Here is a 72,089-nt window from a genome sequence, read left to right on the forward strand (position 1 = left end):
TATATACTACATTCAGGGCGTGGGGGGAAGTTGCACAGCCTTTAATCCCAGCACTCAGGAGGCAGAGGCAGGAGAATCTCTGTGAGTTCAAGGCCAGCCTGATCAACAAAGCAAGTTCCATAACAGCCAGAGCTGTTACACAGAGAAATTCTGTTTCAAAAAAACAAAACAAAAGAGTGTATGCTACTCTGCCGATGATCTGAATTCAGTTTCTGTCACCCACACCAGCTGACTCACAAAGACTTGTAAGTTCAGCTCTGGGAAACCTAACAGCTTTAACCTCCAGAGGCACCTGTATCCACATCACACATCCACATACACACATAATTTGATTTTTTTTTTCAAAAAATAATACGGACAACAACAAAAACTGTGGCCAGTGGCATGGCTTAGCCAGCCATCGGGAGCACCTGCTGGGCAAGCTTGGCCACCTGAATTTGATCCCCAGAATCCAGAAAGAAAAGAACTGACTCCATACAGTTGTCCTCTAACTTCAACAAGCACTGTGACATGTGCATGTCCCTACTCTCTCACACGTCATGCTTACAGACACATCATGCATACACATGCACGCATGCTTACACACATGCACAAATAATAAAGTGAAAATTAAAAAAAGAAAACCATCAATTTATCAACTTCGGGGGCTTATGCCTGTAATACTAGCATTTGGGAAGTAGAGGCAGGATTAAGAGTTCAAGGTCAATCAATTTTGGTTATGCAGTCAGTTTGAGGCCAATTTAGGGCTACTGAGACCCCCATCCCAAAAACAGGGCTTCGAAGATGCCATCAACCCTGAAGACCTGAGTACAATTCCTAGGACACATGTGGTAGGAAGGGACTACAGCAAGTTGTCCTCTGACCTCCATAAATGTACCATGGCATACACACAACACACCTATATGCACACCATACACACACATACACACACACACACTTACTTTTTAAAAAAAAAGACCTTGTGGTGGTTTCAATGAGAATGGTTCCTATAGGCTTGTACATTTGAATACTTGGTCTCCAATTGGTAGAACTGTTTGGGAAGGATTAGGAGGTGTGTCACTGGAGGAAGACTCTGAAGTTTCAAAAGCCCACTCTCTGCCTCACGCTTGTGGATCAAGAAGTGATCTCTCGACAGGCGTTGGTGGTGCACGCCTTTAATCCCAGCACTCAGGAGGCAGAGGCAGGCGAATCTCTGTGAGTTCGAGGCCAGCTTGGTCTCCAGAGTGAGTGCCAGGATAATAGGCTCCAAAGCTACACAGAGAAAATCTGTCTCGAAAAACCAAAAAAAAAAAAAAAAAAAAAAGTGATCTCTTAATGGATGGTGGTGGCACATGCATGCCTTTAATCTCAGAATTCAGGAGGCAGAGGCAGTTGGATCTCTGTGAGTTCAATGCCAGCCTGGCCTACAGAGTGAGTTCTAGGAGAGTCAGGGCTACACAGAGCAACCTGGTCTCAAAAACAAAACAACAACAAAAAGATGTGAGCTCTCAGCTACTGTTCCAGCTCCATAGATGCCTGCCTGCTGCCACACTCCCTACCATGATGGTCAGACATTAGCCCTCTGAAACTGTAAGTTCCCAATAAATTCTCTCTTCTATAAGTTGCCTTGGTCATGGTGTCTTATCACAGCAATAGAAAAGTAACCAACACAGACCTCTAGTGAAGGTGGGGCCACCAGCAGGGCCACAGAGGGCAGCAGCAGAGCTCAGCCAAAAAAGAGTAGCCACATAGACAGCACAAACACAGACACGCAAAGTAAATGAATGCAATAAAAACAGGAGTAGATGTAGTAGCTCAACTGGAAAAGTGCTTGCTTAGCATACACAAGACCCTGAATTTGACTTTGTGAGCACCCTGAAACTAGGCATGGTGGTGCATGGAATCCCAGAAGTGACCTAGAAGGCGGAGGCAGGAGGATCCAGAGTTCAAGGTTATCTTTGAATATGTAGTAAGTTGGAGGTTAGCATGGGCTGTGAGAGAACCTGTCTTTTTTTTTTTTTTTTGGTTTTTCCGAGACAGGGTTTCTCTGTGGCTTTGGAGGCTGTCCTGGAACTAGCTCTTGTAGACCAGGCTGTCCTCGAACTCACAAGTGATCCGCCTGCCTCTGCCTCCTGAGTGCTGGGACTAAAGGCGTGTGCCACCATCGCCCGGCTGAGAGAACTTGTCTTAAAACAAATATAAAACAATAGAAAACTACTACCAATCTGACCAGTTTGGTGCACTCATTAGGACTGTAATCTTAGCACTTGGATGGTGAGGCGAAGAGGACTGAGCCTTGAAGGCCATTCTGGGCTATACAGCAAGACCGTGACTCAAACTGAAGCAATGCTATGAAACCTACTACTGGTTTCATGATATCCTCCATTGTAAATACAACAAAGTTTTTGCCTTGATCTTATGGATAATAGGACAAAGTGGAAATTCAGGTTTTAGTTGGTTTTTTGTTTGTTTGTTTGTTTGTTTGTTTGTTTGTTTTTGGTTGTGGGGATGGAACCCAGGACAGGACACATTGTCTGAAACTGAGCCCCAGCCCCAGGTTAGCGTGAAAACTGTGTACGCAATTGTTTAGACACAAGAGTTATCTAGCTGGCTCTGGTGTCGCAGGCTGGAAGGATTTGCTGAAGGAGGCAGAGGGAGGTGGATCTGGAGTTCGAGGCCAGCCTGGACTACCCATTTTTTGCACTGGAGAGATGGCTCAGAGGTTAAGAGCACTGGCTGCTCTTCCAGAGGTCCTGGGCTCAATTCCCAGCAACCACATGGTGGCTCACAACCATCTATAATGAGATCTGGTGCCCTTCCTGGCCTGCAGGCAGACATGCAGGTAGAACACTGTATGCATAATAAATAAATAAATCTTTAAAAAAAAAAGAGTTATCTAACTTGTTTTGTTTTATGACAGGGTCTCATGTGGTCCAGATTGGTGGCGAACTCACTATGTAGCTAGGATGACCTAGAACTCCTGATCCTACTCAAGTGCTGTGGTGCAACACTACTCCCCCTGACACAAGAACTATCTCAGGATAAAGAAAGGAGACAGCCTGGCTCACAGCCTGTGACCAAAGTCAAGTCCAGCCACCATCCTCAATAAGCCAACTAAAAGTGGAAATCACAGGGGCTAGAGAGATAGCTCATCAGCTGAGAGCACTTCTTGCTTTTGCAGAGGGCCTAGGTTTGATTCCCAGCGACATGGTGGCTCCCAATCATTTGTAACTCCAGTTCCAGGGGATCTGATGCCTTCTTCTAACCTCCATGGGCACCAGGCATGTATATGGTGTACATAAATACATTCATGCAGGCAAAACACTCATATACATAAAATAAATGTTGGAAAAGTTTTGAGTTAAGTGGAAAGCAGAAAAAGGATGATTTATTCAATATGGCTTTATTGGGAAGAGGGACAAAGAGATCCAGTGAATTCTCTAAGTCCATCTTCCACACTCCTGAAGTAAGATCAAAGTTTAGAAGACCAAGGATATATATGCACATCTAAGCAGTGCAGGTCAAGGTGTGGTCCACGCACCACCCACACATCATTATTGTCTTGGGCTTTAGCCTCATCCTTCGAGACAGCCTGACAAGTTATTAAATCTGTGTAAAATCCCTTTACAAGTTTTCCATCCAGCTGGTGCATTGTCCTTCTCCAAAAATGAGATTCCCAGGGAAATTCCCATTTCTTTGGGATCCATTGTTTAAATAGTCTGAAATTATTATTACCAGGCCAGTTACTGTGTCAGAATGGAAGCCAAAGGCTTGGGGGTATGGCTCAGTGGGAGAGCATATGCTGAGAGTCAGAGGCCTTGGGTTCAGACAGGCAGACAGAGAGATGTGTGTGCATGTGCACACACACACACACACACACACACACACACACACACACACACACACACACAGTCCAGTAACTGGGTTGCATCCCCACCAGCCTCAGCACTGTCTCCAAGGGATGGAAGTGCTCCAGAAAGAGGACGCCCACTTCTGTTTAGAGCAAAGGCTAATGCAGGAGAATGTTAGCACAGCAGCAGCTTTGATGTGGCTTTACCTTTATTAGACACAGGAAGAAGCCTTAATGGAAACTGAGATGATTAATGTGGCCCGAAAGAGGCAGGAACCCAAGCAGATTCAGATACAAAAGCCAAGCTAATGGCCAGAGCGAAAATGCTAAGGGCAGCGAGTCATGGGCCCGGCACCAGCCTCTCAAAATTTTCCAGAGTGGTTCAGCGACTCAGTAGACTCTGCTTTGTGTCAGCCAGCACCAGTTGTAAATAGCTCAAACAGCTGACACCAAAAGCTTCCAGCAAACGGGGCTTTGAAAAGCACATCAATGGATTGATCTGCTAATTACAAGGGCTGAGGGCCCAGCCTGTCTGGCAGAAAGTCAGCCAGGTTGCTAGGGTGAGGGGCAGAAAACAATGCTGATTTTGAGTCCAAAGGAATTTCAGGAACCAGACAGGGCAATTCAAACATGGCGAAGAGAGGCAGCACTATAGAGGTTTCAGTCCCTTCCTTGGGACCCGAGGCCCCATGGCAGAGAAGTCACACCAGTGAGCAGATAGCAAGCATGCACTCCTGTCTTGTTCTAGAACAGTGGTTCTCAACCTTTCTAATGCTGTGACCCTTTAATACAGTTCCTCTTGTTATGTTGACCCCCAACCATAAAATTATTTTTTGCTACTTCATAACTGTAATTTTGCTGCTGTTATGAATCCTAAATATCTGATATGCAGAACATCTGATATGTGACCCCAAAAGGGGTCAAGACCCACTGTTTGAGAGACACTGTTCCTGTTCTGGAAGCCACTTTAGAACAACGTTTGAGAAAAAAGATGCTCATGCAGTAAGATGGAGAAGGAGTTGGTGGGCTGTGTACTGATTTTTTATTTATTTATTTATTTATTTATTTATTTATTTATTTTGATGTGGTCTCTCTATGTAGCTCAGGATGGCCTTAAGTGTGGACTGGTTCTTTTGCCTCTGCTTCCCAACTGCTGGGGTTACAGGCATGTGTACTATGCCTGGCTTGTTCACTGGACATGTATTACAGGCTGGCCTTGAACTCACTGTGTAGCAGAGGAGGATGACCTTGAACTTCTGATCCTTCTGCCACCACCTCCTGATTGCTGAGATTACAGGTGTTCACCACTGTGCCTGTTTTATGTGGTGCTGGGTAGGGCTTCACGTATGCTAAACAAGCATTCTGCTAGTGAATACATTCCTCAGTTAGCTATTACTTTTTAATAAAAGATCTTGCAGAGCCAGGCATTGGTGGCGCACGCCTTTAATCCCAGCACTTGGGAGGCAGAGGCAGGCGGATCTCTGTGAGTTCGAGGCCAACCTGGTCTCCAGAGCAAGTGCCAGGATAGGCTCCAAAGCTACACAGAGAAACCCTGTCTCGAAAAACCAAAAAAAAAAAAAAAAAAAAAAAAAAAAAAAAAAAAGATCTTGCAGGCTTTATTTGATTCACAGAACTCTAGTGACCAAGGGATTTCAGACATTCCCAGATGCTGGATAGAAAAAGAAAGGGGAGGTCCTGGGACAAGGTCCTACAGCTATTAGCTGCAAGACTGGGTGTCGGTTGAAATGTGTCCCTAGGAACATTAACCACAACAGACACACAGAAATTTGACCCCTTGGGACTACGAAGTGACTAAAGTAGGAGAAAAGCCTGCTGCCCTTGCCTTCACTTTGTACATGTTTTTCTCTTAGAACTCAGACAATGTGGATGGACTGACCAGTCATGGATTGTCTAACAGCAGTGAGGGGTCGCTGAGTTCCCTTGCAGGCTGCAGACACAAAAGATACAAGAAATGGAGGCATGTGACAGCTCCAGATGTCCAGAAAAGGAGTGGATAATGCTCTAAGACCTCAGTCACCTTGTGATCCAGGACCAGCACAGCCTTGCAAACAGACCAACCCATGCACTTCCTCCCTGTCGCCATAGCTTTCAAGTTTAGATTGGCATACACTAATTACAATGGTTTCCTTGTAATAAAAGCAGTCTCCCCATTACTCATTCTTGTCCCCTTCCCCCTTCTGCTTATCCCTTGCTCTTCTCAACTCAGTCCTTTCTACTTTGATGTGTCTCATCCCCCTAGTCTTATGACATTAGAGTTACTTACAGGAATATGGACAACTTCCCAGTGGCTACACCTCTGGAAAAAAAAAAAGAAAGCCTTGCCAGGTGTTGGTGGTGCATGCCTTTAATCCCAGCACTTGGGAGGTAGAGGGCAGCCTGGTCTACAGAGCAAGTTCCAGGACAACCTCCAAAGCAATACAGAGAAACCCTGTCATAAAACAAATGAAAGAAAGAAAGAAAGAAAGAAAGAAAGAAAGAAAGAAAGAAAGAAAGAAAAGAAAGCCTTTTAGCAATTGTTTACTGCCTATGACCTTCAGGGAGGGTCAAGACCCTGTGAACTCCTCTTCATATTTTGAAATATACATGTAAAAGATCAATCCTATATATTAAAGGTTGATAGTCTTCAATGTATAGCAATGATATTTTCATATTCTTTTTTGTTTGTTTGTTTGTTTTGTTTTTCGAGATAGGGCTTCTCTGTGGCTTTGGAGGCTGTCCTGGAACTAGCTATTGTAGAAGAGACTAGGCTGGTCTCATACTCACAGAGATCCGCCTGCCTCTCTCTGCCTCCGAGTACTGGGATTAAAGGTGTTTCCCACCACCGCCCGTCGATATTTTCAGATTCTTGCTGTCTTAAAAAAAAATTGTGTGCTTGTATCATTGAGTGTGCTGGCCATGGCATACCCGTTGAGGTCAGAGGATACCCTGTAGGAGTCAACGCTCTCCTTCCACCCTGTAGATCCAAAGATTGAACTCAGGCTGCCAATCCCAGTGGGAACCTTACCCTGTCCACCCAGTCAACCTGCTGGTCCATGTTACTATTTGAATCACAAAATCTTGCATTCTCCGCCCTCTCTGGTCCACACCCGGCCCCCTGAAGAAGAATGAACACATCTTTGGGTGACCTATATATGCTCAGTCTGAGACCCTCTGTCCTATAGATTTTATCTGCCCCAGCACATCACTGGCTGAACTCAGCATGTTTTGTGAGCCCGTCACTGAATTACCTGTTGGCTCTAGTACGCCCTCCTTTCAACACTAGGGATGGGACAGACATGGGTGACTTCTGACACCTGAGGAGCTTTCAGTCTGAAAAAAATCACAGGAATATGAGGAATATGATCACAAACATAGTTAGGAAGGAGTTACTTTGGGGGGATGGGCAAAGGAGCAGCTTTCCTGGTGATCATGGGGATGCTCCCCAGAGAGGCACAAGTTGGGCTGGTAAAGTGGGAGGGGGAGGGAGAGGGGAGACTGGGGGGGCCTGGATGCACAGTGAGTCCTGTGAGGAGCAGTGCGCGTGAAGTGTGGGGTCCTAGGATAGAGGCCAAGACATAGGGCTGGGGAGGCTGGAAAGTAGGGGTGGGAACCAGGGAGGGATGGAAGCAGCACACATACAAGAATGGCATGGGAACAGGAAGGAACACACCGGAAATCTTGACATTCAGGAGGTTGAGAGCCAAGAGGATCAGAAATTCAAGGTCCCCAGTTGCATCTTGGGTTCAAGAGCACCCTGAGCCACATAAGCTACATGAGCCCATCTCCAGAAGCCCAATAGAAATGATAAAGGCTGAGAGTGAGAGTGAGTAATAGAAGATGGAAGGTAGAAATGGGGTAGATACCAGCTTCATTTATAGACACAGTAACCCCACAAATGCAGTTAGCTGCAGGAATGCATGGATATCTCTCTCTCTTTTTTTTTTTTAGATTTTTTAAAATTTATTTTTCACATTCCTATCCCAGTTATCCCTCCAACCTCTCCTCCTGCTCCCCCTACTTCCACCCCCCACCTCCCATCTGCTCCTCTGAGAAGGTAACACCTCCTCTAGGAAAGTCCACTAAGTCTGTCCCATCATCTCATTGAGGCAGGACCAAGGCACCTCTCCCCCTCTCCCTGTGTCTAGGCTGAGTAAGGTACCTCTCCATATAGAATGGGCTCCACTAAGTCAGTTTGTACATTAGCGTTAGATCTGAATGCATGGATCTTGACCTTCACACACAAAAACCTCAAAAGCAAATTTTCATGTGGCAAGGCACAGAGGCACACGAGGAACCAAAGTAATACGCCACCTTAAATCAAGCATGGGCTCTAGGACACCCTAGCAATCAGATGCAAGCTTTCAAGTCATAGCAATGTCTTGTGGGAAGACACAGAAAGTCCCTGAGCAGTAGACACTAATGAGAAAGCACTTTAGTTTTAAAGTCTGCCTATAGAGTCAGCCTGCCTTGGAGGAAGTAAAAATTCAAGCTGCCAAATTTGGTCTGCAGCATCCATCTTCTGAAGGCTTACTTTAAAAGCCACACTCACAAAACCTGTATAGAGTGCTGTTAAAAATTCCTTTTAAAGCTGGGTTTGGTAGCTTCTGCCTTTATCCAAGCACCCTGGAGGCTGAAGCAGGTAGATTTCTTCAAGTTCAAGGCCCGCCTGGTCTAGAGTTCAGGGCCAGTCAGGGCTACACAGCGAGACCGTTTTAACAAAACAAAAATTCCTTTTACAGTTAGGGAGATAGCACAGTGCAGCTCGTGAGTTTAGAGGTGGAACTTTCATTGATTAAAGGTGGGGGCCACTTCTGATTTTAAAATTGTATATAAGTAAAAAGCCCTCCTCCCGCCCCTTTAATAGAGTACAAGTCCAATGAGGCAATTGTACAATACTGCTGAAAAGCTAACACTCTCCTAAGTGGGTTTTAATTGGCATGTTTGTTCTAGAATCTGAGGACAAGAAACAGCTACAGCAGAAATTCTTTTCTTCCTTACTCCTATGCCACCAACACAGAACTCTGGTCACTACCTCCCTCTGCTTTCTCAAACAGCTGTTTGTCATTTATGGGAAAGCTGCAACACTAAACCTCAGTAGATCTTTTCTGGCTGTGTTTGTACATCTCCTAGCAACAGAGCAAGCGGCACAGCTTGTTTTCCTATGTGACAGGCCCTGAAAGAGAGGCAAGGAGCCAGGACAAAAGGCATGAATTTACCAGGCCTGGGCTCTCCTTCCTGGAAGGAAGACCTAGCTTAGATCCAGAGGACACAGACAGAAACTGCTTCTTAAATACCCCCCCCCAAAAAAAAAAACAGCTTTTTGAGACAGGGTTTCTCTGAGTAACCCTGGCTGTCCTAGACCTCACTCTGTAGAGCAGGCTGGCCTCCAACTCAGAGATCCTCCTACCTCTGCCTCCTGAGTGCTGGGATTAAAGGTGTGCGCCACCACTGCCCGGCATTTCCAACTTTCTCTACACTAGCATTTGACGTCAGCCTGTGACACAGAACTTTAGAACCAAAAATCTATGCTGGTCACCACCAAACAGGCTGGCTTCATACCCCAGGTGAGACAACTGGTTGCTTTTAGGCTTCCACTGGTGTTACATGCTGCATCCACCTGGGAGGCTCACCACATGGCTCACATGAAGGAGAAATCCACTTTGCCCTTGTCCACTGCAGTCATTTGAATTAGGTATGCTGGCTGAACAAACAATAAGGTCTCCCTTTTGGCCTCCCCATATTGTACTATTAAACCCTCTGGGTGTCCTTGCCAATTCCTTTGCCAGTAAGTTCATCGTTCTCTGTCCTTGTATCCCTGGAGCTGCGTTCAACTCTTCAGTTTTACATCAAAGTTTTCAGTGTAGAACTCACCTTGCTCTTGCCTGTCACTGCCAAAGCCACATCTCAGGGGCTTCACGGAATTCACATTGCTTTAGTTTTGGCTAGCCCTAACCCTAACCCTGCCTCCCCAGTACTGGAATTAAAGGTATGCGCCACCACAGCCCATCTTATTCTGCCTGCTACTTGGCATCTTTTGCCAGGATTTGGCTTTGCATGGTATATGACTGATATTGCTGGACCTTGCCCATTCTATGGATCTAGGATAGGGCTAGAGGAAGTGCATTTCTACTGGGTATGCCTATAATCCCAGCACCGAGACAGATGGAGAGAGTTCAAGCCCAACCTGGTGATAAAGCCTCACATACTGAAAAGGGAGAAAAAAATATCTGTGCCTCCAGTAGAGTTCTCTCCTACCTCTTTCACATTCAGTGGTCCTTATGGATGTGGCTTAGGAGTAGTGTCTGCATACCAATGAAGCCCTGGTTTCAGCCCCCAGAAATCTGGCATGTGTGTGCATATGTATTATGCATTTTGTTTACTCTTTTCTTTTTTTCTGAGACAGGGTTTCTCTGTGGCTTTGGAGGCTGTCCTAGAACTAGCTTTTGTAGACCAGGCAAGTCTCGAACTCATAAAGATCCATCTGCCTCTGCCTCTTGAGTGCTGGGATAAAAGGCCTGCACTACCACTGCATGGCCTGCTTACTCTTTTCTTGGCATTTTGTTCTGTTTATCCCTTCCATCACCATTTCAAACAGTGCTCAGAGACAAAACAAGCAAAGGCAAGGGATCCAATGTCAAAAAGAAAATATTTAGCTGTGTGTATCTGAATCTATGTATGTGCATGTGCATGTGATCAGATGTCCTGATCACAGACGGTTGTGACATACAAGACCCCAGGAAGGACAGCAAGTGCACTTAACACTGAGCCATCTATCTTTTCAGTACCCAGAATCAAAAGTCTTCATATTGTTCAGTATCTTCCCTGGTGACAGTGCGCATCTAAATATGACTTTATGAAATGCTTTGGCAACAGTTTAAATGTGTAGGATTTCCTTTCCCAAGCATACAGCACATCTCCCTCACTGTAAGGCTAGAAATGGTAGAAAGGTTAAAGATCAGTATTAGAATGCTTCCCTGGCATCGATGAGTCCTGGGTTTGAATCCCAACACTGTTACAACAGTATAGGCAGACAAGCTGCATCCAGAAGACATTTAAATGCATTTACCTCAGAGGTGCATTTTATCAGCTAAAAATAGGAATGGTAAAGAATGGTGATTTTCCAGTCATCACTAGTTTTTTGTTTGTTTGTTTATTTTGTTTTTCAGGTTTAAGCAACAGTTGGAATGTCTTTATAGAGGGCCCGACTGGTCTAAGAGTGAACTTGTTTTCTGGCCACCACTGACCATTTTCTATCCATCACCTCCATGCTCCAAACACCTTCCCCTGCTATTAGGTCCATGTTACTGTATCAATTTCCTCCTCTTGCTTCCCCATCCCCCATAGCAACACAAAGTTTTATATATTAATAAAAACTGTGAAAAAAACCCTCAAATCCCACAAAACAAAAACCATGTTATTGGCTAGGGAACATACTCAGTTGGAATTTTCCCCATCATTTCATATGTGCAAGTGAACTTTTGGCAAAAATTTACATACTGTGTGCACCCAAGGCACTTCCTTCATAAAACACATGCCAACCCCCTATCTCCTGGCTTTGCTGAAGGAACAGGTATTATACTGACTAAGATTACCCAGGAGGCTGTTCCCCTATGCAATACAGAAGTATCCTACTCCAGTCCTTACCTGCTTCAGCACTACTATGCTTCACCACATATTCACAACAGATAGTCTCATGTGCACCTTCATTTCTGAATTCCCAGGGAAAACCAACAATGCTCGGCACTGAAACATTTCCTACTTACTAAATGGAGAGCAAACTTAATTTGTTACTGTTTGCATGAAATTTTTCAGTTTTGTGCCTAGGTTAACAATCTAAGCTAAGCAGTCACCATGCTGTGTACAAACTTGTAGTCCCTGCCACTCAGGAGGGTGAACCCAGGAGTTGAAGGATGGCCTGGGAAAAGTAGCAAGGATTCTGTAAGAGACAAAACCATGCATGCAGTCATAAACAACACAAAGTAGCCACAGCATGCATATTCTCCATTTTGCAGATTAAAAATCACCCAAAGCCAGAGGCCAAATTTGCCAGTTTTTACTAAGTCTAAAGTACAACTTTACTTTCAGTAGTCAGGCATGCTAGCTAAGCAAATCACTTTGCAATGAAAACCCACCTGCCTCCTCACAATTCTAAAGAGCTTACAGAACACAGTAACCCCACTGTGCCATGTCCAGTGGTATGCAGAGCCAGTGGCTGGTGGCCTGACACCCACAGAAATTGTTCAAACTGTTGTCCTTCCCTGAGCCAGTAACATTGCAGACTTAATATGGTAATATAGAGAAAAGGCAACATTCTAGAGGAGGGGCTTTTGAGTCCCACCCACTCCCTGAGGATTGACAGCACAGTACAGGCAGGGATCTCAGAGCATCTCCAGGCCTATGCTTCTTACCCTTCCCAATGCTGCACCCTTTTAGTACATTCCTCATGTTGTGGTGACCCCACAACCATAAAATTATTTTTGTTGCCAGTTCATAATTGTAATTTTGCTACTGTTATGAATCCTAATGTAAATACCTGATATGCAGAATGTATGTTCATTGTTACAAACTTAACATAACTAAAGCATAGTGATTTTTTTTTTTTTTTTGGTTTTTCGAGACAGGGTTTCTCTGTGGCTTTGGAGGCTGTCCTGGAACTTACTCTGTAGACCAGGCTGGTCTCAAGCTCACAGAGATCCACCTGCCTCTGCCTCCCGAGTGCTGGGATTAAAGGCATGCGCCACCAACGCCCAGCTAAAGCATAATGATTAATCACAAAAACAGCATATAATTACATATGTGAAATGTTTATTTACTACAAATAAATGAAATTTTGTCTTGAAGCATGGTGTAGCATGGCTAACAGTCTTAATATAACATTGTAGTATGTTAATATACATATATGTCTTAATAGAACAATGTAGCAAGCTACATTGCTACATTTTGTGGCTGCATGAGTAAAAAGCCAACCTCAGTATGACATTGCTGCTTCTTTCTCACCAGATCAGAAATTCTTGTGGAAGATGATCTTCACTGTGCTCTTGCAAAGACTGCCCCAAGTCTACTTTTGTATTTAGACTTGATAACCCAACAAGCTGGAAAACCCTGTTTCACAAAGATATGTTGCTGGAAATGCAAGAAGATCCAGCAGTCTCAGGCAGACCAACACTTGATTCAGAATTTTGTAACTGGCTGTGTAGAGAAACCAGTTCTCACTCTGTCACTCACTGTTCAATGAACTAACTGCTCTTGTGCTGTCTCAGGAATGTCTTCCACTTTGACTGTGAGTGGGCTTCTGGCAAGTGCAATTGGAGTGTCAGATAGATTTGGGATATACGATGAAATTTCATCAGCAAGCTAGTGCAAGCGTTCTTTCTCAGAAATTATCATTGTAATTGTTTTTGTCTGGTTCAGTGTCAAAGGAAGCAATGAGGCAACATGTAAATTTTATTTTCATCCAATTTTTCCCTTCCTTCCTTCCTTCCTTTTCTTTGCCATAGCTGAAGTTTCATTTGGAATGATTGGATCATTTCAGACAAACCAAGGCATGTTGCATCTGGTCTTTCCAGTGACAAATTTAAGTCATTAAAGTTGGTGACCAAGTAAGTTATTTTCTGTAATTCATTTATTGCTGCACTTCAGTCTTGCTTTCTGATTAAAAAACATTTAATAAAACTATGTTCAAAAACATTTTTTTTAAAAAACTTTTTCTCTAGCTAGTCGGTGGTGCACACCTTTAATCCCAGCACTGGGGAGGCAGAAGCAGGTAGAACTGAGTTTGAGGCTTGCTTGGTCTACAGAACATGTTCCAGAACAGCCAAGGCTGTGTAAAGAGACCCTGTCTCAAAAACACCAAAAGACAAACAAAACAAGTTTTCCTCAGTGTGCAATAGCAGAGCTTTGTTGGCCCATCCATTTTTTTTTTTTTTTTTTTTTTTGCAGTTTTGAAAACAGTTGACAGTTTAAAGTGCTTATCTTTACAAAACTGAAAGTACTCATGATGCTTTCCATTACTTCTTGTAACTCTTGTGGCAGGATCTTCATTGCTAATGATTGCTGATAAATCACACAGCGAGTTCCAACAACTTCTGGTGACTCATTCAGTAACAAGCGTTTAAATCCAGATTGACATGCTAGCATAGCTGGAGCACCATCTGTGCAAATACCATGAGCCTTTTCCCACAAGATTTATGCTCTTTCAGAAATGAACTGTGTCCAATACATCACGTGCAGTAGTTGCTGTTTCAAGTGGTTTGAGATATATAACTCCAACAGTCTTTGGCTGCTGGCAAAAGTAAGTCCTCAGCAATGGTGTGAGGTTTCATAGTTCTGGAGATTCTGAGTGCCACCAAACAGCTGCTACCTCTGTTTTTGTGGTACTGGTCATCAGTGTCAAGTATGGCTGTGTTGAGTCCATCAGCTTTGCTTCTAAAATAGTTGGTATCCTTGCCAGTAAAGCTCGGTGCTAGCTATCTAAATGTTTTAGTTTGGTTGACTTCATAAATTCAGCTGATAGAACTTCAGTACAAATAACACATTATGGCTTCTCAATTTCTACTGTAATTTTTGGGGTAAAACCACACTCAAATAAATTCTATTTTTTTCTTAATGTTTTTCTCTACATGATCCATTGTCATGGGATTTTTTTTTTAAGATTTATTTTATTATGTATACAACATTTTGCTTCCATATATATCTGCACACCAGAAGAGGGCACCAGATCTCATAACGGATGGTTGTGAGCCACTATGTGGTTGCTGGGAATTGAACTCAGGACCTCTGGAAGAGCAGTCGGTGCTCTTAACCGCTGAGCCATCTCTCCAGCCCCCTATGAGATGGCTTTCTAATGAAAACAATATATAACAATGGCTTTAATAATACAAAAGATAGCTGGGCCTGGATAGCACAATCAGGCAGATCTCTTTGAGTTCAAGACCAGCTGGGTCTACAAAGCAAGTTCCAGAGAGACCTGTCTAGAAAACCAGTGTTTGCATCTCATTCCAGAGCTTCTATGGGGAGCTCTGGGTTTCATTTCCCACTGTCCCCTAATTTCTTTTCTGTTGTGGGTAGGGTGAGAAGTTAACAAAGGATGTACTTGGGAAGATTGGAAAGACTGACCCATTCCTATTCATTTTCTTTAGAGTTGTCCCCGAATGTTCTAGAACACCTGTCACCTGGTTATGTGATGGATGACCTGTGGATAGTGTCTTGGACTCTGCTTTCTTAAGTATTTTTTTTTTAAGTGTGTGTGTATGCATACATGTAACTGCAGATGCCCAAAGATGCCTGATCAGATCCTCTGAAGCCGAGATTACAGGCTTTTCTGAGCTGCCTGTCATTGGTGCCAAGAACTGAACTTGGACCCTCTGCAAGAGCCATCCATCGTTCCAATCCATCCTTGACAGCTCCTCTTAAAGACACCAGTTGAGCTGGGCAGTGGTGGCACATTCCTTTAACCACTGCAGAGGCAGGTGGATCTGTGAGTTTGAGGCCAGCCTAGTCTACAGAGTGAATTCCAGGACAGCCAGGACTGCACAGAGAAACCATCATCTTGAAAAAAACAAAAAAACACCAGTTGCATTGGATGAGGACTTCAATAACCCCATTTTACCTTGCTTAAGACCCAGTAAGGCCACACACTGAGGTCCCAGGGTGAGGACTTGCACCCTAACAAAAGTAGGAAGACAAGTTCTCAGTCTCCTGCAGAGCCCCTACTTGGGGCTTAGCTCTGTGCTGGGCAACACAGACAAAACAAGTGCCCAACTCGCATTGTGACTAAGGAGATGACAGCTATGGAGGCAGTAAGCGACACACTGAATGGGTACTCCTGAAAGGCTTGAAGCTGCCTCCAAGGCTAACAGCTCAGTAAACTTGACACTGTATTCTAAAGTAAAAGGGAGAAAAACTCCCTTCGGTTTACTCACTAGTTTGTAACACCAAATAATATAAACCTGGGCATACAGAAATGTTCTAATGGTATATTATACTCACAAGCAAAAATAAAAAATTGTTACACATAACAGAATTCACAGTATTTCTGATTGCTACTGTAGCATAAATCTACCTAACTTGTCAAAAGTACTGTAACTGGGCTCACACCTTTAATCCCTAGAGAGGCAGAGCTTGCAAATCTGTGAGACAAGGCCAACATGGTCTACAGAAAGTTTGAGGACAGCCAGGGCTACACAGGAATCCTGTCTCAAACCAGGAAAAACCCCCCAAAATCCTAACTACTATTTAATGAAGTTGTCAAGTACAAAGCAGGCTGATATTTTCTTTCACTACCAACACCCAAGAGGACTTTATCGCTGATAACAAGGTGAAGCATGTTGGAAGGTACAAAATGTAACAAAGCCACTTTGGCTTATACAGTGCCAGTACCATCTCACTGGACATAATGGTGCGTGCCTTTAATCCCATCTGATCTCTGAGTTCAAGGCCAATCTCATCTACACACTGAGAGCCTGTCTTGACAAAATCATGGTTTTTGGCTTGGTATGTAGTTTGACGGGTGATCTTGAGCACTGTGTACCATTTCTAGCTTATTAGGGAGTGAAACACGGGTCAGGACATTTTTATAAAAGATAAACTTGAACCTACCCCTCTTGTGGACCTGATGCTTAGATGACACGTCTATGATCCCAGCACAAGGGAGCAAGATCAGGAGTTCAAGGCACCCTCCACTACAGTGAATTTGAGGTTATCCCAGGCTACATGACTGTGTCTTGAAAAACTTCAATGCCAGGCAGTGTAACTATGGAGAACTTGTAACCATTTCACACTACAGACATACTGACATACCTCTTTCACCTACCTCAAGGCCTTCTGTTTCAAGTCCATCCATCCTCTTTATTTCAATGAGTGTTTTTTTAAAAAATGTTCAATAGACAAAGTTCGCTCATAAGAGCACACAAGCAGCCAGGCGTTGGTGGCACACGCCTTTAATCCCAGCACTCAGGCAGAGGCAGGTGGATCTCTGTGAGTTTGAGGCCAGCCTGGTCTCCAGAGCGAGTGCCAGGATAGGCTCCAAAGCTATACAGAGAAACCTTGTCTTGAAACAACAAAACAAAAAATCCTAAAAAAAAACCAGCACACAAGCAAACATAGTAATAAGGTGCACACATGTGCTACAACCATGTTAGATTAAAACTTGTACCAAAGCACCTCCCCAGCACCCATGTGAAAAGCAGATGTCAATGACAGGAAAGTGGAGTCCCTGCCTGCATCAAAACCCAGATATAGTAGACAAGTCATCCTACTGCAGATTATGTCTACAATGAAGCAGGGGAAGATTCTTGAGCCCAAGAGGTCAAGACCAGGCCTGGAAACCCAAATCAAATAAAGGTATTAAGAACTTAAGAGAAGCTGGGCAGTGGTGGCACACGTCTTGAATCCCAACATTTGGGAGGCAGAGGCAGAGGCAGGCAGATCTCTGAGTTCCAGGTCTGGTCTACCTACAGAGCAAGTTTCAAGACAGCCAAGGATACACAGAGAAGAAAACAAACGATAACTCTTCTTTCAATATCATGCCTTTCAGTACTCTCACATGCAAAGGCAAGGGCTTCATAGAATGTTGAAGGTTTGCAAAATCAAGTCATGACTGACAGCACTGGTAACCAGCATTGTTGAGAAGGTAGCCACAAGTAGTCCCAGTTTCCAGATTGACTGCTGAAGATTTACAAGAACTAAAAATGATAGCACTACCTAAATAGTACACAAAATGGATCTTTCAACCCCCTCAGACCCCCTGAATACTGTAATTGCAGGCATAAACCAGTCTCTCTTCAGCCCATTGACCTAAATAAGTGCTACCTCCTGACTGGATAAAGGCATATGCTCCATGCCTGCCCTTATTTGTTGAGATCCAAGAATGAACTTTTCTCCCATTCCTGTAAAAAGATGGTCATTGATTTCTCACTTAATGACTCACCATTAGCACTCATTAGTATTTTGTTGCTAACTGGCACAGACCCTGCCATTCTGAAGCATCCAAGTGACCCATGTGCTTTTGACAGATGCACACTTCGTGTGAGAGATCCTTTCTGGCACCGAAGGATGGTCCGAAACTAACATCCTCCCCGCCCTGTTAGTCCTAAAATTAGATACTACCAAGAGCCATGGTTGCCAGTTTTCCCTTCTCCTGGGACAGTCTCTCCAAGCAGCCCTGGCTGGCCTGCAACTTCCAGGGACCTACCTACCACCTCCAGAGCTGGGATTCAAAGGTGTGTCACCTCCTCTAGGCCTACCAAGGCCAACATTTTCATTTTTCAGTATTGTGAAAACCTGTAAACCAGTTCATAGTTGGTCTTTACCCAGTTCAGGCATAAGGCTCCAGGCTTTGTGCTCAGTTGCTACTAAGCAAACAATTCTCACCACCAAAATACATACCTACTATGCTTGCCATTGTTCCAAATAGGGAAGGAGAACGTCATTAAAAATCCTTGGGTACTACACCAAAGTGTCTCAATATGCTGCCAACAGCAACACAATGAAATTGCTACCTATCAGTGGCACTTTAAGGCAACACATAGGCTGGGGATGTAGCACGATGAGCACTGGACACAGTCCCCCACCACACACATATTTTTGATCTTAGTTACATGTCATACAGACATCTTCACACCTTGGTCATCACCTTACAAACCAGTTTGGCTCAAAAAGACAAAAAACAAAACGTCCCCCCATCCCCCCAAAAGCAGACTAGTCAGAAGAGGGACACTTCTAGCGCACCTACACTAGATGTTGCGAAATCTTCAGGTAAAGATGCTTCAATGGTCCCTTTTGCAATCCTCATGGCTCATTCTAGTTGAATTACAATAAACTATTCTTTATTATCCCAGCAATTTTCAGGGAAAACAGCCTACTGGCTTAAGACTACACCATCTCTGTGGTTCATGATTTATAACAATTCATGTCCTATTACAGTACACTCTGAAATATTTACAATATGATAGACTAAAAGCAGAGAGGAAATCACAGCAAAGGCAAACCTATATTCCACTTGTGGGTTGTAAGAGCATATGCACAACCACATGGGAGACAACCAGCCTCCCCCTTCATATATATTTTTTTTATTTTCTTATCATACCTTCCCAAAACAGAGACATTCAACAGTAGTTAGAATGGCAATCTCCCAACATTTAAAAAAGCTGCATCACCCAGTGGGTGAACAAAGAAAAGAGTGGCAACCTAGAGTTCAGCTGAGTCAGCGACTGTGGAGCCTTTAGTGGTGAGGTCTTCCAACTTCAAAGTGATGTGTCTTCAACGTATACCATCATTTTAGTGGAAAAACAATTTGGTGAAATGAGATTCATTTCCAGACAGGATTAGTAACAGCATTCACTGAGTTTCACACTCTTCTTTGTGAACTTTGAAGAAAATGAGTGGTAGCTAGAAGATAATGGGATTCCAGCTCCAGCTGCAGATGGGACAACATACCAGAACAAAAACATCTCTATATTCTGATTCACAAAACTAACAGCAGTTTTAAACCTGCAACTTAATTACAGACCAATGACACCACAACCTTTTCAAATGGCAAAAATACAAAAAAGTGTTACAAAAATATTTCAGAAAAAGTGCATAGTCTAAGTGCATAGTAAATAAAAGCACTGAAAAATATCTTGCTAGAGAGAGTTCAGCCTATAAAGTTATGACCAAAGCTGAACAGTTTTATCTTACACAAACTATACTCAAAAATAGCTTTATGAGACTGATTTCTGGCTAAAAGTATCAAAGGGTTTATTAGTCAAGAAACAAATACCTCAACTGACAAGCATGATTAGAAAAGAAACAGAAGCTGCCACCTGCCAACTCCACCTAAGACTTCTTCAGCTTTATGGTAATAATCTTACATATATCTCTTGATGACAGAATGTGGCAATCATGGAATTAATTATTGCTGTTCAAATTAAAAAAAAATAAAAGGAAAACCACAAGAAATCAATCCTGACAATCTTACCAAACACGCATCAATTTACAATTCAAGATTATTTCACAAAACACCTACAGTTACACAATAGGCTCCTGGCAACATTTTCAGACAAATAATCTTTTAATTTATCCAGACATGCTGTAAATGAATAAATTACACTTAAAGAATTATTGTAAGTTTCCCCTTGGTTTGGATGAAACAGAAAAGAAAAGCGGCCAAGAGACTGGGAAGAAGCGCGCACAGGTACCTACTACGGAAGCGAGGCTGGAGTGTCAGCATCACCAGCCTCACACTGTGTGACACTCTTATAGCCGTTTCACAAGGGTTTTTAAGGAAAATATTCTGTGATAGTTATTAAACCCTTTAACACTTTCACTCTTATTCAAAATCAGTCGATCTGCTTGTCAGGGGCAGCAGGAGACAATGCCAATGTTATTATGGCAGCTGCAGTACTGGGTATTGTGCCTGTGAGTCATTAAAAAAAGGCAAAGTGCCCTTTTCTACTTGGATCAAGACAAAAAAAAAATCTTTTGCAGCAAAGAAATATATAACAAATGGCTTGAAGTAGTCTATCAAAAAAAAAATTTAGGGAAAGCTGTGTGTGTGTGTGTGTGTGCGCGTGTGTGTGTGCGTGTTGGCTCATGTTTTTTAGTCCCAGGACTTCAGGGAGGCAGAGGAGGATCTCTGAGAGTTCTAGGCCAGCCTGATCTATACAATGAGTTCCAGGCCACCCAGAGCTACAAAATAAGACCCTGACTCAAAACAAAACAAAACAAAAAAAATGGGGGAAGATATACTTCTTGTTGAGTCAGCAAGGCATTTTGTTGTTTAAAAAAATTTCACTTCCTTACAGAAACAGTTTTTAGTTTTTAATGAACTTGTAAACAAAAAGCTCCCATTTCAAAATAAAAACAAAATCCCAGATCATATAGATGTTTACAGTGATTACATTTATCTAAGCAACACACATACATGTTCAGTTGTAAGACGGTAACTAAATTTCTGTGACAAATATGCTTTTTTAATAGCAAGAACATTATAGAGTTAATGCAGAGTCCTAAGGATAATCTAGTAGTCGCTATGTTTTTTTTTTTTCCTTAAGTCTTCACTTTAGATGCTGTTATTTCTAGTACAGGTAAGCAGGCAGAGTCTTTCAAATGCTCAAACACTGGAATCTTTGGTTGCTACCATATCAGCTGGCTTGCAAACAAGAAGCCAGCCGTTTAAAGAATGTTTTAAGTCAACAACTTGCAAACCCCAGGGATGGAAAACCCTAAGAACACACAATTGTGAACATTTACAACCATCACAACTGTGGCTGAAGACTGTTCATGCCGTTCTTCTGAAATGAGATCTCAAAGCAGTCTAGTTCAAAATAAAAGGTTTTAACAAAAAATTGGCATATGCACAATTTCTCCACCAATTCGTGTGTCAACCATTTAGTTAACTTTTCCACTTGAAAAAAAAAAATGCAATAGAAAACCAGACACCATGTTTCACTACCTCAGTTAATATTCACAATTACAGCGGCTATAGCGCAGGATCAGCATCAGCAATGCTGTCCGGGGCCAGTTTATACTTAAAGTAAGTTCTTTACACCAAGTAAATGGTTGTCCACAACCACTGGCTAGTGTACATATGAACTAAAATGTCTAGTTTTGGGAGAAACAAATGCTGCTCCAATCATCTGCTCTGCTGCTTCTCTTCCTCAATTCATGCCTAGAAACCTATCAAAAAACCAAACAGAAAAAGGATGTTACAAGTTTTAAACATGTTTACAAGTACTTCCCCAAATTAGGCAGAACTAGGACAATAATCATGTTTTAGTGGCTGTTGGTCTCATTTTGAAAATCACCATGTTTAACCTTGCAAAGCAGCGTGCAAGACTCTTTTAATTAAAGCCATCCCACCCCATGTGAATGACCCAGGAAGTCTATAGGCAGTCAGTGCCTCAGCTCCCAACTCTAAACTAGAGTGGCTGGCTAGTCATCCACATGAGGATGCCCAGTTCTTTTGGAGCTAGAACATAAGCTATTTTGGAAACCCAACAGGTAAATGAGAAACAGATGACATCACTGCAACTAGAGGATGGTTTCAACTAGCCCAGAAGCAAAGATCTCTGTGGACACCATTTCTTATGGAGATTATACACCAATAGTCAGTGTTAATGAATTCTCTTAAGGCATAACTTTGTGTTATGCCTCCAAGAATAGGATTTCTATGCAAAAAGCTCACACTGATCTTTCTACTTCTTTACTTACACTATTGTACTAAAAAGATCACACCTCCTCACTACTTGTGAACTAGAGATGAGCAATGCTGTCCTATCCTATCCTATCCTATTCTATCCTATCCTGCTGTACAGTTCTTTCCCCCACAAATGGAAGCCATGGTTCTAATGGCTTGTCATTATGGTTGGAGGCAGAATAAACATACCCATCTCTTAATAACCTGAACATCCCATAAACAAGAACCACTGTCTATTCTATTTCCTTTCAAACGCAAAATGACTAAACTCATTTCTGACCATTTCTTAACTTCTTTAACAAAAAACCAAAACCAAACAGCCACTACTAAAGAAAAACCATGTTTTTATCGGTAATAAATTGTTCCTTTCTCCTCCTCAAACATTGGTAGGATATTTATCTCCTTTGGGGTTCGTGGGATTTATAAAATACTTATTTTTAAAGATTTATTTATTATGTATATATAGTATTCTGCCTGCATGTATGTTTGCACATCAGAAGAGTCACCAGATCTCATTACAGATGGCTGTAAGCCACCATGTAGTTGCTGGGAATTGAACTCATGACCTCTGGAATAACAGCCAGTGCTCTTAACCTCTCAGCCATCTCTCCAGCCCATACTTACTCTTTATTACAAATGTTTTTAAGAATAAAACTGGAAAGATGTTATAAAGCATTTATACCCATCATTTGATAAGCATTCTTTCACCACTTAACTAGAACTTTTCCTTTGGGAGGAAAACCAGACATCCCCATGTATTTGATAAATAAACCTAAGCTTTAGAGGCAAAGATGCATTTCACCCCCTCTTGCCAGAGGTATGAACAGGCATATAACAAACACCAATTCCATAATCCTAAGCATACAGAAAGGTAACATTAAATAAAGATTATGAAATAGTATTGGCAAACTTAAAACCAAAAATGTGCTGTGCCCATGTGCTCTTTTGTATATGTACACATATACACACATATATGTGTGTAGGCACAGTTGTATGCAGGCTAGAGGTTGAAATCAGGTGCTATCTTTCCCGATGGCAAGTCATCTTGCAGATACCTATGCAGGGCCTTTTGCTGAAACTGAAGTTCACAATTTGGCCAGCTTACATTGGGGATGCTGTCTCTAACTTCCAAGTGTTGGGATTACAGGTAGACATCCATATCCACCCATTTTAAGGGTTTTGGAGGATTTGAATGCTGGTCCTCACCTCCCTATCCACAGTAAGGCCTACTTTAAAAGGCTACCAACCAAACCTATATTCCACCTATAAACCTGACCATCTCATTTTAATGGCTAAGAAGCCATTAAAATCAAACTATGGACTAGCTAAAACAGAAATGACCTTTACCCCCTCAGTACTTGGCTTTATGTATTAAAGTTATTCATAAATATTGTAAAACCAAACATGGTTTCCCAGCTACTAAAGCTAGGGCTCCTCCCTCCCCCTATGTTAATAACTTGCTGTAATCACATGTTTATATTTTAGTACTTTGTAACACTGAATATCCCTCCACATAAGCAGATCTGCAGTGGAAAGCCAGTGACTAACAAACTAAGCCAAATACAAGACAATTAGGTTTCTTTAATAACAGGGAAGTCCCAGGTCAGAAGTCTCTCTTTGTGGATCGGCCAGGTCAGTCTGTGGTTACAAATGTTTAGGGATTGGTTGAAGATTAGCCTAACAATATTCCTGGTAGAATAAAGCAGTCAAATCCAGATTTGGTTCTTCAGCTAGAGAGGCCAATGGTAGGATGTTCTACCCAGGTATCATTCCTCCAATGAGCTCTTCTTTGATGGCACTCAAGAAGGAAAAACACCATAGCAGGTCTCCAACATTCAATCTTCAACTACCACTGAGCACTCTCTCTTCATGTGTGCTTTAGTCTTTTGTTGGTTTTTAAAGTCTTGTAGTCTGGTTGACACTTCCGGTTCCAGAGTCCATCTTCACTGTGCCATTAGTCAAAATGAAGGATGAACCTCTTCTGTTCCTATAGGAGAGGGAGAATGAAGACTGTCACCAAAGTTGCAGGGTTAGTGGGATCCAGGAATTAGCTACTACATTCAAGTTTCTTTTCAATTCTTCAAATAGAAAAAAGTACTTATTTTATGCAATAATCATACTTTATCCCCTCAAAAAGAAACCTACAAGAAATGTATCTATTCATGAATACACTTTCAATGTGTCCAGTTTTTAAAAAAGATAGAGCCAGAATCCATTTTAAACAGATACAGTTATGTTTCGAGACAGTTCCTCATGCCTCTACATACCTCTGTATTGAAGGGACAAGGGCTACCATACAGTTAAAGGATGTTTATACATTAATAAGGTTTACATTTGTGGTGGGTATTTGAAATTTAGGCTAGTTCCACAGTATAATAAGAATTGTTTCAAGTTATTTTCAACTCAGTAATCAACATACAATGTCACTTATATTAAGTAACTTTTCCTACAACATTCTTCTATGGTCTTTTGGTTATACAAAAGTAAGCTAGGTGAATTTTGAATTAAGCTGCTAGTCTATACGAACCTGCTACATCCTATCAAAACCAAAAGTGCAACTAACTATGCTCTACAAAAAAAACGAAAACTAAAAACACCCCGAAAACTAATTACTAAAGACGGAGAAGTATTTTTCTTCACAAACTGGTAATTTATGCATAAAAGGTTCAACTCATGCTTGAATTAGACCAACAGACTAATGATCTGAATGACTGTCTTCTCTACTCAGATTTCATTTTCTAACACCTTCTATAGTTGGTAAACTTAACATACCTGTTACAAAGGCAGATGATGGGCATTACACAGCACTGAGGCTTAGCAACGCTGGCAGTTTTCCAGGCCTTCTGACAGTCATCACAGACCCAGACATGCAAGGTTAGCAGGCCAGTGAGCCTCGGAGAGGTTGTCATCTTCATTTCTTGGATTGTGTCCATCTCTCAAGCTTTACTGTCCACAATGAAAAAAAGCCGATGGAAATACCAGATTTCAGGAAAGGTTCCCTGGTTGGTCTTCTTTGGACTGAATTTATTCAAGGTAGGTCAGTCTCTTCAGGTATAGAAAGGTCTTCCCTTCCCTGTTTTAGGTTAAGTTGCTGAATTATCAGCTGTGTTCCTGGCAGCAGTTGGTGAAGTCAGAAAAGGTTAAGCTACACATCGTAAAGCCCTGTAGCTGCTGGGGACCACTGACAGGTAGGTTAAGGTGAGGGAAAACATTTCAAGTCTTTGAAAGCCAACATCTTCTCAACCATTCTTGGTAATAAAGCTATTTACTACTTCTGTCTGAGATAATGAGCAGTTAAAGACGGGGGAGGGGGGGTGTCTGGAAGAGGTGGCTCGGCAGTTAAAAGCACTGGCTGCTCTTCCAGAGGTCCCAGGTTCAATTCCTGGCACCCACATGACAGTTCACAAGTCTGTAACACCAGCTCCATGGGATCTGACACTTTCACATAGACATATACACAGACAAAATACCAATGCATATAAAATAAAAATAAATTCATTAAAAAAAAGACAGAATGACAATGGAATCCCATGAGAATCTCCCTTCTATATGATCTAAGCTAAAATTCTCTACCTGGTCCATAACTAACGAAACAGTATGTATATATGCTTCTAAGAAGAGATCTCACAAGGCAGCCAAGGCTGCCCTCAAACTTGTCTTTCCACTGTCTCAGCTACTTGGGGGTACATCAGAGTTAACTGGGATTTAAATGTTCATAAAATGTTTCTTCTTTCTACGCCTTTTCTAGGTCATAAACAAGTTCCTTTCTGACAATTATAATATAGTTGAAGAATACCAAGTGAAATGGATTGCCAAGTGTTCAGAGCGAGAAGCTTTTATTCTCTCTCTGCTGAACCAATAGAACCAAAAAATTAAATCATGGGGCACTTCAGCACTGGAAAAAAAAAAAATTAAGAGACATTAGGGGAAATCCATGTCTCTTGGTCTTAACTAGCTTTGTAACAGTTATCAGAGCAGGGATCTACCTATTACATAAAAAGCACATACTGCTGGGCGTTGGTGGTACATGCCTTTAATCCCAGGACTTGGGAGGCAGAGGCAGGCCGATCTCTGTGAGTTCGAGGCCAGCCTGGTGTCCAGAGCGAGTGCCAGGATAGGCTCCAAAGCTACACAGAGAAACCCTGTCTCGAAAAATGAAACAAAAACAACAACAACAACCACAACCACACAGCACATACTAGCTGGGCAGTGGTGGCACAGCATTTGGGGGCAGAGGTAGGCAGATCTCTGTGAGTTTGAGGCCAGCCTGGTCTGCAAAGCAAGTTCCAGGACAGACTCCAAAGCTACACAGAGAATCCCTGTCTCGAAAAACAAACCAAACAAACAAAACCAAACAAACAAAAAGGAAGCACATACTAACTAAATAAGCAAGGTTTGGAAGAACACTTGACACTCTCAGTGAGTGGTTAGAACTTTCTGTAATTTCTATGAAAGAAACATATGCAAAAACAAAAAAACAAACAAAAAAACCTGCCAAGAAGCCAAAAACAAAACCCCATAGAACAAAAAAAAAAAAAATACCAGTAAGTGCCAGCATTTAGAAGATCTTTCCAGAAAAGAACCTTTATGCTTGCTGAAGATTATGAAACTGAACTCATTGACATGTAAGCATGTTTACATTGGGGGGGGGGGGAATCTTGGAGTCTCTCCTCTCTTTCTCCCTCCCTCCCCCTCCCTTCCCCACCCTCTCCCCCATCCCTCCCTCCCTGGCAGTCCTCAACCTCATAGAGATCCATCATCCTGTCTCTCAAATGCTGGTGATTAAAGGCATGTGGCCACCACCCAACCACTTCCTATAACTTCTGAGCAGACAGAAATAATGGTGCTACCATTATCGGGAGAGTCCATGAAATCAAAGGCTATAATAGTAGCCTTTAATCACCAATAACCTACATAATGTGAGAGGCAGAGGGTCTAAGACCTGCTTTCTCATGCTACCCTTAGGATAGATGAATTTTCTTAGCTTTATGAATGAAGAGAGAGCTTTCTGTTTTGGACACTAATTTTACAGATATTTATATCTATATTCTGTATAGTGACATAGCTTGTGGACCCCCCCCCCCAGTGTGTGTGTGTGTTAGTCAGGAGTCAATTCTGATGATTGTCCCTCTGATGTCTTTTGCTTTTTGGAGGTGGGGTCTTCCACTGGGACATGGAGCTCATGATTAGTCTTAATCGGGCTGGCCTGGAAGTCTGGAGGTTTTGCCTATCTCTACCCAGCTAGCCAGGGCTAGGCTTACAAAAAAATATTATTACAGTTTGCTAGCTTTGTTGTTGAGACAGGGTCTCAAGTCTCAGTATGTTGTGATTGGCCTCAAACTCACAGAAATCTGCTTGCTTCTATGTCCAAGTACCAGAATTCAGGGTGTGTGCCAGACCATGCCCAGCCCTTGTCTTTTTAAAGGCAGATTCTAGGGATTGGACTCAGGTTCCCATGGCAAGCTCCTACCAACTTAGCTAACTTCCAGCCCCAAGTTAACACATTTTAGAAGCAAGCAATATTTTGCTCAAGGTAAAAAACCGTATCTTGGTAACCCATTCCACCCATCCACTCTGTGAGAAGAATCTCTTTCTATTGCCTAAGCTGGCCATTAACTCCTTAGAGCTCAAGCGATCCTCTCGTCTCCCAGTAGTTAAGACTATAAGCATTGACGTCACTGAACCTGGACTTAGAAATGTACCTTTGAAAGCAGCCAATAAAAGGTAATTATTTATTGAAAAACCTTATTTCAGAACATTACAAGTCCATGTACATGTTTTAACTTGCATGACCAATGTGTCTAAAGAGGTTTTTAACTGTTTCAAGTTACTTTTATGAAAAAGTTACGATACAGAAGAAGGCTTAAACTTGTTTAATCATTTTCTTTTTCAAGAAAACATACTAACTCAGTGGATCCAACTTCTCGTCTTTAATACCTGGATAAAGCAGGACAAAAATTCTGCTTGTTTATCGAGTAAGAAATACATAGTAAATGAGAACAATGAAACTAGGTCAAAAGTAAGATACTTCTTTCTGAAGGCTGCTTAATGCCTGAAGAAAAATGTTCTAGGCCAGATGAGATTTCAATCTTAGTTTTAGAAGCTGCAATTTGTGATGAATCCTATTATCCCAGCCAGCTTGGGGAGGGGGGGAAAAGAGAAGGGCTTCATTTCATGGAAGCAAGCAAATATAGGTGTTGCTTAACATCTCAGTTAAGAGGCTGTATTTGCCTTCATTTCAACAATAAAATCACTTCTCATTAATACTTGTTACCCACTCCAACACAGCTGTACTTTACTTCAACACAAGCTTACTTACACAACATTAAGAAACAAAAAGAGGCATACATCAATGTCCCAAATGAGGTGCACAAGCTGAACAATCTGAGCACCCGCTAAGCTCTTTAGCTCAGGCCTCATCATCTAAAAGCCCTCCTCCGCCAATCTTCAACTCAATCCTTCCCAAATATAGAAACAGAAAGGAAGCCCCTCAACTTTACTGAGCTGCTGGGATGAGGATGACATCAGTTCATTCTATTTCTTCAAATGTTTCTTGGATACTAGAAGTTTTTCTTTCTTCCTTAAAAAAGGCAGGGTCTTTAGCCCTGGTTGTCCTGGAATTCACTCTGTAGAACAGATCTTGAACTCAAGAGATCTGTTTGCCTTTGCCTCCCAAATGCTGGGATTAAAGGCATTCGGCCCCACACCTGGCCTAGAATCTATTTCTAAGTTTAAAAATTTAAATACAATACTAAAAATATAGAAAATGCTAGTATTTGAAAACCACATTCAGACCAGAGCAGTCTTTCAGAAATAAAGTAACTAGAAACCCCAAACCAATGCTTACCTGCCCACCATTTACACACAGCAGGCAGGTATCAGTAGGTAAGTCCCAGAGAGGGAGACAATACCATGGAAGCGGGAGTTGAGTTCTAAGGCACCGGGAACAGGGAATGATGTTGTGCTCTAACAGTTCTAATCCTTAGAAGCACTCAAAAGTGCCAGAAAGACAGAGACAGACTAGCAGTTTAATGGCATTTGCCTCAGTTATCTTCAATTGACAAGGATCTATCTGCAGGCTTCAATTCTACATTGAAAGAACCTTAGTGCCTTTATTCCTTAGCATTTGAATAAAGAATTCCTCCTCTTAAGGATCATCATAAAATTAAGATCTGTCATAGCTCACTAGCAGAGAGGATTTATGATTTAGAAATATATGCTGAGCTTTGAGGTTAACAAGGCGCTCTGCAATTGAGAAGATAGACATGCTGGAGGCAACACCAAGACTCACCTCTTAATTAGGTCATGTTCACATTTCCCCATTAAACACTAAAGCATTAACATGCAAACAAAAATGTATAAATATCTTAACACTGTTAGTCTCAAAGTAAGTCAAAATACCATGGCTAACCAGATTCTGTATTAAAAATCAACAAGTGTTAGGTCTAGGATTTTGGATTGATTGGCAATACCATATTCCCAACACCAAATGTTTATTTTGGAAAAGGGTTAATGAATGAGTAAAAGATGCAGTTGTTAAAAATGACCCAAAATCCCAAGAGAAATGATATAATATACACACATATATGTATATACAAATACATATACATATATATGAACAAGGACATTTGGGTTTAAAGTTAGTAGTCAAATTTTCCAAGGACGTCTTTTTTTTTTTTAATACAAAGCCAAATTTTATGTATTTTAAAACCACCTCCTTGATCTAACACTGTTATAAATGAATGAATTACCCAATTTGTATTTAATTTTTTTCCCTGTAACGTCACTTGGTTCTTGGCTACTAACCTTTCATGTTACTCTTGGTTTTGTCAGTTTGCTTGCCTGTGGGGGTTTGGGCCTGCTGACCCTGCCCACTGGAAGAGGCTGCCTGCTGTGCCGCTTTCTGCTTTAACATTGTCCAATCAAATGTGTAGTCATATTGGTGGTTCAGGGTCCTGAAAAATAAAGTGCCATGTCACCTTCTAATAACACTGTCCAGCTAAATATTCTATTCTCTTTTCAAGACAGTCAAGGGCATTCATTTCTTTTCCCATTATGTAGCCCCAGCTAGCCTGGAAATCTATATACACCAGACTCCCTTAAGCCCAGACATCTGCTTGCGTGTTGCTAGAGCACTGAGATTAAAGGCAAGTACCACCCTTACTCATTAGCATGGTAACTTCTAAGATTTTCTTTCTTATAAGTAATTCTAAATAATTACTCCACATGTCACAACTGAAGGGAAAATGTCAACCACTCTGGTCTGATGTATTAGATTAAAAAGGAAATAGTAACTTTTCAAAAACAAACAAAAAACAAAACAAAACAAAAAAACCCTGCCTTTTAAATTTCCTCCAAAGGAGTCAGGCATAGTGACACAAGTCTTTAACCCAAGCTTCAGTAAGGTATATCTCTACTGAATTTGAGGCCCACCTGGTCAACATATTAGGACCCTGTCTAAAAAACCAAACAAAATCAAGACACAAATCTCCACAAAGGGGTATACTAGGAATGAAAAACTAAGCAACTCCAGTGGGTCAAGCTGTCAATTACCTAGAAAGATTCATTTAGAACCTTCTAGGGGAGCATGTATAAAACTGGCAGCTTGTGAGGGAGATGGTGCTGGTATCTTAGGACATCATTTCTGGGACTAATGGATTACTTGCTGTTTTCTTTAAGAATGTGAAACATGGGCACAACAACCTCTAGCCTTCAACTAGCTGTGCTACAGTGGATGACCCTGAACTCCCAATGCTCCTCCATTATCTCCTATGTGCTGGAGTCTCTGGTATACCTCTGGCAGATTCTGTATTTCAATGCTCCCTTCTCCCCCTCCCTTTTTTTTTGGGGGGGGAAGGGGGACCAAGAATAATAATCTCAAGACAAGGTTTCTCTGTGTAGCCCTGGCAGGCCAGGAACTCAAAGTTCCACATCTGCCTAACCCCCAAGTTTAAAGACACATGGGTTTAAAGACAAATGCCACTACACCTAGCTTTTAATGCCTATTTTATTTGGTACTGAATAGGGTTCTGCATCATTGAAATTACTGTTAAAAGATTTTAAAAAATCATTTGCTTCTAAAATTTATTTTCGATTAATGTAATTACATACTTCTCCCTTCCCTTCTTCCCTCCAAAAATGCCTATATACTTGCTTAAAAAAAAAAATGACCATTTTTCATGACTTATTGTTATATATAACACACACACACTTTTTCTTTTTTGTTTTTTTTGAGACAGGGTTTCTCTGTGTAGCTTTGGAGCCTGTCCTGGCACTTGCTCTGTAGACCAGGTTGGCCTTGAATTGAACTCAGAGATTCACCTGCCTCTGCCTCCCAAGTGCTGGGATTAAAGGCATGTGCCACTACCGCCTGGCTACACTCTGTGTAACATTATTTATGTTTTCAGGGCTGACCACTTGGTATCAGATAACCAATTGGTGTGCTCTTCTCCTGTTCTCAGCATTCCTTAGTTTAAGCAGTCATGCTGATGAGATTTTATGGGTATAGCTTCTGACATTCCGAGGATATAAAAATCTCACAGCCTGTGAACCCCAGCCTTAGATTCAGTAGTTATTATTCTGTAGATGCAATCACTGAGAACAGGGCAAAATTATTCTTAATTATGTGCATGTAAACATACACATGGGGTGGGGGTGGGGAGTGTCTCTCTATACATGATTGCAAGAGTCCATGTAGACTAGAGGTATGTGATTCTGGGGAGCTACAGGTGGTTATGAGCTGCCCAATGTGAGTGGGGGAACCAAATCTGAGTTGTCCACAAGAACAATGTTCCCTTCCTCTTAAGCCATCTCTCAGCCTCTGCAGCCACTCACGGCCTAACAACCGACCTGAAAAGGATGCGGAATAGCTGCCTCAGATACATGTAATCCGGAGCTTCCTCAAAGCGCAGCCCACGACAGTAATTTAAGTACATGGCAAATTCTGCAGGAAACCCCTATCAGTTCAACAGTTAAAACAAGAGTGAAAAGCAAAACACCAAGTTAGGAAAAACAAAGTTTTGAAATACAACCACAAAGAAACATATGTTGCTTCAGTACTTTGTAGGAAGCTATAACTAAGACAACTATAGTGATTCTGTCTCAAAAATTTAAGCTCAAATTCACCATCTACTCAGGCTATAATATTCAAGATGTCCTGGTTAGTTTCTTTGTTAACTTGACAATTCCTAGAGTCATTTGGGAGGGAACCTCAAACGAGAAAATGCCCCCACCAGATTGACTCCTGGGGCATTTTCTTGATTAACAATTGTTGTGGGAGGGTCCTTCTCACTGAGGATGGTGCCAGGCCTGGGGAACAAGCCAGTAAGCAGCAGCCCCGTTCCTAACTTTAGGTCCCAGACTTAAATTCCTGCTGACTTCCCTCAGAGATAAGAGTGTGGCCTTAGTCCTAACACGAAATAAACCCTTTCTTCCCTAAGTTGCTTTTAATCATGGTGTTACATTACAGCAATAGAAACCCTAAGACAATTGTGAAGAAACCACCCCTTTCTACAGCACAACTCAGAACTTTCTCTGAGGACGATAACGAAGACAACTAATTTTTTTTTTTAAACTAGGGAGATTTCCCCTACATTATCAGACATCTTCCTGATAATGTAGGATTTGCTTTTTTTATTAACAGGACTATTTTTAACTCACTTTCTGTGTGCACTATGTCTGTGTATGGATACATGTATATATGTGCTACATACAGCATGCACATGGAACAGAGAACAACTTGTGGGAGTTAGTGCTTTCCTTCTACCACTCATCTCAGGTATCAAATTCAGGCTATTAGGCTTGGTGGGAGGCGTCTACTCACTGTGCCACCCTTCTGAACTGATTATTTTTAAAAAGGTGTGTGTGTATGTGTTCACAAATTCGTGCCTACTGTGACTACTCTGGATGTGCTTGTTACCTAGAGAGGACAAAATCTGGAGCTGGAGTTACTAGTGGTTATAAATGATTCAATGTGGGATCTAGGAATTGAACTTCCACCACCTGCAAGAGCAGCAAATACTATTTTTGTTTGCTTTTTGAGACAGAATCACTCTACATAGCCCTGGCAGTCCTGAACTCCTGACTCTGATTCTGGAATGCTGGGATTAAAAGCACAGGGGCAACACCACACCTGGCATGGCACATGATTTTGACCACAGAGACCTGTCTCTCCAGCCCACGGTTTTTATTTACTTAGGACAGGGTCTTACTTCTGGCTGCCTAGATAGACCAGAGTGCCTCTACCTCCCAAGTGCTAGGATTAAAGGTGTATACCACCACACCTGGCCATGTGAATTATTCTTAAATATTCATCATGTACACTTACCTTACACAAAACTTCAACAGGAGTGGACATCTTCTTTTCACTAATCTTTTCATATTTTTGTTTCTTTGTTGCAGCCTGTAAAAAATGAGGAGTGAAAGGATGGATTTAATACCTAAGAGGTGCAGCAGTTGAGCTCACTAGACACCATACACATGAGAGATTCAGTATGTGAGAGCTAAGAAAATACATGGGATCAAGTCCATATCCATGGGATAACGCCACTCACCAAAGAACTGAGCATTTTACTGTCTTCCTCTAAAGGTTCAAAATAGCTATTAACTTTACACCACAGATTTATTAACATACACTCAAAAGCCCACCTATGCTTCCAACCAGATCAGGCTAGCTGCCACCAATGAGTGCCAGCACGACAACACTAGCTTCAGGTTTAACAACTGCTTTTAACAATTACTTCTTACTGAAATGGTTAAGGCAAAAGCAAATTTTGGCTGAAACTCAGATTTGGAAAATACTTAACGACACCTTCTACTGTGTTTATTTCTTTTCTTCTCTCCCCTTTCACAGCTCCCTCCCCTGAGATGGCAGAGCTCCCTACTTTAACTGCCTAGGCTTCTCTTAATCTACTGGGCCCATACCACACCGAATGTTCTGGGATCACCTGTCTCATATTTTTCCTTCAAATAAGACAAAAACAATCCTCAGTAATTTGAGTCTGATTTACCTTTAGCCCTTGCCATGGCAGACTGGTTCTATTAAAATACATCAAAACATATCCTAAAGATTCCATGTCGTCTCGGCGACTAGAAAAGAGAAAGTTATTTTATGAACCAGTATTGGGAAAACATGAAAACTAAGTACCTATACATAAAAGAAAACATGCTCACAAATGAAGATGAAGACTATTTGGCATCCTACAAAATTAGGTAAAGCAATAAAGTTTAAAACAGATAGATTAACCACCTATAAAATTGTCAGAGAATTGTTTTTAAGAGACTGACAATATAGCTAGATAACTCTCTAAAAGCTAATGAATACTGAAAAACTACCAAGAGAGCCAGGGTGTGGTGGTGCATGGCTTTAATCCCAGCACTGGTGAGGCAGAGGCAGGCAGATCTCTGGGAGTTTGAGGCCAGCCTGGTCTACAAAGCTAGTTCTAGGACAGCTAAGACTGTTACATGCGCGCGCGCGCGCGCGTGCGTGCGTGTGTGTGTGTGTGTGTGTGTTGGGGGAGATACAAAACTACTAAGATAAAACTACTAAGAGATGTCTTAATTTTCAACTCCTAAAAACCATCTAGAGATGCTGAAACAAACAAAAAAGCCAAGCTCACAAGTGTACAAACACTATATACATGCAGTAAGAGAAATATATCCAGTGACAGGAAACACCTTTTTCTGGGGTATTATTTGGACAGGTAATACTTTAAGATGAATAAAATGAATGCAATCATAGTACATTTCAGAGTATTCAGAAATAAATTTACTATTCCTATTCCCACATTCTAATTACAAAATTCCCAAAACAAAGACAGCACATTTGCTTTGTTTCTCTTAGAAGGAAAAGCTAACCAAAACTTGGGGGGCTGGGGGAGGGACCTCAAGTGCAGAAATAGGAGACACAGAGATCATCATCTACCAATCACATCTCTGGTTTATTAAGAATATCATAATTTTTGTTTGTTCTGAGACTTACTTCAAACTTAGAGGCAATACTATCACAGACTACCAAAGTGCTGGGATTACAGGCATGAGTTACCAAACTCAGTTCTGTTAAGTTTTATTCCTTGTAAAATTGACTCATAGGTCCCCACTAAAAGGTTCAGGCATTATGCTGGCCTGCCCCTGTTACCTGGTGGAACAGGCAGTACCCTGGTCAGCCCAAGGTTCCATGGGAACTAAGCCTGCTCGCAGGTGCAGAGGACCCCTTTAAAAAGACAGACCCCTGCCCATTTACTCTCTCGGCTTCCTCTCTGCTTCCTCTCTACTCTCTCTCTCACCTATGCGCTGGCTCTGTCTCTCTATGGCAACCGGCCATAGCAGTGAGCCATTTACCCCTGTTCCTCTTCTTAGTCTACCTAGCAGTGAGCCATTTACCCCTGTTCCTCTTCTTAGTCTACCTACTCTGCCGGGCCTCATAATAAACTTACAGTCAACATGTCTCATGTCTCAGCATTTCTCTTTTCTTCTTTTTAAACAAAAGAATAACACCCACCACCCCTGGAACTAAAATTCTGAAACTCAAGTTGTTGGAACAGGGTCCAAGAATGGGAATCTAATTCAGAGTCCTTTTGAGAAAACTCCAATAAAATTCTTGTGACCTCAGTTTCTTCAAAAACATGATCGAATCTGGGCGTTGGTGGTGCACGCCTTTAATCCCAGCACTTGGGAGGCAGAGGCAGGAGAATCTCTGTGAGTTGGAAGCCAGCCTGGTATCCAGAGCGAGTGCCAGGATAGGCTCCAAAGCTACACAGAGAAACCTGTCTTGAAAAACCAAAAAAAAAAAAAAACAAAAAAAAAAACAAAAAAAAAACAAAAAACAAAGCAAACAAACAAACAAAAAAAACCCATCATGGTATCATTCTTGGAATGTGCTTTAATGCCCCTCCCAGGTGTAGGGGATAGGAGTTTACTTCAGACTATTCCTGACAACTGGCTGCTGTTGTTTGTTTCTATGCCTCTCCACATGGAGCTTACTCAGGTGATTCTTCTTAACCTTCAGAGAATTGTCTGATGCTCTGAATAAAGTTGGCTATTTCGTGAGACACATTTCTTAGGATCTACCCTTCCAGGGTCATACTTGTGTGATAAGCACAAGTCATCATACTAAAAGCCTAAGATCAGCACTTTACAAAGTAGTTATTATGTTAAGTTACAGAAAGAGATGTCAAAATACTCATGTTTCCAGCTTTTGTTTTTTCATCCCTTCCTTTTTTAGATAGGTTCTCACATTATGGGCCCACTAATCTAGTACTGTCATAGAGCCCAGAATGGCCCTGAATTCTTCACAATCCACCTGCTTCAGCCTCTCAGTGCTAGCTAAGATTGCAGCTATGTGTCATGATACTTGACATTTAACTTTCTATTCCAAAAACAACTTTCAAGACAGGAAACAAAAAGTCTCATTAATTTAGTTGGTTTCTCTGCACCAGTTAAAAGCAAAAGGTACAACAATAAGCAGTTTCTCAGTCCTCAGTCAAGAAGCACCCTTAAGACACTAAGAATCTTTAATACAAACTCAAGAAAAGCCATGAATTGCTTGCTTCCATAATGGATTTGATAAGACTCACCTCTGCTCAATACCAAGATGTGCATTGATGCTAGCATACCGGGCAGTGCCAGTGAGGTTTTTATCTTCTCTGTATGGTATGTGTTGCCTTGTCCTGTTGTCTCTGTACTTTTTGGCCAAACCAAAATCAATAAGGAATAACTTTAAAAGAAAAACAAAGAGACATCAGGCTTCTAAACTTGTTCAACTAAACAGCTTCTTACTCATTTAGTATATTTAAATATCAAAACGAAGTATAAGTAGATAATAGAATTAACATCCCAATAAACCTTTACTACTCTCCACCAGTAAGGAAATCCCCCCATCACCATTACACCTAGTAATCTATCCTCATTTATGTAACTTCATCTGCCTAGTTCTTATACACATAGTAGCCTGTCTTCACACAGTTAAGTATATACATGTTCCAAGGCAGAATTGTCAAGTATTCTGTTTACCACATGAAATTTGACAGCCTGTTTTATGGACAAAACAAGCATGTTCCAAAATCTGTGCACAGCTTTCTGGGACTCTTCTCTCCCCAGAGGTCACCTCTTTAGTATGTTAATAAAAAGCTAATTAATTTGCTTAAATATAATCCTCAAAGTCTGATATAAAAACAAACCATTTTAAGATAAAAAACAGCATGCATTACATTGCTTTACAAGGTATCTGAAAATTATAAAATGTTAATCCAAAAATTAAAAGCACGGCATTTAAATTAAGGTGGCTTACAAATTATCTGCTTAAGTGAGCTAGCCCAAAACCACATTAGCATTTTAGAAGAAAATGTTTAGTTGCATATAATCTATGTGGTAACCAGGGAATAAAGCACTAAGAGAACATTTTTCTAAGTAATTCAAATCTGACCTACAAAACTGAAATTTTTTACTTCTTGATGAAAAAGTTAACAAAATTCATTCCTGTTTACCAAGGTATTTGAAGTTTTAACTTTTATACACCCCCCCCCACTTACCATACTATGCTATAATAATAAAATCCTAATGCCAACATTATCAAACTGGACATATCTGTGCACAGAGATCACATGAGACTCTTGTGTCTCTTCTAATTATCCCTGTACTTTATTATTCTTTGTTAAACTAAGGGGGTTTCTTCTACCAGTGTGGAATCTGTGATATTTTAGGAAATCCATAATTTTTTAAAACTCATGTACAAGTAAACAAAACCAACTATTCATGTGAAGGTCAGCCAGAGGTAATTGCATGGGCCTTTAATGCCAGTATTTGGGAGACAAAGGCAGGCAGATCTCTTCTTTCTAGGCCAACCTGGTCTACAAAGAGGTTCCATGCCATCCATGGCTTCGAACTGAGAGCCTATTTCAACAAACAAAACAAACCCTGTTTCTGCCAGCTGTTATACCTATACTTTCATCTGGTCTATTATAAAAGACGACTAAATTACTAGTGAGAAATAGATTAATTGGGTAACAAAAGCTCTGCAAATTTAGTATTAAACTCCCTAAGCAATCAAGTTACTAAGAAATATGGGAAAGTATTTTAATACACAGAGCACTGCACATTCCTCTTAATATGAAAACCAGAATCAATATACTAATAGTAAATGACCATACATTTTTCCTGAATGACACTGAAAACAGAAAAACTAACAACAGAGGGTACTCAGCTTCATAACACGGAAAATAATTCCTAGGTCATGGAATTTCTTGGAGGCTTTTTCTTGAATTATTCCTTTCCTTTCAGTTTTTTAAGAGAAGGGGAACGTGTGCTAATGTGGATTACGCCTGACAGCTGCTACTCAAAGCTAAATCTGCATTTACAACTCATTAAGCAGATACTGTGTAAACAACCAAAGATATATTCAAGAAATTCAATACTTAAAAAGTAAAAGGCAAGCAAAACAAAAACAAAACCAACCCAAGCTAATTAATAACTCCTCAAATGCTCCAATCATTAATAAGAAACTACACAAAGAGAGAACCAAATAAGGAAAGTCAGTACTACTTAAGCATAAGGATTGCACCTGCAAAGACACAGGCAATTTTCATTATTGGGACAAGCTACTTTTCTGAGAACTTGCATTAATTATTTGTAATCTAACTAGTTTGTACAATACAAAATATTAAAACATTTAGATTATCAAGTTTTTATGCTACAAGATGTAAACAAACTGTACAGGTAGATGGGTAAATAAAAATGAGGCTATTAAGTTTTTAAACTTCTTCCCCCAACCAAGATTCAGTCATAGCATTAAACTCTTTTTGGGATTATCTGGAACTCCCTATGTAACTAGCCCTGGCCTGGAATTTGCTGTGATCCTCCTCTCGCCAGATTATGGTAATGCATCACACCCAACCCAATAGTTGGGACTTTCTTTTTCGGGATAAGGTAACTCTGAGTATCTGAAACCTTTTGAGCAGAAGGAGCTTGCCTCTAGACAGTACTGAAAACACCAAAATCCAAAAACAGGGGCAGTGTAGAAAATAAATGAAGGTAATTTAGGTGATTAAACCAGTACACAGCTGGCGCACGCCTTTAACCCCAGCACTGGAGAGGCAGAGGCAGGTGGATCTCTGTGAGTTAGAGACCAGCCTGGTCTACAAGAGCTAGTTCCAGGACAGCCTCCAAAGCCACAGAGAAACCCTGTCTCAGAAAACAACAAAAAACAAACAAAAAACCCAACCAAACAAACAAACAAAAAGCCCCCCAGTACACAGCACTGTGTATTTCTTCATTTTTTTTTTTTTGGTTATTTATGCCAATATTGTCTTCTCAGAGTATGGGTTATCAAAAACTACAGACTTGGTTCCAGAAGCGGAACCACCAAAATTCACATCCTCAAGTAAATGTTCTTTGTCTATAAAAATTCTTACTGGGTTCAGGCGTGGTGGCATATACCTTTCATCCCAGTACTTGGGAGGCAGAGGTAGGTGAATAGGATGGCTCAGAGTTTGAGGCCAGCCTGATTTACATACCAAATTCCAGGCTAACCAGGGCTGGAGACCAGGCCTCAAAACAAAACCAAAAATCACATGGGGTGCAGGGCTACAGGTTCCAGCAAAGTAAAAGAAAATGTAAAGTGATTCAATTACTGGGTTGTTTAGCCTGCCCAAATCTAAATCAGGTCATATATTCAGTTATCTTCCTGTGACTAATGGCCACTGACCATTTACTTTGTTTTTTCCTTAAATTTTCACTGTTCTATTATGAATACAATGTCTTCTAGTCTAGAGCACAGAATGCTCTTCAAGCAACCATTTGAAAGCTAAGAACTGACAGCCTGATAATCAAGTTTGAGACATACTAGGTGTGAAGCCTGACCTATACTTACCTGAGGTTCTTAGTGAAGGAGAGGAAAGTACAGCAGAGCATAGTCACTGTAGCTCATGAAACTTAACTGTGCAGTAAGCTTTCAGATACATTTTTAAAGCTAGTCTATCTCAAGTTTATATTTTAAGTAACGGCTCCAATACTAAACTAAAGTAACAGCATTTCCTCATATCAGTTAGTGATCTAAAACTAAGGCAATATCCTATTTTCATTTAGGTTTTCTCTAAGCTTTAAAAGGTTTAAGCAAAAGCCACGAAAATATCTTAGTAATGTTACATGTTTGCCAAGTATGTCTGAATAATGCCAACATAAGAGGTGCTTGAGCAAGATCTATACTCTCCAGAATTAATTAAAATTAAAACAAAACAATAAGAAAGAAAAGCACATGAATTTGGGGTTGAGGTTGGAATAGGAGACAGTTTCAGACCTGGTTTAATCCTGAGAAAGATGGGTCCTGAGAAGGACTAACAGTCATGCTTCTTTTCCTCTTCCCCACTGGAGATTCTAAACACTGAACAGACAATAGAGGTGGCAGTGCATCAAACAGTATTGCGTACATTGCAACAATGGCCGGCGCAGACAGGCAACACCGAGGCATTAGAGAAAGAACAGGGTAGCCAAATGCCATCCTTCTTCCACCAAGCACTGTAGCTTCTCAATTTTCCAAATAAAAATCAGGTGCTCAAGAACATTGAATTCTAGAATACTTATATTTTTAATGCCACTATGATTGTGTCACTGCCTGAAACAGGGATAATAATGGTGACATTTGGCTCTTTAATTTTTAAATAAAAGATGGGGAATTTGGATCTGCAATCTTTGATACCACAATCTGCCCTTCCCCCAAAAAAGAATGTACGGGGGGGAAATCTTCAGTAAGGAAGAGGTAGAAGGCATTTAGTCACCTTAAAATTTATTTTAAAAGCATGCAGGGCTGATTACTGGAAGAGATGAGCAAATTCACTAAGATTGGAGTGGCTACTCCTAAATATCAAATTCAGAACAATTTCCAAGTAAGAAATTTAACTTCAAAAGCCAGACTTGGAAGCTGCCCCCACCCCAAGAAGCCTGATCCCTTGTGGATACAAACTACTGGTACAAGCTGACTGAAGGAGCCAGTCTTACACAATGGGCACTTTCAAACTACAGTACAGAAAACACCAAAAAACCAACTACAGAAACAAAACACTAAAGTGTTCAAGAGAAACATTTATATTTGAATCATAATGAAACACTTCACTTCTGTCCTATAACCTCTCTGAAAACTGCTCCATGTAAGCAGTGTTACAAAATCATTTTACTATCTGTACAGAGGACACAGATTCTAAAAAAGGAACATGGACCTTCCAAGACATCTATGTGATTAAACAAACTATTCATAAGAAGGGAGCGGGGAATGTGAAGTGTTACTTTCTAGGCCACTGTTTAAAGTGAAGGCAAAAACACCATGTACTTACTGCTCTGTCACTATGCAGAACAGGGATCACATGGGGATAATGGGTTTTCAGGGTAAGAAAACAGGAAGGAGAGGGCTGGGAAATGGCCAAAAGAAGAGTCAAACTGGCAAAACTGCAGGAGAAAAAATTAAGAACAATTTTTTTTCTAACCAATTACCAGGTTTTAAAATAACTAAGAACCTGGATGCTTCAGAGAAGCAGTATTTCTTTAGATGCAATTTGGGATGCAAGATAATTACATAGTTGAAAAACCCTTCAATATATAAAATTCAGTGAAAAATCTAATTTCCTAAAACTTGGTCAGACCAACATTAATCTCTCACATTAACAAGCAACACCAGTTCTAATATAATGGCTCCAAGTTGGCATTCATACAGGCAAACAAAGGTAAACATTTACAGCTAGACCTAAAACACCACATTCCCTAACTGATTAACAAATGGGAAGTTTCCTTCCCCTCCCCCCAAAAAACCAAACCAAAATCCACCCTCCTCCCTCCCCCAGTTGTCCTGAAGTTGAGAAATTTCTGAGATCAGATTGGAACATGCTTCGTGCATTGCCAATGCTGCCTGTCTGCCCGAGCTCAACATTGAATGAATAAAGAAAGCAATTCACTCAATAAAACTAAGCATTGCAGACAAAATTTCAATATAATTAGTTTCTAACTGCAATCATGCGTCACTACAACCTAATCGCCCATATATGGAACCCATTGTCAGAAACCCCCAATAAGCACACTACTATACGAATGTTCAATCACTGGTCAGTATTTTCCTGTAATAGCGTAGAGGAGGGGGTGGAGAACTCACCCAACTGGGAACCCAAGTAAGAAACTGTAAGCTAATTTTGAAGCAGGCCCAAAAAGTTACTCTTTTAAATACACCAATCCAAGGACTGTCAGTATCAACCATGCTCTGCCAGCAAAGGTTAATGCCATAGTGACAGATGGGTCAGTGGTTGCCATACAAGCACATGTATTACAAAACCCACACTTTAGAGTCTAAGGTTAAAATCTGATTTACACCATTCAGGAAGGACTATATAAATGTTTTCACTATTTAAGTGAATGAAAACCAGACACAACTGTCCAAGTTAAATATAGATGATTAAAACTCATTTAAAAGCCCTTGGAATTTTATATTTTCACATAAACAAACTAACCTTGGTTGGGTATGTTGGAGAGAATATATTCTAAGCTACTAAGTTAATAGAGTTAGCTGATTATCCTTCTAGCACAATCTCTTAAGCAGATTACAGCAAATTCAAAGATTGAAAAGTTTATCAAAGCAATTCGCTTCAAAATTTTACTCTTTGTTCTTTCATGCAAAGAGCTTTTAAACTAACCTTATTACAGTGACGCCCAATACCCATTAGGAAGTTATCTGGTTTTATGTCTCTGTGTATAAAATTCTTTGTATGCACATATTCAATTCTACTGATCATCTGAAAAAGAAAAAGGGTAAAAATAGTTAAGTGCTAATAGAAACAACTAATAATTTCTCAAGTACTCCAGTCTTTCAATTATTCATAATCTATAATGGCAGCACTACAAAACAATAAATGAAAGAACAAAGCCCTTTATTTATTTCAAGCTTGCTAGCTATCTAGGCCTAACTTCTGTGGCTTTTGGCCTGTTCTGCTAGCATGAATGATTAAAAACTTGGTAGTACTCAACTGTAAGCCTAGCATTCAGGAGGCAAAGGCGAATGAATCTCTAAGGGTTGAAGACCAACCAACCTGCTCAACATAGTGAATAATTGCTAAGGACTATATTGCAAGAAAGCCTTAGAGTCCTTAGCAATTTTCTTTCTCAGGTTACCTTGACTAGCTATTTTTTTTATCTCTCTCTTTTTGACTTTAAGCTCATAGAAGGGACTATTTATTCTACTTTGTTTTCCCCAGTGGGAGTTTGAAGCCAGGTTGGGCCACAAAAAAGAAAGGCAAATTTAGTCCCCTCTAAAATGTCCTAATGTTGCTTCAATGCCATTAATGCTCCAGATTTTATTACTTTAAGCATCAATTTGGCTAAAGATTCATCTTTAGTTGCTCTGGCACCTTATTTATTTTATTTTTTTTTCAAATAGTTCTTGGCTGTTGTTCTTTATTCATCGGAGACAGGATCTTGTATAAAGCCCAGGCTGGTCCTGAATTGGTAATCCCTCTTCAGCCTCTCAAATGCTGGGATTCTAAGAGTCTGTGCCACCACGCCCAGTAAAATACAGAATGCTGCATGAAACTGTTTATTCCAGAGGAACACATACATTAAAGTCCACGTGAACAAATACCCTACTACTGTAGGACAACAATCATTTTATGTTTTTTGAAGAGAAATAGTGGCACATGCAGTTATAATATTCTGGTCTATGAAATGCTGACATACATATATATCTTTTCTGGGTTTATTTTTCTCAAAAGTTCACACACCTGGTCAGCTAACATAAGTACGGTCTTCATAGTGAACCTTCTTGAACAGAAATTGAAGAGATCTTCAAGGCTGGGCCCCAGAAGATCCATGACTAGCACATTATAGTCTTTTTCTTGTCCATACCACCTAACAAAACAAGAAAACAAAAGTCAATACAAAACATCATCACTTAATATCATAAAATGTAAATTCTTACATATTCCTTATGTAAGGAATGGTAGCTCTCTCAGGGCTTGGGAGACTAAGAGCTGCTGAATTTTAAGCCATACACAGATAAGGAGAATCTGTCTCAAACAAAGACTTTTACATTTTTTTATTTAAGGGAACCTTTTCTCTAGTCACAAGACAAACCCAGTGATTAAATACAGTGCTCAAAAAGAGTAGTAAGAACCTTTCCCTCCTGCATGACCACTTAATAACTACTCCCACCAACATAATTCAATTTTGTAATCATCTGTATCATTTCCCAACCTTGGACAAATCCTTCAATCTTAGACTAACTTTGCAATGGAAGAAATGACTCCACCAGCCACCCCACACACTTCAGAAAGATCATTAGCTCCCAATTCCCTTCATACCCAACCAAACTTCAATTATTTGTTCTTCCTTGAAAAGGAATCACATTTTTGCTTAAGTTTAGTATTACAAGAGTAGCACCAGCCTGACAGTGGTGGTGAACCCCTTTGATCCCAACACTCAGGAGACAGAGGCAGGCAAGTTCCAGGACAGTTCCAAAGCTACACAGGGAAACTCATGTCCAAAAGCAAACAAAAAAAGTAGCAACAACACACATGATTATATTTATCTGCTCAAGAAAAATTTGTTATCACTTAATAACATCAGAATGCTGGCCATGCCTGTAACTTTAGCAATCAGGAGCCCGAGGCAGTTTGAGGCCAGCCTAAACTAAAAGATGAGATAAGATCCTGTCAAAGACCAAAAAAGAACATTAAATACCAGTCTCTAGGTTAATTGGTTTAATTCTATATCTTTACAATTTTGCTCCAATAGCATTGATTCTAAAATATCAGTATTAACACAGAATATGAAGATTTTCCTAGAAAATACTTTACTATATAATATGCTGTGCTCATTTTTTTCTTTTGCTTGGTTTTTTTGTTTGTTTGTTTTGTGTTTGGAGAAAAGGTAGCCCTGCCTGTCCTGGAACTCAGAGATCCAACTGCCTCTGCCTACCGGCTAGGATTAAAAATTTGTACTACTGCTTCCCAGGTGGTATTTTTTTTCTTTCCTTCCTTCTTTAGAGTTGCTTATTTTATTAACTAGTGGTCGCAGATACTCAATACTATTATCTCTTTAATAACATTCATCAGAACTGCAGGGGTTTTCAAATGTGACATTCAAGACAAATACAGCTGGCTCTAATTTCAGACCTTTACTGACGGAGCCCATATTCAGTTATAACAAATTTGCTCCCTAAAATCTTAAGTCAAAGTAAAAGATCATTAAACACACAATATATAGTATCATTAAACACATACTCTCTCTCTCTATATATAAACACATACATACATACATACATAATCAAACATACAATTGCATGAAAACAGGTCCAACAGTGGCAGGTCTGTTATGGAGCTAACTATGCACTTTCTGACTGAATTTGAAGCTAGCTCCACAGGAAGGAATCCACATCTGATACTGTAAACTTGGCTAAGTCTGTGGCTGGGGAACAAACTCATAGGCCCCAGTGGGGAAGCTTCCACTATTATACCGTTAACTGGAGACTGTGCCTATCTAATGCCGTCTAAATATTTTTGTTTATGCCCATGCACCAGTGCTGCTGTCAGCTGTGGTTACAGAGGATTCCTTTGGCAGTAGGTTATGTGCTTACTATAGAGACTCCTAACTGGTCAAAGTGCTGAGAATAGCAGAACTGTTGAAAGATGAGCCTTAACTGGGATTTCTCTATCACACTCTGCAAGGCTCAGGAAACATCCCAAAAGTATGTTAAGAGTTGGAGGACGGGGTAGATGGGCAGAGTGTTGTGGAACATTTTCTTCTAGGCCTGACATGTCTACTGTACTCTTCTTGAATTCTCATCAGTTGTGATTATCAGCATGAAGCCTGCACACCACTCAAGCTATTGCACATTCATCAGTATAATGTTAATAGTAGGTAACAAGACAAAACCAAACAGCTTGCTTCATGATCACTTTGTTTACTATGTAACATGTATGGCCAAATAAGTAACAGTGTCAAAGAGAGCAAAAAGTCATGAATCCAAATTTTAAAAGATGCCTTCAATGTAAGTTTTTAAAGAAATAAGGTTGTTCCTTAAACTGGAATTAGAAAAGAATGAATGATCACAAAAAATTGCACTTAACCAGTAAGGCTGGTATACAAATTAGACTCAGTCACCTATCTCCTTCTTCACAAGTTAATTCACCAAAAATCCATTTTATACCTGCTATCTCCCCACCACACCCCCTTTTTTGGCTTGGTTGAAACAACACATTCTAATCCTATTACTTAGTTTGTCAAAAATCACAATGATGGAATTTTCACCAGTTCTGGTCATTACTTTAAACATTGCTATCAGTGGCACTGCAGGGTAGAATATAGACAATTGAAGGTCAAGGGAGACACAAGCATTAAAATTCACTTCATTGAGAAGTAGAAAATACAGCTATCATCTGCATACCAATCACAAATGGTTAATTAACAATCTCGATTTCTTTTGGGTGCTGTAGATCAAACCCCAGGACTCCCATATGTCAAGCAAACACTACCACTAAGCAATTCAACATTTTCCTAATAGGCAACTATACACATACAGAAAATAGAATTGCTGGTTTTCTGGAACTAGCAAGGACATAGAGAATGACTACTAATGAGTTCAAGGTCTCTTTGTGGAGTGTGACAAAAATATCCTAAAACTGGATCATTTGTTACCATAATCCAGACTATACAACTCTGTACAAATGACAAAAATAAAATTGTACACTTTAAATGGTTCAAGCTTTTCATTAGCAAATTATGTCATTTTAAAAATTTCTCCCGCCAGGTGTTGGTGGCGCATATCTTTAATCCCAGCACTCGGGAGGCAGAGGCAGGCGGATCTCTGTGAGTTCAAGGCCAGGTCTGGTCTCCAGAGTGAGTGCCAGGATAGACTCCAAAGCTACATAGAGAAACCCTGTCTTGAAAAACAAAAACAAAATTCTCCCACACTCTAGTTAGAGCTATAGAAAGCTTAAGGTCAGCTGGGTGGTGGCAGCACACCTTTGATTCCAGTACTCAGGAGGCAGAGGCAGGTGAATCTCAGATCAGCCTGGTCTACAGAGTGAGTTCCAGGACAGCCAAGGCTGCACAGAGAAATCATGTCTCGAAACACCCCCCTCCCAAAAAAGGGGAAAGAAAAAAAAAATCTTAAGGTTAGTTGGATTATAGAGGTTCATGCCCATAATAACACTTGAGAGGCTGTGACAGAATTGCTTCCACTCTCATGTTAGTGTTGAAATCATGTGGTCTGTAGTTCCAATATTCAGGAAGCAGAGGCAAGAGGACTGCTGAGTTAAGAGGCCAGCCAGGCTACACAGTAAGATCTTGTACAAAACAAAGAACTCATTCATTTTCTAAGAGAACATACAAATACAAATACATGCAGCATTAAGGCAACAACAAAAAGAACACACATAATACCATACCAAGAATAACAGAAAAATAGCCAGAAACAAACCATTTTGCTCAGTGATCCATGATTCATCTTCTTGATCTTCTAAACAGTCTTTCTAGGCATTTAAATAAGCCCCAGGTTTTATCCTTGAATTTGTGGTCCACCAGCATTAGCCTAGAATTGTAAGCAGGCATCACTATACCTAACTCTGCGTGCCCCCCTCCCCCGACCAGAGACTGAATCCCAGGCCTTGCACCTGTTTTGACTATACAACCCTTTGAGATAGATGCCATCTCTAGCTTCTGAACGCTGACATGTGGCTCAGCTCACCATTTGGACCTAGCTCTTCATATCCAAACTGCTTGTGTGGCAAGTGCTTTATTCAGTGAGCTATTTCCTCAACCTTGAACTGCACCTATCTATCAAGAAGTGGTGTGGTGATTATGAGATAATCTATGTAAAAGAACCCAGAAAGTACCAAAACCACTCACCCAACAATCATAAAATGCTAACAACCACAACAACAGCATTCTCTCCCTACCTCAGTCCACTCTTTCTGAGACATCATCTTGATATGTACTGCCCACACTAGTACAGAATTTGTTTTGTAATCCAGGATGGCCTCAAACTAGCAGCAATCCTGTTTTCTGTCTCAGAAGTGCTGGGGTTATAGGCATGTGCCATCATGTCTGGCTTGACAACACCATTTTCCACAACAGTGACAAGCACTTAGCAAAATTCCGTACTTTCCAGAATGGAATGCCAGAACTTCAAAGAGTTCCCAAAAGTGTGGGCATCAGGTCTTAGCAGAAATTATTTGAATGTCCTTATTTAAACAAACTCCGTAGCAAATTCTTAAAAAAAAAAAAAAAGTCACTTATGTATGTGTTTTGTCTGCATGTATGTGTATGACAAGCATGCCTGCAGAGTTCAGAAGATGATGTCGAATTTCCTGGAACTCAACTGACCAAGGATTGTGAGCCACCATACTGGTGCTGGGAACTGAACTCTGGTCCTCTAGAAGCAACAAAGCACTAAAGCTATCTCTCAGCCTGTGTAGCTATTAATATACATGGTTAATTCTGAGAAAGGCTTGCTTTGCTGGATTCAAACAACCTTAATAGAGTCTTTCCCTTGAATCTGACTGATAGTTAGTTTTATGTCAACTTTGCACAAGCCAGAGTCATGTGGAAGAAGGAATCTCATTCTGTAAAATGACCGGCTAAACTGGCCTGTGGGCAAGCCTTTGGCTGTTACCACCCCTGGGCTAGTGGTTTTGGACGCTGTAAAACATTCTGAGCAAAATGAATGAATGAATGAATGAGAACAAAAAAAAGCAAAGATATTCACATAAAATGCACTCTTACTCTATAAGGTTCTTCCTATATTTTTACCAAGTACAATGTATGAGTCACTTGTAATATAACTGCTCCCAAGGGCTGGCAGGACAGCCATGTTTTAGAAGTTCTTTTGTAAACTTGTTTCCTGTACATTTAAATACAACACAAACACAGGGACAGTTTACACCACCTTTACTTCATCCACTGTAGCCATTCTCAATAAATAGATAGATAGACCACCAGGCAGTGATGGCGCACGCCTTTAGTCCCAGCCTGGTCTACAAGAGTGAGTTCCAGGACAGCCAGGGCTGTAAGAGAAACCCTGTCTCCAAAAAACAAAATCAAAAATAAAAACAAACAAAAAAGCAACCCCTCTTGGTATTGACCTAGAAAATTAAAATGCCTGACATAGTAATGATAAGTTAAAGAACTTCTAGTTTTTTTTTAAAGACCAGGCCTCTCTACACAGCCCAGGTTGGCCTAGTGTTCTGAATTCTTGGATTACATATGAGTGCTACCACACCTGGCTCTAGAACATTAAATTTCAATGATACAGTAGTTTTTTATAACGGTATTCAAAGAAAAAGAGCACAACCACATTTCCCTTTGTAAATCAGCAATTAGCCTTAGTCCAGTCTTAGTCTAATTCAAGTATTAGAAACTCAGGAACTTAACTGAAAATGGAGCAGAAACTTCTACAATGCACTGTGTACAGCTGGATTACAAAAAGCAAACACACATACATTGAAGTGAGAGTAATGCCTTCTTTATAGCCACACACTATGCTAAGACCTAGTTCTTTCCCTCAAAGCTTTGTAGGAATGCCCACAACATAGTGTTTTTCACATGTTTTAGATAATTTCCCCCACCAACCAAACACACCCAAACCATTTGATTGTATGACAGAGTAGCTTCTAGCACCATACTGCCTGATATGGCATCTTGTGCGCACATAAATTAGAGTCCGTTGTTTTTCTAAGACAGGGTTTCTCTGTGTAGCCATGGTTGTCCTGGAACTGACCATGTAGAACAGGCTAGCCTCAAACCCAGAGATCCACCTGCCACAGTCTCCCAGGTGCTGGGATTAAAGGATTGAGCCACAAGAGTCTTACTGAAATACAGGTGCAGGAAATAGGGATAAATTAGCTGAGCAGAGAGGCAACAATTATGTAAAACCCTACATAATGTAGTAAGGTTGTTCCTGTATTTTGATACCAGAAATCATCCCAGGGGGCCTTAAATACCTATTCATATACCAGACATTATTTTCATATGAAACTGCCAACTTACAGACTGTTGTAATGGTTAAAAGAGAATTAATATATAATGCCTGGATAGTGTTCTACTCTTGTCCATCGTTTTTATTTTTCCATTATGTTTGTGTGCAGTGAGTGTTAGTGACCACAGAGCCACCAAACACAGGTGCTGAGAATATAATTCAGGTTTTTCACACAAAACAGTACTCACTCTTAACTAATGAGCAATTTATCTCTCTACTCTTTTTTTGGGGGGAAGTCTTCATGTAGCTCAGGTTGTCCTTGAACCTCCTGCCTCAACCTTCCAAGTGTTTACATTACAAACAAGTGCTACCATGCCTGGTTCTTTTTCTTCTTAGCCCTAGTGAAGCCAACTAACTATTCTCCTATTTCAAGTGCTTATCCATGCTACAAATAAAAAACAATTACATCTCAAAACAAACCACTGTCCTACTGCAGACAGCAGAGGTATGAAGTAGAACCTTTTATCATAATCCTATCAACTTATATAAAGCATTTAAAAGCTGTTATGACCTATTTGGAAACCAAGAGTGGCCATGGCCTTGTAATGTTAGGTGTCAAGTAGAAAGAAGCCAGGTCTTGCCAGCCTGGGCTACATAAAATTCTGTCTTAAAATCAAGAAAAAACTATTTGTTCTAACAAAATCTTTCTCTGAAAAGCAGCCATTAAAAATTACGGAGCTGGTCGTTGGTGACGAACAGCACACCTTTAATCACAGCACTCGGGAGGCAGAGGCAGGTGAATCTCTGTGAGTTCTGCCAGAGAAACCCTGTCTCAAACCTCGCCCCCAAAAACATTGTCACAAATAAGCAGTATGCTTACATAATTCTTTTTTTTTTTGTTTTTTTGTTTTTTGAGATAGGGTTTCTCTGTGTAGCTTTGGAGCCTATCGTGGCACTCGCTCTGGAGACCAGGCTGGCCTCGAACTCAGAGATCCGCCTGCCTCTGCTGGGATTAAAGGTATGTGCCACCAACGGCCCGGCATGTATACTTAATTCTTGTATCTCAGTAAGGACATATATTCGTCAAAACTAGTCCAACCATATAGTAGCATTTGCACATTTCACTGTATGTAATTTATACCTAAGATTTAAAAAATTCCATTAAACCACATATCAGTTCACTCTAGTTAACACTGGTCACTTTATTATGTGCCACTGAGGTTGCAATGCAAACAAAAGCAGTAACAAGAGCATATCACTTTAAGTTCACATTCATTCACTGGAAGCTATGAAAAAGATATTCATATAACATACTTAATAACCCATTTTAAAGATTTAGTTAGTGGGAAGTGGTGGGGGAACACCTTTAATCCCAGCACTCAGGAGCCTTTGCAGAAGGATCTGAGTTCAAGGCCAGCCTAGTCTATAAAGTGACTTCCCGTTCAGACAGTTACGTGGTGAGGCCCTGTCTCAAAAAGATTCAATTCATTATATTTGCAACAAATTCTAGATTTCTACTTACACATCTTTTTTCCTTTTCATATAGTTCTTGCTATGCTACCTGGGCTGGCCTCAGATAATGTTGCAAGTGTTCAGATTACTGGTAATGAGCCACCAAGCCTAGCTATAATATTCTTTGGAATACCGGTACTTAATTAAGTTTAGAATCTCCCATATGTTAAGCATGTGTTTCATCACAGACCCTACAACTCCAAGCCAGGTTTGGTTTTTGTTAAATTAATGTGTGTGGGTGGAGACAGGAGAATTTCGGATAGTGAATGAACTAAGTATGGCTTTCTCAGAATCAAATAGAAAGGTGTGGCATGCATGAGCAGGCAGGTATGATATGACCTTGACATCAAGGTGATAATGGCTCTCAGGACATCAAGGTGATAATGGCTCTCAGAAGTAGGTGCCAGATGACTGGTAACTCTCTTCTGGGGATCAGGGTTTAACTTATATGAGTAATGTTCTTGTTTGTTTGTTTTTCCAGACAGGGTTTCTCTGTGTAGCTTTGGAGTCTATCCTGGCACTCGCTCTGGAGACCAGGCTGGCCTCGAAATCACAGAGATCTGCCTGCCTCTGCCTCTGCCTCTGGAGTGCTGGGCTTAAAGGCGTGCACCACCAACGCCTGGCAAGTAATGTTCTTTATTCCTCTCTCAGATTTTGTTCAGCTCAAAAACACCATCTATTTATTATCCCACAAGTGAACAATACAAAGCATTTTTAGTACATTGTGAATTTAGTTAACCTTGAAAGAAGCCACTTCAACATTACAACCTTATTCACAAGATACATAATAGCAAAGGACTAAGAGTAAAATTGTTTAAATTGCCTTTAGCAGTGAAAAGAATTAACTAACCCTTTGTAAATAATTTCTAAAATACCAGCCGCATGCACTCTGGAGGCAGAGGCAAGCGGATCTCTGTGAGTTCAAGGCCAGCCTGGTCTCCAGAATGAGTGCCAGGATAGGTTCCAAAGCTACAGAGAAACCCTGTCTCGAAAAACAAAAAACAAAAAAATTCTAAAATACCTGACATCTAAATGTAGAGGGCAGGAAGGTGTGGTTAAAACAGGCAAGAACTATTTTCCCATACCCAACTATCTTCTTATACACAATTTTCCTATAAAAGTATATTCTACCATTATACAACTTTCTCAACAGTCAATCTAAAAGTTGCCAGAAGCAGATGCTTGTGTAAGTTTTGTGAAGTACTATTTCATAAAATAACATTTAAAGGTAAGACCAAACTCTGGGGGAATGCTTTGTTAACCATCATCAGGTCTTAAAATTCCAGACCAGAAAGGCCTGAGATTAACTAAGCAAAAAGACTTTAAATAGGAAATCCTGGTTCACACTAAAATTTCTGCACATAAAAAGCAGGTGGAAATGAGCTCTTTTCCCAGAAGAATTTCCCCAACATTTCTTCTTGGGGGAAACAGTGTATGTCTACTTGAATGTGTGTCCTATATGAGTGTGAATGCCAGGACACAGAAGAGGGAGGGAGGGGCATCAGATTTCCTTTGTGGAAAAAAAAAAAAACCCTGGTGGGTGCTGGGAACTGAACTCACATCCATCTCTCCAGCCCTCCCCAACATTTCTATTCAACACTCTCCTACCTTCTACAAACTAAAACATCAATCAGTAACATTCTTTTTCAATTGTATAGAGGGGAAATTGATGTGGCTCAAAGAGGTTAAAAGACTGCTTCTAGATCACCCTTGGTTCAAGTGTTCAAACATTTCTTTCTTTCTTTTTTTTCCGCTTAAGAGCTTCTCCTGTTTATCGAATTTTTCTTTTACAGAGTTAATTCAATTCAGAGCTACACATAGAAAAGGAATGTAAAGGAGATAGTAATTCTAGGTGAGCTTCCAGATGTCTTGTAAACCAAAGGATTTAGTTTTTTATACTAAATGTATAAGAATGTATAATGTATAAGGATGTCACACTTCATTCTTGAGGCTAGAGTCCTTTCTGAATGGCTATAAGTCCCTCATAACTATACAGGGAAAGGAAGGCCACCCACCTATGTAGGTCAGATAACTGAGTCTCTCTTTTAGGATATACCAGAGTATCTTAAAGCCAATTTTATAAGCAGATTGTACGTGTGTATACAAACTCAAGTATGAAAGGGGTTGTATGTGTATGATAGGTGAAAATGAAGTAAAGATTCAAAATCTTAAATTAATATCAACTAATGGATAAAACATTGTTCTAGTTACATAAAACTAGCCAGATAACTTGCCTGAATTATTTCCAAGTAAACATTTACTAGATATATACTACATATAAATGACAAAAACAGAGTACTGAGGAATATACAGGAAGAATGGGAAAATGCTGCCACCAAAGAGTATTTTTGTAAATCTTTATCTTTTGGTACAAAAAGCTGTCCTTTCATACTTCCCCTCAAAACCAACAAACTGACCAGCACTAGCGGGAAAGACAGAACAATCTCTTGAGTTCCAGGCCAGCAAGAATTATACAGTAAGACCCGTCTCAAAAAGAGGAAAAACCAACACACTGTATCTGTTTCTATGTACCTGTTTCTATCATTGCTAAACAAGTGTACACTTTCCCCACCCCTCCCTAATTACCACACTCTGCCTCAGGAACCACTCCCAGAAGCCACTCTATTCTTGGATGCCCTCCCCAACCAGTCCACCAAGCTTGCTTCCTGAAATCTCATCTCCTTTCCCAGGAAGCCTTAATTTAAAAGCCAGGTTAATCTATTTAGTCCCACCCACAGAAAACTTACAAAGGCCATAACTCTCTCTGCATTCACCATTTTATAATAGGCACCTACCAGCCTGCTCACATGTTAATTTATTCATCTGCTTATTTAGTATACTACTCATTGCCCTTAATGATCTGTGTCTGCAAGGTCCTTAAGCTACCAGACTGAAGAATACATTAGCATTGGTTTAGCATTGAAAAATGCAATGATTAATGTTTTTTTAAACTTATACATTTCCTAACACAGGGCAATCTTAAAAGCATGACAATATGTGAAATGAGTCAAACACAAAATGACCTGATACCAACTGATTCTACTTGTAAGAAACCAGGAAAAAAACAGTAATGGAAGCAAATCAGTGGAGGCCAAGGGCCTTATTTCCTCCCATGACAGTGTATTTTAGGGACAAAAATCATTCATAAACTCTTCTAATTTCACTTTGCCATATAAACCTGGAATTTTCTTTGAAATGACTCATTTACAAATGACCAGTGGAGTATTTATCACTCAGCATCTATACTAAAAATGCTTATCGTTTTTTAAAATGTAGTAGTGTTATTTAGGTTGAAGGTAATTCATTACTCAATTCAGGACTTAGGAAAAAGAAACTGGGTGTTGTGGTGTACTCCTTTATTCCCATCCCTGTGTTTGGGAAGAGGCAGGCAGATATCTATGAGTTCAAGGCCAATGCTGGTCTACTGTTAACCCATTCTAGGCAGGGTCAGAAACCAGGAAGCAAGGAATGGAAAAGGATAGAAAACATTGTGTATGTAGCAGTCCATTTGATTCCATTTATTTATTTATTTAGAGACAGGGTTTCTCTGTATTGCTTTGGAGGTTGTCCTGGAAATCACTCTGTAGACCAGGCTGGCCTCAAACTAGTCCATTTAATTCTTAGCCTTGATTCTTTTTGTAAATGTTATCTTTGAGTACTGCTGGGAAAGTGAGGTTTGAAGCTATACCTTAATTTTTCAAAAGGTTAATTTCAATATAAAATTAATTTTCTTTCAATAAAATTGATATTTGAAAGAGCAGTTGTTATTCTGATTGTTTCTTCTATTTACCATTCATCCCATTCTTAAAAAACAAAACAAAACAAAACAATTTCTCTTAAATGTTACCGACAAATACTCAACAGGTTGGAGCCTTATAAAACTGCTGGTAAGTAAAGCTTTCTTTCATAAAGCTGACCAGCAGATCTCAACAGTTGGTGCTGCTCTGACCTGCCTTTGCCATTACCCATAGTTTGAAGGAACTGAAACATCAAACACTACCATACACAAAGCAAAAAGCAGTGAACACATTGGGCAGGGATATTAATAATTTTAGATTAGTAAAATTTAACAAGTTATGTCGCATCTGCTGCAGAGACCACATACTGTCATGCCACCTCCTTTCCAGAATCTCATGGCCTTATGGAACTCAATTCTTAGCTTTTCAGGTGTTAATCCATTTAAGGCCTCTAAAGGGAAATCAAGGAAGCTTAATATGTGAATCCAAGCGGAGAAAAAGGCAGGAATATGGGGCTTGAGTCACGTCGTTCCGCCATTTTCTAAGCGGAGGAGGAAGACATGTTGGAACAAAAACACAACAAAAGAGCAGCCATTTCCCAAACCAGTTCCGACAGCAAACCCAACAGACTAAACTCGGTCACATCCGCACCTACAAAACCACTTCAGTGGACAAACGTACGAACATCCTAAGTGTCGCCATAAAGACAGCAAGATCCCTTCCGCGTAGGGATCAAAGATGACCTGCACAGTTAACTACAAATGAAAGCCTCGGGAAGCGGAAAAAAAAATGACAGAAACTAAATGCAGCAGTACAACAAACAAAATTTCAACTAAGTTGGAGAACTAAAATTTATCCAACGATTACTGTTAATTGTGGAACCTGGGGGGAATCAGTACCAAGACCGATTCAGCCGGCCCCATTACCAGCCTCAAACCCTCTCACCATTTCGCAACTCCCTCTGTGATCGACTGTGCTCAAGGGTTCTTACCGTATGTGAGGGATGCCAACCCCACCTTGAAGAATCTTATACAGTTTGCTCTCGTACAGCAACTGGGGATGCCTGGCCTTCTGGGATTCTAGCTTCACTGCCACTTCCTGCAGAGGAAAGGGGATGATGGCATCAACATCCCTACGGATTCAAACTCACTTAGGAAACGAAAAGAGATATTAGCAATGCTTGATTCTAGTCGCCACTACAAGGACGTGAAAAGGTGGGAAAGCTACCTCTGTAATTACAAAACGAGCCAACCAGCCTCAAAGGCTTTTTCGGGAGGCAGTGGTGAACCCCCGCCCCACGTCCTCTAAATCTAAAGTGAAAGGATTCATCCAGAAAGCAGGCTACCTTGGAACGTAAGGCGAAATTTTTTTTTTAAGAAAACTATTCTAACTGGAACAAGAACCCCAAAGTAAATTGAAGAAATACAAAGAACACCAGGGCGATCACACGACTTCGCCCTTCTTCTCATTTTATTTAAAGGTTAAAAAGAGACATTTTGAACAAGCTGGGAAACCTCAGAGTTTACCCAGCCTTTCTATCGGGTTTTTCCTTTTTAGGGAAATAGTGGGGGAGGTTGCTAAGCCAGGAAAGCTGGCTCGCTCTAGACTCCCCAATGCGTGCGTGAGTGCGTGCAGTGGGAAGACGCTTGGAGTACTGGGGGGGGGGGGTTGGGGTGAAAAAAGCCCAGCGTTAACGTCCCCCTCTCCCGAACCGGGTGATTACCTCGCCATTGGTGATGTTGATCGCCAGATAAATGTCCCCGAAGGAGCCAGATCCGATCTTCCGCACCAGTTTGTATTTCCCCCCGACGATAAATTCGGCCTTGGAGCCACTGCTGCTCGCCATCCTGAGCCGCGAAGATGGAGGCGGGGGCCAAGCCCCGACACCTCTGGGAAGAGGATGGAGGCCTCCGGGGCTGTTCCACCCGACAGAACTGAGGAGCGCGGCAGGCAACCGAAACGCGAGGCTTTGTTGGCGTTACAGGGCGCAGAGTCGACTGTGAGAAACCGGCTCGCCGAGGGCCAGGCCGCAGTTCGGGAAGGGTGGTCGCGGCTGCTGAGGCTCCGCCAGTTGCTTTGGGGCGGCCGCCGCTGTCTCGCGTTCGCGGCGACGTTGCGGGCTGGGAAAGGGGCGCGGTGAATTAGGGCGGCGGTACCGCTGCCACCACTGCCGCCGGCTCCGGCCCGGAGGGACCCCGTCACTCCGCCGATGCCGCCATCTTGTTACTCCAGCTCCAGCCAACACAAAATGCCCCCAGTCCCTGGGAGCCGCTTCTTCACGGCGCAGAGCACTCTGGGAAAGGGATCTCGGGCGCTCTTTCGGTAGGGTGGGCTGCGAGACGGAGGGCGGAACCGGATCCGCGAGAGTCGCAGCCCACGCTCCGAGCGTCACCCAGTCACCGCCCGGCTGCGCCTGCGCACTGCGACGCCTGCCGACCGCGCAGGCCTGGTGCGGCCTGTCGTCTTCTTCGCCGGGGCTGACTTCCACTTCCGGTCGTCTGCGGGTCTACTCTTGCTCCTTGTTAGTCACCTCAAGCCCCGAGGCCTGTATCGGGCTGTGCGTCTGGAGAGCGCGTTAGGGAGTCACCTTTTTTTTTTTTTTTTTTTTTTTTTTTTCCAAATGTGGCCAATGGAGGCCTCTGGTCTCCTTGGGAGTTGAGTGTTGACCTTTATTCCGCCTTTGAGGCGGTTTATAACCTTTGATCCTTCTTCAGGTCCCTCTCTGGGGCCGTCCTTTTCCAGCCCAGTTTCTGCTTGGAAAGAGAAAAGCTGCACTGGGCGAGCTGGGTTCAGGAAGTGGCTCAGGTTTTAGTGAGACCTAGTTAATTACTAGTACTAGGCTCCGAGGAATGTTGCAAGCTCCCCCCACTCCCCATTTTTAAGGGCTCAGAAAGAACCTGATACCGGTCTCACCCTAGGTCCGTGGCCCTGTGAATACACTTGATCTGACAGGAACAATTCTAATAGATGCTTCATAATATTACTGACATAATGAACAGAAAGCTGAGCAGTGGTGGTACATGCCTTTAAGATCCCAGCACTAGGAATGGAGAGGCAGGTTGAGTATTGAGTCTCAGGCCTGTCTGATCTACAGAGCTAGTTCCAGGACACCCAGGGCTACACAAAGAAACCCTGTCTCGAAAAACCAAAACAAAAGTTAATTTGACAACACAATGAAGTTGCGCATAGTAAAGTTGTTATACCCGTCTCCAAAATGAAGTCACGTTTTTCATGCTGAAAAGTACAAACTGGTAAAAAAAAAAATAAGGATTTGTTGACCTTTTCAGTTACAAAATTTGGCTGAAACTTGGATGTGAAATTAAGGTTTACAAAAGCTCCGTTGAGAGCCGGGCATTGGTGGCGCACAGCACTCGGGAGGCAGAAGTAGGCGATCTCTGTGAGTTCGAGACCAGCCTGGTCTACAAGAGCTAGTTCCAGGACAGCCTCCAAAGCCACAGGGAAACCCTGTCTCGAAAAACAAAAAAACAAAAGCACCGTTGGTGCAATGAAACATGAATACAGCCCTATGTTGTAAAAAATTTAAGTCAACCCTAAAATGGACTCATCAAAATGAAAAAACATGATGCATTTTTTTATTTTGTGTATGTGCGTGTGCCTGCATGTATTCATGTGCACCACATACATTAATGGCAGAGAGAACTGAATCGCCTGAACTAGAGTCACATGGGCTTGGAAGCCACCTGATAATGGGTGACAAAAACTGATCTCTGATTCCTCTGCAAGAATAGTAAATGCTCTAAACCACCGAGCCATCACTCCAGACCAAGGATAAATTAAAAGAAAAAGTTGTAAATGCAACTTTGATAGCTGGTACAGTAGTTACAGGAGTTCTGAAGTATAATCAAAACCAGGGTTGGCCAAAGCATCCATGAGAGTTGTGATAAAAGGAATCTTGGTGGAGGTATACAAATGCTCAGTTGGTGTGATAGGGAAAACACAGAGTGGCCTAAGTTAGTGATTTTCAAAGGCATGTGTATGGATAGGTGCAAGTCTGGCAAAGTGTTCCACAAGAGCAGTATAATGTGCCTTCATTCATCAATCTAATTCCACATTGTATTCTTTTTTTTTCGAGACAGGGTTTCTCTGTGGCTTTGGAGCAGATTTGGTGGGGTTTTGTTTTGTTTCATTTTTCCAAGACAAGTTTTCTCATGTAGCCATGGCTGTCCTGAAACTCACTCTGTAGATCAGCCTGGTCTTTTTTGTTTTGTTTTGTTTGTTTGTTTTTGTTTTTCGAGACAGGGTTTCTTTGTGTAACTTTGGAGCCTATCCTGGCACTCACTCTGGAGACCAGGCTGGCCTCGAACTCACAGAGATCCACCTGCCTCTGCTTCCTGAGTGCTGGGATTAAAGGCATGTGACACCAGCCAGAGGCTGCTGGTATTTGTTTTTAGTGTGGAAACTCTTTTTAAGTATTCAATGTGACTCAATCTGTTCTTTTAATTCATTATCTTTTTGCAGAAAGTTTCATCCTAAGTTACTGAAGACTTGACTATATCTGGGGTGCTGTTATTTAAATTCACCAATTACACTCATTAAACTGGGATCAGGTTTGTAATTGAAGGAACTCATATGTGCCCAAATATAATTGCTGACACCATATGAATTCACTAAAATTATTTTGAAAATGAATAAAAAGTTTTTGACCCTGGGGAAATAATTTTGATAATTACTATATTTCAAATACAATTTACAGAATGCTTTCACACATACCATTTGTACACTCCTATGATGAACTGGCTTGCCAAAGTTCATGCAGATCTTAGTGACAAAGACACGACTAGAACCCCAACTTAACCAAGAGAAAGTGAACTTTGGGGAAGGGTAGAACACACATTTGGACAATCATGTCCCAGTAATTAAATAATGTATTTACTGGCAAGTTTAGATTAAGTGTTACAATTTCTTAAAGCCAGCGTTAGTAATCAAAGTGTTTTGGGTAAAAATGAGAACCACAAGAAGTTCAGGTGGATTCAATAAACACTAGGGGCTTGTTCATCGCTAGGATGGCAAACCTACAAATCAGTAGAAAAATATAACACCTTTAGAATGCATCAAACACTGTCCCAGGTGTTGACTCTTAAACACTCCTGAGAATAGTCAACATCACATGCTCACATGCAGGAGTTAATGGAGTGTTGAAAACATGAGGAAAACAGAAATGTACTTTTGGGTTAGAGTCACAATCCATTCTGCCTGTTTCTCAGAGTTTGACACTGACAGCCATTCCGTATTTCTTTCTTTTCTCAGTTCCTGTTCTTCCCATAGGTTGTTTTGTTTTGTTTTGTTTTGTTTTTCGAGACAGGGTTTCTCTGTGGCTTTGGAGGCGGTCCTGGAACTAGCTCTTGTAGACCAGGCTGGTCTTGAACTCACAGAGATCCGCCTGCCTCTGCCTCTGCCTCTGCCTCTGCCTCCCGAGTGCTGGGATTAAAGGCATATGCCACCACCGCCCGGCTCCCATAGGGTTTTTTGTTAAAGTGGATTGCTATAAGATAGTGTCTTCTATCTTGACAAGAAGTTACATCCACAAAATCTTAATGATATGGTCACTTACACAAGAGCAGCTCAATGACAACACCAGTTAACACCCAACACGGATGTGGGAAATCTGAAGTACCCACCACTAGATGAAGGCAATTAATAGCAACTGAAAGAGGAAGAATCAGTTTTCTTTGAGGTCAAGCTGCCTGATAGGTTATCCTATCTCAAGTGGTGGTCAGCCCTAAGCATATACACACACACACATATATATATATATGAGTAACACTAAATAGGCTCAACAGGTCGTGTGTGTATATAGTCATATACACATACATGTGAAGAAGAAATCATAAAGTTGAGAGGGAGTGGGGGTGACGGAGGAGGAGAAGGATAGAAATGACATAACACAGTACACAGTACTCAAAAAAGTTTCAAAATTACACTGAAACAGCCCTTTACAGGTAGAGTGTTTTGTAGTTTCTTACTTCCTAGTGGGCTCCAAGCTTGGCAAGAACTCCTAAAAGTGCTTCTCACCTGCTGGGCAAATGATATAGATCTGAGACCCCTCTACTATAACTCACATTTCTGTATTTTTAAAGATCGCTTGGAATGTCAAGTATACATGTGTGTTTCACATGTTTAATTTTATTTCTTAAAATTAACAAAATGGTCATCGTTTTATCTGGAGACCTGTTTCTTTTCCTCCTAATGATTTGTTGTATGATAAGGTCCCATATAACCAGACTTCTACAGTATCACTTCTAATGTCTATGGAAATATGTATGGTGTTGATGGAACAGCGAACCAATCCCAATTGAATATTCTGTTGTTTTCCTGACTTTTCTAGTATAAACAAACAATGCTATAATGAGTATTACTGTAGTTAAATATTTGTTACCATGTAACATTAATTGTTGAGAATATATTTTTAGAAATGCTGCTGGCCTAAAAACCCTTGGTAGCATAACCAAACAGGTTCACCAAAATTGATTCAGTATTGCTACAGTTTGCAGTGATTCAGTTCACTCAAGGGCTGTTCTAGCTTCTCACTTAAATTTATAGTTAAACACTTAAATTCAAACTTTTCATTTTATCTCTAAAAGGGGATATTCGGTCTTCTTTTCTAACATATTAGTACAAAACCCAATGAACTTTAATTCTGTAATCCCTTTATTCCCTCACCTGGTTTACAGCATGCCAGTGAAAATGTCCCCCTTAACACAAATGACAGGGCTAAGAAGGCATTTGCAGCCCATTTGAGACACACTGAGATCTACAGCACGTGGACACCTTTAATCCCAGCACTGGGGAGACAGAGACATGCAGATATCTGAATTAGAGGCCAGCCTGATCTACCCAGTTTGGTTTTTCGAGACAGGGTTTCTCTTTGTATTTTCCTAATTGTTCCTGCTGTAATCTCAGAAAAGAGAAATTGTATTTTAAAGTTCTAGCTAGCTTTTTAAAATACTGCTATTCGTAGGATCTACTGATGGTTGTATAGAAGAGACTGGCATGTACCTTCCCTCTTGCAGCCTCTTTTATTATTGCCTTTTCATTGTGTGCACTCACTCTCTCCTACCAAGTAGGTTCTGGGGACTGAACTTGGGTAGTCAGGCTTGACATCAAGTGCTTTTGCCCACTGAGTCACCTCTCTGTCCTCTTCAACAGCTCCTTAAAGATGAGGTAAAACAGAATTCAGGTGGCTAACTCCTCATCCATGACCTTCAGCCCTAAACTGTCAGAAAACCCTGTCCTCTGATGGGAGCTACAGCAGAAAGCAGGAATTAGAAGAGTTGGGGAAGTATGCTCCCTTTCAGGATACTGAAGAAAGACTGCAATTATAACTTAGTTTTCAGTATAGATCTCCCTGGAGGTAGGAGAGGGTTAAACAACCTCTAAAAGTCTATTTCTTTCCTAAAAATGTTGTTTAATATAGAGGGAAAGGAGAAAATGACTTACACTGTTCAACACAATTAAGTAATGAAACTCAACAATGAAGACCCAGCCAAGCCTCTCCCTTCCTTCTCAGGGTGTTCTGAAACAATGCTGGAGGTTTTGACTTGTTTGTCTGAAATGAATGTTCCACAGTATAATGCACAAAAGGTGGAAATACATGTTGACAACAAGAAGGTAAGCATCAGGCTGGAGAGATTGCTCAGTGTTTAAGAGCACTGACTTCTCTTCAAGAGGATCAGGGTTCAATTCCCGGCACCCACATGTCATCTCAAAACTGTCTGTAACTCCAGTTCCAGCGGACCCAACACCCATGGAAAAACATTAATGCATATACAATGAAAATAAGTAAATTAAAAAAAAGAAGGTGAGCATCTCTACATCCCCACTGACTAGAGCCAGGACTTGAGCATTGGATAATAAAAGACAATGCACTGTCATTGGCTAACTTTACCTACTTTGATATAACTCTGCTTACACCAGACTGACAATATTTAGATCATCAAATTATATTTTTAATAGCTTTACTCAGTTTATATGAGCCATTAATTCCTGGAAATATGCTGCCCTGCACTTTGGGACATTTGTTGGCTATTTTTATAGGGAAGACTAACTATCCTTATATTCTAGAGTTTCTGCAATTTCTATGTGTCTTTCTTTTCTTAGTCCCCATTCACTAGCAAGGGCATGAAGCTGTGCCCCTGTGACTCATGGTTCACTCTAGTAATCCACTCTCCTTTGTGAGACTAAATTTGGAGATGCTTGAGTTACCATTCTGGGAGAGAGCTGGTCCTAAAGCCACATCCTGTTAACTCTCAGCTCTCCATGCTAATGGCAGGAGGCGTTGATGTTTATCTCAGGATATGGAATAATGACTCCATTTGGTGCCCACTAAGATCAACACTGGCCACAATAAGACTTTGGGCAGTGAGAAGAGCCAGCGTGGTAATGTGTGTGTCTGTGGTGGTTTGGGTTGTAGGACCCTAATCTACCAAGGTAAAATATTCAATTCTATTGAAATAGATCCCAGCACTGTAAAGTATAAACTTGAGTGGTTTTGCAGTTTACAACTCCTTACTGCCTATTGGGCTCTGAGCCTGGTCATAACTCCTAAAAGTGATTCTTACCTGTGCTGTCTTGGTGGACAAATGAGAGACTTTCTACTTACCTGGTAGCCATTTAGCCCATATGAAACTCACATTTTGGTATTTATTAAAGGTTACTCAAAATTTCTATCACCATTCTTTCTTAGCTTATATTTTTATTTGCGCTCCCCTCCAACTGTGTCAAGGACCACATCGCTCTGCATTTGTTGAAATAGGATATGTGAGAGCACTCTGTCTCAGCCATAAACCTCACAGAAATATGCGCCACTGTGGTTATTATTAGGCAATTCAACCAACCAAAGGTGACATTCTCTACCCTCCAAGTGGGAGGAGACAGGCTGCTAGCTAAAAAAGGAATGCCACAATTATTGTTTGATGTCTGAAATGAGAAAAGGCAGCAATTATGACATTTCCACAACTCGTTTTTCATGTGGGCAATTCATGTTGACAAGGTCCTTGTAGGTGTTTAAGTGTGTCACAGGAAACAGAAATAAGAATTTTCAGGCTTCGGTGTTGGTGGCACATGCCTTTAATCCCAGCACTCAGGAGGCAGAGGCAGGCGGGTCTCTGTGAGTTCGAGGCCAGCCTGGTCTCCAGAGCAAGTGCCAGGATAGGCTCCAAAGTTACACAGAGAAACCCTGTCTCGAAAAACCAAAAAAAAAAAAAAAAAAAAAAAAAAAAAAAAAAGAAAACAACCAAAGAATTTTCAGGCTCTTCTAAAGGCCTCTGAGCCTTTCTTCTGCTCAGTGTGATAATACTGGATGTTCACATAGCATATACCTGGACCAATTTCTTGCCCATTCTAAGGCAAACATTACTTGCAATACCTACTGCATTCATTTTTCCATATTTAAAAAACTTCATAGGATATTATTATATTATTATTATTTTAGGCAAGGTCTCACTATGTACTGACAGGCCTGTAATTTACTATGTAGGTCAGGCTGGCCTCAAACTCACTGAGATGCTCTTGCCTTTGCTTCTGGAGTGATGGGATTAAAGGCATTTGCCACTACAACCAATCTATGTATAATATTATTTTATAAATTAGCTTATGCCATAAATATTGCATATTATTTTAAAATTGCATATTATTTATGACTTATTATTCTTCTTATACATTATCTTATACCATAAAAATTGCATAGGAAAATATTTTCATTGTATAAAATTTTTTGATGGGACAGCTGAGGCTCAATTATTTTTTTCACATCAAAGAACATGCTTTTCATTACTCAAGTCTCTCCATTTCAGGATTGCAGAACATACATAGGAAGGAAACTTCAAATTTATGTGATAATTGAAAGAAGCTACAAAAAACAGACATCCACTTACGAGATTTTAGAAGTACACCACAAAAGGGAATCTTCAAGAACCCTCATAGGGCCCGGCGGTGGCACACACCTTTGATCCCAGCACTCGGGAGGCAGAGGCAGGTGGATCTCTGTGAGTTCGAGACCAGCCTGGTATACAAGAGCTAGTTCCAGGACAGCCTCCAAAGCCACAGAGAAACCCTGTCTCTACTCCCCCCACGCCCCAAGAAAAAAACAAGAACCCACACGGCATTTTGGTTTTCAATGTTTATACAATGCTGCCATCTTGTGGATGTGTTTATAGCCAGCCTTTTAGGACATGCACAGCCTTACCCAACTCAGCCATTTGCAGTCACAGGGAAGAAAATAACCCCCGAAGAACTACACAGTGTTGAACTAACCTTGGAAAAAAACTATGGTGTTTATAGACCAGGATAGACAAGAAAGACCCCATGAGAGCACAATTAAACACCATGCAGGACAATATGTACTCCCAAAGAACCCTTTCTTCCTCTTGATGCAACATCATGCATTGTGTCATAATCTCTGTGAAGGGCATTCTGTCTCTCAGGAGACCATTCTCAATGAGAATGGCTCTCAAGTCTGTATTTTGTGACTTAAATGAGTGATGAACATGAAGAGCAGGGTACCAATTCAAAGTCATAGCTAGCCAGTTTTCCAGATTCCCAGATCAGTGCTCTACCCACCAGACTACATCTACTGGTGAACAACAAAAACATATTGTTCACTAAGAGAAACTGAAGCATACTTAGCCTTCTAGGTGGCCACTAAGAAGGATAGCCATTAGGCATGTGTATGTGGCTGTGAGCCCTGGATTTATTTATTGAGTGCCACTGAGGGCCAGTTACTACACCAAGTGAAAAAGCCCCAATTTCCCTGCATTTAGGAGGTTTCCAGTCTAGGTTTAGACTCTACTACCAATTAAACTGAGGCTTTCATTGTTTGCTGAGGTCATATCATTCCAAGATAGGGTCTGAGTAAGAAATGACATTTTGTCTGTGGCTTCAGAGTTAGTATAAACTCATGAGTTCCACAAAATACTATGAGGTGGTTTTATGATCACTCCATCTGGCAGTGTTCTGAAATTTATAATTTTTTATGTATTATTTCATTTTTTTTGTCAATCAACCCCATGAAAGACAGATTTAGCAGGATGTGGTGCTGCATGTCTTTTTTTTTTTTTTTTCCGAGACAGGGTTTCTTAAATGTCCAGAAGGTAGTTTCAGAATTATTACCTTATATTACCTTTACTGAGAAAAACAAAACCTTCTGCTTAGAATTTAGTATTTACTGAAAAGGTTTTTTTAAGATGTATTTTATTTGATATGTGTGAGTACTCCGTCTGCACATATGTATGTCTGTGTATCATGCACATATCCAGTGCCTAAGGGGGTCGGAAGAGGACACCAGGTGCCGGGAACTGGAGTTACAGATGGTTGTGAGCCACCATGAGGGTGCTGGGAATAGACTGCGGTCCTCTGGAGAGCAGTTGGTGCTCTTAACCTTAGTGGCCATCTCTCCAGCCCCTCAAATTGCGTATAAAATGAATAAAAACATCCATCTTATTACCATACAGATTTGCATTTGTTGTTAGTAAATGGTATGATGTTTATACTATTATAATTTATATCATCGGATTTCTGATTGTGTTTGTAGTGTGACTAGCCAGCCTCCTGCTCCTGCCACCATCCCTTTCCCACCATGACGGCATGTATCTCTTGGAACTATAGGACAGAATAAACCTTCCTTCCCTTCTTCTCTTTAGAAAATTTATACCAATAAAAGTAAATGTAAACAAGGGGCTGGAGAGGTGGTTCGGTGGTTAAGAGCACTGACTGCTCTTACAGAGGACCTGAGTTCAGTTCCCAGCACCCACATAGAGCTCACAACTGTCTGTAACTCCAAAATCTGACACCCTCATGCAGACATACATGCAGGCAAAGCACCGATATCCGTAAAATATAAATAAAAACTAAAGAATTGTTTTGAAGTATAAATTTCTTCATGATTTGTTAACCAACACATGTTTAGTTTGTATAGCTTTTATTTATCTATATATCTGGTATTTTAGGAGAAAAGGATCTCAAATGGAAAAAGTTTGAGAAGCCCTGCTCAAGATTCAGGCTTTGTGACACATGCCTTTAATCCCTGTACTGTGGAGGCAGAGGCAGGAGATCTCTACCAGTTCAAGGTCAGCCTGGTCTACAAATGGAGTTCCAGTCCAGACAAAGGCCCAAACAGCAAAGACTCACCTCCACCAACCTAGAAACAATTGCTTGGGCCAAGTTGTAGCACTTCTAGTCTCAAGCCTACTAGCATACTCTGAGTATGACATTACTTCATACTCAGTAAATCTCCACAGTTGTGTAAGCCAAGCTGTTGAAAATAAATCTTTCTCCCTCTCTCTCCCTTCTCTATGCTTGTGTCCGTACATAAACTCTATTGGTTGTTGTCATTTGGAAAACTCCGATAAGTACATTCTTTTTACTTTTGTTTTGTTTTTAAGACAGGGTTTCTCAGCCGGGGGTTGGTGGCACATGTCTTTAATCCCAGCACTCAGGGGGCAGAGGCAGGTGGATCTTTGTGAGTTCAAGACTATCCTGGTCTACAAGAGCTAGTTCCAGGACAGCCTCCAAAGCCACAGAGAAACCCTGTCTCAAAAAAAAAAAAAAAAACAAAAACAAAAACAAAAAAAAACAAAAAAACAAAAAAACAAAAGACAGGGTTTCCCTGTGTAACAGCCCTGTCTGTTCTGGAACTTGCTTTGTAGACCAAGCTGGCCTCAGACGTATAGAGATCCACCTGCCTCTGCCTCCTGGGTGCTGGGATTAAGGTCGTGCGCCACCACCTGGCTTTCTTTTTACTTCTTGCAGGTTACTGATAAAATGTTTTCTCCTTAGACATTCTCCCTAATGTGATGCTTGGGCTTGATAATTAATTTGACAGGATTCCCAGTCACCTAGGAGACACACTTCTAGGTGTGTCTGTGAGAGTATTTCTAAATATGAATAGGTGATATTTCTAAATATGAATAGGGCCATATATAAAGACATCTAAGGAAAAAGCAGTGTGAGCCTGCCTGTTTGTCTTTGTTGCCACCCTCCTCTGCTATTATCAGAATCCAGCATTGTCAGCCTTCTGAAGTGGGTTTGATGATACCAGCCCCTATCTAGGGTACTTTCAGGCTTTCACACTGCATAGGGACTTCTGAGACACCAGCATTGTGTGCAGGAGCAACCCATCTTTAGTGGGTGTGTTATATATATGCTCAGGCTCAAGCACATCCTGCAGGCATGGGTGAGTTACATAAAGAAGTAGTTCGAATACTTATGGTTCCTCTTCCTGCTGTAGCATCTTCTATTACCAAGCATGTGCCTACGTCCTCATGAGATGTGCCATGTTGATTACTGAGGAAGAAGAGACTGAGCCTGGTCTACAGATGGTCCTGAACACTATGCAGGCACCACCTGGAAAATGGACAGCTGCAGTATCACGGTGTGTGCTGTGGTTTCGGTGTGAAATGCTCCCCAACATAAGTGCTCATGTTTGAACACTTGCAGCCCCGCCCCCTTGGTGCTGTTTGGGAAGGTATAGAACTTTTAGGAAGTAAAGCCTTGTTGGAGGCTGGGGAGTTACTGGGGACCTCAAGGCTTCATAGTCTGGCCCCGTTTCCTGTTTGCACTTTGGTACCTGAGTAGAGAGGAATGTAGCCAATCGTCTTCCTGCTTTTGCCATCTTGGCTTCCCTGCCTGCTGTCACACCTTTTCCGACATGATGGACTGTATCTCTCCAAAACTGTAAGCCAAAACAAACCCTTTCTCCCGTGAGTTGCTTTTCATTTTATCATAACAACTATAAAGACAACATGAAACCACACTTTTGTTTTTATTAGGGGCAGCAAATGGATTCTGAGAATACTGACCTTCTCCATGGATTAATGCACTGATGCATTCAAAGACGAATGGGCTAACAGGAGAGGGGGATCTAGTTGAAGGAGTGAGTCTCTGTTCTCTCTCTCACCCATCTTCCTCCCTTTTTCCCTCTCCTACTCTCTTTTCCTCTCCCTACTGGCTTCTTGGGGGTGAGCAGCTTTCTTTTACCACGCACTTCCCCCATGATGCTTCTGCCTTGCCTTGGGCCTAAAAGCAAAGCATTGGACAGCCATTGACTTAAACCTATGAGACCATAAACAAATAAAATTTCTGCTCTTAAGCTATTTGTCACAGCAGCAACAACAACAAAAAACCTAATACACAGTTCATCTTAGATTGTGATGCAAGAGAGAGGGGGCATTGAAGAGAGGCAGGCAATTCATGAAAGTATTCTGTCAGCTGTACTGAATTACAATGAAGGTGTCATTCAGGACTTGTTTGCAGGATGACAGCTGGATCAGCTATGACAGCTCATCACCAGAGCCAGAGCCTTGTGACAGGATAGCCATACTGCCAGTGTTCATCAGAAGAGCAAAAGCATCCTTCCTGTGGTGTGGTTTCTTCATGGATCTGGTCTTCTAGCCCAGCGGTTCTCAACCTTTAATGTTGTGACCCTTTAATACAGCTTTTCACATTGTGGTGACCCCCAAGCATAAAATTATTTTGTTACTACTTCATAACTGTAATTTTGTTAATGTTATGAATCATAATGTAAATATCTGATATGCATATGGGACCCCACCCACTGGGGTTGCAACCCACAGGTTGAGAACTGCTGATCTAGCCTGCCTTCGTGCCTGCCTATGTTTCTAGTTTGATTCTTTACCCTTTCCTTTTGTTTAAGATTTATTTTATTTTAAAACATTGTATGTCTGTGAGTGTGTGAATGTGTGTGTTCCTACACACACTCACCTACCTGTGTGCCTGTCTGCCATGTGTGTGCAGATGCATGTGGAGGCCAGAAGAGGGCAGCAGATCCCCCTGGACCTGGAGTTACAGATGGCTGTAAATTGCCCAATGTAGGTGTAGGGAACTGAACTAGGTCTTCTGGAAGAGTAGCATGCACTCTTAACTGCTGAGCTATATCTCAAGCCTTCTCTTCAGACTTTCTGGCATTCATGAGCTCTCCAAGGATTTTTTTTTAAAATGCGTTCCAGTTCTGCTTCAGTTAACTAGTACCACCTTTTGTTACTGCTGAAGACCCTAGCAGCCTAACTAGTCCATCATTTCCAGATATATTTAACCCCCAAGAGCTTGATCTTTCAATTTGTAGTAAGTATCTGTAAATAATACCATGGTTAATTGCAACTGGTGCCGGGTGGTGGTGGTGTACATCTTTAATCCCAGCACTTGGGAGGCAGAGCCATTGGATCTCTGTGAGTTCGAGGCCAGCCTGATCTACAGAGGGAGTTCCAGGACAGCCAGGACTGTTATACAGAGAAACCCTGACTCTAAAAACAATATATATATATATATATTATATATATATATATATATATATAGCTTTTAAGTATTGTATGTTTCAGGAAAAAGGAGAAACAGCAGCAGATAGGGGAGCCGTCCTTTGGTTCTCAAGATAAGTGATGTCCCATTTCAAACCACATGTCCCTCTGGCTTCTTAGTTTGTAGTCGCTTACCCACCCACTCAACAAACGCTAGTTCAGCACTCACTGTATCTATGGCAGTATGCCAGGTACTGAAGACATCCAAAGATCAATGAGAAACAATCCTGAGAATATGCTTTTGAATTCTAAATGAGGCAAATGTGATTTTCAGTAGGTAAAATTTAAAGATTAATTACTATTGGAGAAAGAAGTAGAGGAGAAAGAATCCTTTTTATCTTCGGGTTACTGTATGTAGGGACAAGGCGATGTTCATTTCTTTGTAAATGTTCAAGAAATCATTATTTAAAAATAAAAAACAAAACCTGGGCCAGGTGTAGTGTGCACACATTTAATCTCAAAACTTGGGAGAGGCAGGCAGATCTTTGTGAGTCCTGGACCAGCCTGGTTTATGTAGTGAGTTCCAGGTCAGCCATGGCTACATAGGGAGAGCCTGTCTTTGGATAAATAGTACTAGGTCAGGCTGGTAAGTGCTGTCTCCACACACAAGCTTAAGTTATCATGATGAATGTTCTGTTGGTTTCACAGTAACTTGCACTTTTCCAACTCTGAGTTTAATGTCTACCACAGGAGGCTACTTCTAGTGGGGACCTTGTAGAATTAAATTCTAAGTCTTCATTGCCCAGAAGGGACTCTCGCTCACTATAATACAAAATAAAACACCAGCATGTCTAAGAAGAAACAACTGGCAGCTTTATGTGCTCAAAACCTTGGGGCAAGAACCAGAGGTGCTTCACAGGTGGAACTCACAATTAAAGTCCCAGCTGCTTAGGTTTTGGTGGACCGGGCACAAGCTAAGGTCATCTGGGAAGAGAGAACCTCAATGAAAAATGCCTCTATCAGATTGGCCCACAGGCAAGTCTGTGGGGGCATTTTTTTGACTAACGATTGCTGTGGGAGGGCCCAGTCCTGTGGGTGTTGACAAACTTGAAGCCCTGGCTTGTAGAAAAAAAGCAGACTGGGGAGAAAGCAAGTAAACAGCATTCCTCTATGGTCTCTGCTTCAGTTCCTGCTACCAGCTTCCTGCCCTGCAGGAGTTCCTGCCTTGGCTTCCTGTGAGGGTGACAAGACTGTGATCTTGACACCTAAGTCCTCCCCCCAAGTTGCTTTTGGTCACGGTGTTAATCACAGCAGTAGAAAGTAACCTAAGACACGGCCCTCAAGCTCAGTGATTCGGGTCCCAGCACAGAGATCTTTTCCCAGGAGGTTGGCCCAAGGGTTTGTCGTCCCAGTGCAGGGGTGGGGTTGGGGGGATGGAGGGGAGCAGTTCGGCAAGGTGAGTTGGCAGGTGCAGTGCTGTCCCGCCCTCAACCGGCGGAGGCGAGGCCTGGGAACGCCCTCCGCTGCTGGGTGACTCAGGGAGCGCGCGCAGAAAACAACCTGGCCTCAGTGGCAACTGACAAAGGCGGGGGCGCGCTCTGCGCGTGCACAGCAGGCAGTGGAACCTCCC

At 41.2% G+C, this 72,089-nt stretch overlaps 1 protein-coding gene across 8 annotated transcripts; it reads right to left on the reverse strand.

Moving 5' to 3' along the window:
- Positions 1–20,607: 20,607 nt before the first annotated feature.
- Csnk1a1 (casein kinase 1 alpha 1) lies at positions 20,608–57,061 on the reverse strand. 8 transcript variants are annotated; one of them, XR_003482799.2, is made up of 12 exons: positions 56,917–57,061; positions 56,185–56,291; positions 43,751–43,877; positions 42,671–42,769; positions 40,297–40,380; positions 36,581–36,720; positions 34,016–34,094; positions 33,334–33,408; positions 31,857–31,963; positions 29,814–29,962; positions 24,780–24,953; positions 23,569–23,994 (listed from the first exon to the last, which is right to left on the reverse strand). XR_003482799.2 is itself a non-coding variant. In XM_027402788.2 (11 exons), exons 1-11 carry the CDS (start codon positions 57,037–57,039, stop codon positions 21,480–21,482), a joined length of 1,062 nt encoding a protein of 353 aa, XP_027258589.1. In that variant the 5' UTR covers positions 57,040–57,061; the 3' UTR covers positions 20,608–21,479. The 8 variants fall into 8 exon arrangements, 6 of the variants coding, with proteins under 6 accessions (XP_027258589.1, XP_027258587.1, XP_027258588.1 ...); XM_027402788.2 differs by lacking the exons at positions 23,569–23,994; positions 24,780–24,953 and adding an exon at positions 20,608–21,487 and having other exon boundaries at positions 29,850–29,962; XM_027402786.2 differs by lacking the exons at positions 23,569–23,994; positions 24,780–24,953 and adding an exon at positions 20,608–21,487.
- Between the last annotated feature and the right edge of the window lie 15,028 nt (positions 57,062–72,089).

This window comes from Cricetulus griseus, chromosome 2 (genome assembly GCF_003668045.3).
Source record: "Cricetulus griseus strain 17A/GY chromosome 2, alternate assembly CriGri-PICRH-1.0, whole genome shotgun sequence".
NCBI classification, from domain to species: domain Eukaryota; kingdom Metazoa; phylum Chordata; class Mammalia; order Rodentia; family Cricetidae; genus Cricetulus; species Cricetulus griseus.

Coding starts and splice junctions, on each gene's coding strand:
- Csnk1a1 (XM_027402785.2), bottom strand. CDS start 57,039: ATGGCGAGCAGCAGTGGCTCCAAGGCCGAATTTATCGTCGGGGGGAAA. Junction 56,292..56,916: donor TCAACATCACCAATGGCGAG/GTAATCACCCGG, acceptor TTTCCTCTGCAG/GAAGTGGCAGTGAAGCTAGA. Junction 27,945..29,813: donor AACCAAGAGTAACATGAAAG/GTTAGTAGCCAA, acceptor TGCTTTATCCAG/GTATTAAAGACGAGAAGTTG.